General features: G+C 42.4%; 1 protein-coding gene across 2 annotated transcripts; it reads right to left on the reverse strand.

Moving 5' to 3' along the window:
• Positions 1 to 1,443: 1,443 nt before the first annotated feature.
• Positions 1,444 to 48,962, reverse strand: LOC107402668 (vomeronasal type-1 receptor 90-like). 2 transcript variants are annotated; one of them, XM_042258749.2, is made up of 2 exons: positions 48,560 to 48,962; positions 1,444 to 3,946 (listed from the first exon to the last, which is right to left on the reverse strand). In XM_042258749.2, the coding sequence occupies exon 2, from the start codon at positions 2,832 to 2,834 to the stop codon at positions 1,914 to 1,916; it is 921 nt and encodes a 306-aa protein (XP_042114683.1). In that variant the 5' UTR covers positions 2,835 to 3,946; positions 48,560 to 48,962; the 3' UTR covers positions 1,444 to 1,913. The 2 variants fall into 2 exon arrangements, 1 of the variants encoding a protein (XP_042114683.1); XR_006062172.2 differs by lacking the exon at positions 1,444 to 3,946 and adding an exon at positions 41,008 to 41,531 and having other exon boundaries at positions 48,560 to 48,877.
• Positions 48,963 to 72,089: the final 23,127 nt, after the last annotated feature.

Here is a 72,089-nt window from a genome sequence, read left to right on the forward strand (position 1 = left end):
ACCTTGTCCTCTGACCTCTACATGTGTGCCATGGCAAACACCCACCCCCATATACACATCATGCGCTCTCTCTCTCTCTCTCTCTCTCTCTCTCTCTCTCTCTCTCTCTCTCTCACACACACACACACACACACACACAAACACACTAATAAATGAAAAAATTTAAAGTTATCCTCACAAATTTATTCTATTCTTTTAGTTTTTGATTGACAACTTTGCATAAGTGGGTGGTACAATGTGAGTCAACACATGTGTACACAGAGTAAGCAGCAAGTCAGAATGATGGTCATGTTCTCAGAGGACAGGGAGATGTGGTAAATGTGTGCCAGGGTTTTTCTCCTAGGTTATATATTTAGGTCTTACCTTAAAATCATTAACCCATTTCCATAACTTTTAGATATAAGATAATAGTCCAGTTTCATTATTTAGATATAAGATAAGAGTTCATATTCTGCCATTGTTCTCTGGACCATTTGTTCAATTGTTCTCTCCCCATTGTGCATCCTTGTCAAAGGTCAGCTGAACATGTTCATATATATACATGTTCATATATATACATGCTCATATATATGCTTATACATATATACACACATATATACAGCTGAATATGTCTGTATTTTTTGTTAGTATATATATGTTCCTTGTTCTTTCAAGATCATAATGTCCCAGTTATTATAGCTTTGTGATATATTTGAAATCAGGAAGTTTAATGCTTATAGCCTTGTCGTATCTCAAGTTTGCTTTGCCTGTTGAAGGCCTGGCTTAGTCCATTTGGCCTGTTATCCGTGAAGATCACAGACTGGATAGTTAATAAGGAATAGAGATGTGTTTTCTCATTAGTTTTGGATTGTGGGAATTCCAAGACTAAGGCACTGATACCTGATGAGGGACTTCTTCATGTGTAAAACCTGAGTTTGTATCACAAAGGAAGAGCCTTCATTGACTAATAATTTCTCCTCCTCCGCCTCCTCCTCCTCTTCTTCGACAGGGTCTCGTGTAGCCTAGGTTGGCCTTATACTCACTGTGCGCCTAAATCTGGCTTTGAATATCTGCTCTTTCTGACTCCACCTCCAAAGTGCTAAGGTTCTAGACGTGCTTGTTTCCTCCTATCACTGTGAGGGTAGCAGCCCCTGCACTTAGCGGGACATCCTCAGACAAAAGTGGTGTCTTTTTATGGAGGATTTTAGATTTTCAAACATATTTCTGTTAAAAAAAAAGCCATCTAGATTCATATAGGATTTTCATTATGTTTGTAGATCATAGTGTATATCATGGTGATTCATGATAATAATAGTTTACATACCTAGTTAATGAAATATAGGCCACCATGACTAGTGATGTATAAAAAGTGTTGTAAATTCTCACCTATAATATGAGCTACTCTGTGTTGTAATGATTGAGTCTTCCTTCTGGCCACAACTATTATGATCAATCCACGTGAGTCTATTAAATGGGTCACAGAATTTATTAGGATATAAATTGAGGAAATACACTCACGAATACAGAACGGAGAAGACAGCTGAAGTTATCTTCTGATCTGACGGGGAGTGAATCTATGTCACAGGCAGGAGCAGGGTGAAGGGGCATGTGACCCTTCTCCAACTCCTCATAAGAGGTCACATACAATGGCCTCTTTTGGGCCTTATAGCCCAAGGTCATGGGCTGAGCAAATACCACTACAGGCAACTGAAATTATTAGTAACTTGTATTATTTCAGAGTCACATAAGCTTGAATGGTAGACTGTGTACTTTTTGATGCATGTACCAAAAATAGGTTGAACAGAGAAAATGTTTCTATGTCTGTCTTTTTATCTAACCCAGAGATCATGCATGGTATGCCACGATTGATTACCCCTAAGCCAATGTACTAGTTCATATTAAGGAAGCTTGTTCACCACAGAATAATCGAACACTTACTGTCCACCCTGCATGGCTTTCAAAAAGTTAACTATACGTTGTTCGGTGCTAATGAACACCAAAGGACTGAGTGTGGCGTAGCCGCTGGACACAAACATCTGGACGCAACGGTGAGCTGGGTCACTATTCCACATGCTTCTCGAGGAGGAGGCAATGCAGTCCAAACAGTACATGACTGCAAATAAGCTCAGTAGCAGCAGGATGGTACGGATGGCCCTCTGCTCTGGAGATGCTCTGGGGGAGGGGCTGGTGCTGTGAAGGTGCCAACAGCGCCTCTTGTGTCTGCACAAGACACTTACCATGTACACACTTGAAAGCACCATGAGCCCGACGAGAACGGCATCCCGGAAGGCAGCCAGTACACAAAGTACGTATCTGAAGAAGTCACTAAAGGGCCGGAGAGAACAGGACTTAGTGACCAGTATAAGAGTGTGTGAAGTCCCGTTGGGGGTGGCAACAATGGAGTTCATGAATCCACTAATGGACGTACAGAAGGTCCACAGGGAAAGAAAGCAGCATGTGTTGTGACGCAAGGATGTATGTTTGAACTTTGACAAACAGGCACTTCTGGGGCTGAGGACGATGGCCTGGAGGATGCTCAGGTGACATGTAGCACAGATGGAGAAGCTCCTCATCAGCCTGTACAAGGAGATAACTGATCTACACGTGAAGTCATCCCCAAAACTCTGGGACCCCAAAATGTCTGTAGCTATGACGGCCATGGTGAGCAGCATCACTACGTGGCTCAGAGCCAAGAGTCCAGTTATCAAGTCAGTGGGCTTGTGCCTGGGCTCCCGAGAGAACGTGACCACAAGGAAGAGCAGGAGGATGGTATTGGCTGAGATCCCAAAGGCAATCTCAGAAAAAAAGGCATTTCTTATGCCATTGTTATCGTACAGGAGGTCGTTTCTGTTCATCTTATTGGGGAAAGAAACACGTAGGGCACATCTCAAAGCAAAGCAAGAGAAGTCATTTATTACCTATTGCTGTCTTCATCAATCTCAGCCAACACTGTTGCCCTCTTGGAAACATATGGACCAATCACAGTGCACCCTGACCTGTCTTCTCATGTTCTCCAGAAGCCATCCCCGCTCGCTCTTCTCCCATCACTTTCTAGTCACGGCTGGATTCCGTTTCCCGCGCTTGCTCCCACAGTAATACACTTTCTTATACAATAAAAATTGCCATAGAGTAGCGCGAGTATTTCTTGATCAGCACCTTTTTTTTTTTTTTCAGGGCAAGAGCAATGTCTTATTTGGTTTTAATCTTCCTCTTCCTCCTCCTTTCCCTTCTTTCTGAGACAGGGTTTCATGTAGCACAGGCTGGCCTCGAAGACACTGTGTAGCTAAGGATGATCTTGAATTTCTAATCCTCCTGCCTCCAACACCCTCTGTGGTGGGATTATAGGTGTATACCATTAAACCTGGTTTGTGTGGTACCTGAGATTGAACCCAGGGCACTGTGAATGTGAGGTGAGCACATCTGAGATACAACCTTGACCCCTTGACCTGCATCTTTTTGATTGTCGGTATGTAGTAACAGTTACATCTTTTTGGTAGACTTAAATGAGGAAGTTGAGAAGAAATGGAACTGAGACTCTTCCAAGCACAGGATCAGTGGATCAGATAAGTCCTTAGGAACTTTACTTCAGCATTATCTTTATTTTAGCTGATTTGTCACCAGACTAAATCTTGATACATCAACAGAGGGAGCGTTGGGACACGTGGACTATGATTTCACCCTGATTGAGTGTTCACCCTATGAGCTGCTATACTATGAGTGTGATCTTAAGCAGTCTACAGCTCCAAGGTCCAGTCATCTTGTTTACAAAATATTCACAGTCATAGTTTAGAAAGTAGAGATCTCATATGAGAAAAAGATGAAGTATACATACCAAGTATGAGAGTGTTTCTGGTATATAATGATGTCTATAAAAAAGAAGCAATTGCTTTTTATTATTATAAAAAAGTTCATACATGTAACTTGGGCTATTTAGTACAGTTATTTCAATAGTTGATCAATTCAGCCTCTGTTAAAAGATAGAAGATACAAAGTTATTGAAATCTTAGAATAGTCTCTGGTAGAATTTTACACTTTTTCTCTTTACCTTCCCAAAGAGAAAGTATAGATCTCACATGCTTTTTAAATTGTCATGCTAGATGACTAGTTCATTTGAACAAAATCCATTTACTAACCAGTAGAAACATAGGCTGACATGTTTCTCTGCAGATATGTGGAATGCATATGGCTAGTAGAATTAGAATTAAATTAAGGTGTAAGGATAAATTATTTCTTGGCTTTTTAGACCACATAATTTTGTAATATAGGACACTAAAGGAATATAGAAATGTTAAAGATTACAAACAAAACCAAACCAAGCCTCTAGATTTTAAATTATGTGCATGTGTCTGTAGGTGTGTGCATGTGTATGCCTGTGAGCACAGATGCCTGCCGGGGCCAGAAGAAGGTCAGTATTCTGGACCTGGTTTGTCAGCTCATGATTTGGGTGTTGGGGACAAAATGTAGATCCTCTGCAAGACACTATGTACTGTTGAGCCATCTCCCCAAGGTTCTTATTTTTTGGCAATAAAGAGTTTTATTTTGGGGAGGAAAACATGTAAAAGAATCATAGTCTGCCGCTCCCCACCAGCCAGGTGTTTAGAGCGCAGAAAGGGAGGGGGCAGAGAAGGAGGTTGATGAGTTCCCTTTTGGGTCCAGGATTGGCTATTGCTAAGAGGGACCGAAGGATGTTGAGTGTTAGTGAGCAAAAGGATGTCAGATAAATGACAAACACCTCTTATGCCATCCACTATCAGGAAGGGGGAGCGGGGTCTGCAGCAGCCCCAAGATTTTTTCAGTTTAATTTTTTTATTGACAATATTTTTTATATAATATATTCTGAGCACAATTTCCTCTCCCACATTCTGCCCAGGTGGTCCCCATGTCTCTACCCATCCAACTCTACACCTTCTTTCTCTCTTTCTTCAGAAAACAAACAGGCAAATAATAGTAATAATAATAATAATAATAATAATAACAGAATAAAAGAAAAAACAAAGAAAAAGCACAAGAAGCACACACACACACACACACACACACACACACACACACACACACCCCTCATAAAAATACCAAACCAGTAAGATTAAAAAAAAGTGCCCAAACAAAGCAATATGAGATGAAAAAAATCTACAAATCCACTATTGAGTTTGTTGTGTGTTGACCATCTACTGCTGGGCATAGGACCTGCCCTTAGGTGTGGTTTGGAATGGAAGCTCATGTCCACTTGCCCGCCTCTCAGAGCCAGGACTCCATCTGACTTAGACCTGTACAGACCTGGTGCATGCTGCCACAGTCTCTGTGAGTGCTTATATGTGCCAACCCTGTGTGACTGGAAGATGACATCTTTCTATTAAGTACTGAGTAAGACAAGTGACACAATTTGGTGCATTTAGAAGCACCCACCGATATTTTCACCCTTGAAGCATGAGGCGAGACAAAAGAAAATATAACCCTAACTTTCCAAATTTTCTGTAGGACACACCACCATCATTATATACCTATGTTTAATATTTCTATGCATTGTGAAATAAGGTGCATCACTATTTTCTTTCAAGTACATTATTTTACTAGCAAATGGGTTCTGGAGGATGTGAACCCCTTATAAACACAAGCTAAAAAGTATCCTGTTAGTATCTTCTCTTCCACCCTGCCTGCTTCATTTCGCTTGGTTTAGAAGAATGGATGTTCTCTGGCATCTGCAGAGTAGTCTGGGAGACCCTCCTCGAGCCTGGCTCGCAGGAACTATGGCTGTAGAGAGAATACCTGGCTCACCGTACATACCAAGCATGAACATTGCATTTGGGGGGCTGAAGAGATAGCTCAGCAGTCAGACACACTGGCTGTTTTTCCAAAGCACCTGGGTTTGAGTCCTGGCACCCAGACAGCAGCTACCAACCACTGTAACTTTAGTTAGAGAAGAACCAGCGCCCCCTTCTGTCCACCGCAGGCAATGCTCACTTGTGGATCACAGACATAGACATGAATCACAAGGAAAATAACAAGGATTTTGGAAACTGGTCACATCAGATAAGACTACCTTGGAAATGAGGAAGGAAAGCCTCAGTGGACAATTAAGAAAAGAAAATGTAAAGAAATACTAAAGAGAAGTCTGAGCTGGTAGTGATATCTGCAAAACCTTCAGAGGAAGAATAATAGAGTCAAGACACCTTTATTGCATGGATCACAGGAGCAGATATTCTAGGCATCTGTGTTTTGCCATTATGGAATTGATGGGCAGTCTTATGACGTGAGGCATCATCAAATGGTCCCCAGAATAGTAGTGAATGGTCAAGTCATTGTACTCAGGCCAACAGTCAGGGGAGAAACAGGGAGTATAGGGAAGCAAAAACCCATTAGCAGGCAGCAGTAAGTGTGGACACTTACTATCTTGTGGGCAGTCATATTTAGAGGGGGCAGATCTGGAGGATCCATGTATTTTCTCATGTATAGCATAAGAATAATCATCCATGCATCTTAAAATTGGGTGAAGTATAAATAATATTCATGTCCAGGGCCAAGAAGCACGTGACCATCCTTACATACACGGAAGACCATGCTTTGGCTTGTCATTGTTCTACAGCCCCACTTCACCAACGTTGTCCTCATTACCATCTACAAAGTCAAAATGGACCAAAGATTCTGGGACATGAAACCGGTCCTGCTTCATGCAGATGAGTTTATGCTGAGGCTAAATTGGGCAGCATTTTTTTTTTTTTTAACTGTGGGGCACAGTTCTAGCTGGGAAACTACGAAGAGCATGGGGGAGAAAAGGCTGGCACCCCAGGGAGGAGGAGAACATCACCCCCAATGTCAGAGTTGTATGCAACTGGAATAAAGCAAAGTGCAGGGGTGAAAATTGTGGATTGCTTTTGTAATGTGGCAAGATTATAGAGCAGAGCTTGGGGCTCACACCTGCAGCTAGCCCATTTAATAGAACGCCACCACCACTTCTACATCTCTGTTGAGAAAAAGCCAGTAGAAAAGGAAGCGCTCCTTGAAGAAAAGAAACAGGAAACCTCAGAGGACCTCTGTCTCAGACACCACGCTGTCATTACCGGGACATTACTGGGAGCCAGGAGGATGGCTCCCTGATCAGCTCCACGAGGAGACGGGAGTTAAGCCAGCTTTCCTGCCAAACAGATTTAATTTCCCTTTCTCACCATATTCTTGCACCTTAATGATGACCAAAGAAATACCTGTTTATGATAAATTTCTCCCGTGGTATAAATGAGGGGTAAAACCTGAATGTAAAAGAACAAGGTAGAATTGGCTTCAACTTCCCCACAGTTTGCTCTAAACAAAGTGAGTTTTGGGAATACCCTTTAGCAGAGAAATGGGCCAGGAAAAGGGAACAAACACCTTTATTTGTTCTGAAATTATATCATGGAAGCTTGCATCCCTGTTCTCTCTTTGATACTTCCTAACCGGGAGGAGACATGTTTATGAACTAGCATCATTAATTTGTATTTTGTGAAGGTCCAATTTGAACTGTTTTCCCAAGGCCATACTTGTGGATATTTTTCACTAACGTGAGGTTATGGCAAAGGAGGCAATGTTTTTGTTACAAACTTCATCTCCATAAGCTTAAAGTATGTAATAGTATTATTTTAAATTTCTCAACTTAGAACTCACACGTGCCAATCATCCGATCATAATTTTATTTTATTTATACATATCAAAGAGGTAAAACAGAGAGTACTTAATCAGCAGCAGTTAAAACGTTCCTCTTCTCTGCTACTGTACAGGATAAGCAATGTTAAAGTCAATAGAATGTAATCAATGGTACTATAGTACTGATCCAGTTACATTATTTGAAAGCTAAACGGATAGTTAGAATTGTTTATTAAGGTACAAAGCTATTTTTCTAAGTCTCAACTAAAAGACTCTATATCCTAAAAAGAAAATTCTCTCACTGAGCATCTTGCCTGAGTAGGATGCTGGGAAATAGATGTGTAATCTGAGGCTACCAAAAACCTCACCTGGCAATCCAGTTTGGTTCCTTCCAATGCCTGCTTAGGACCAAGCTGGTCACCAGTGGATTCTATGGCTGTGGGATAAAGAAGCACCTATCCAGGTGGAGGTGTGGGGAGATTTAGCACATCCAAGAACTAGCATGTAAATGGTGTTTATAGCTGATTTCTCCGCAGGTCTGTAATTTTAATGTCTATCGTAAGATGACAAGATCTCACTGGGGAGCAAAGAACAGTGGTGTCCCCAGTGGAACATTTCATCTCGTAATTTTATCTGTTGTCTCCTGCGTAATAGTAACTGGGGAAAGATGTGCACAAAACTTTTTCCTTAAGTACCAGGGATACATCTGGGTGAAGAATGAGAAGTGTCGCAGTCTTGCATATGGCATCAATATCTCTCATTTTCATGTTTAGGTAAGCCACTCCAGTACTTTGTAATCCCTCTCCTCTGTGGTCAGAGATGCTTATTTCCCCCCATGAGTTCTCAGCAGACTTGTGGGTCCTCTGCCCATCAAGAGGGACCACCTTCTTCTCAAGCTCAATTCTGACATAGAAGACTTGGTTTCCAGATAGTATTGTTCTTATTTATTATGACACCCATTTTCATGTTTCAAAGTATAATGAATTTAAAAGTAAAATTGAGCTGGGTGGTGTTGGCACAGGCCCTTAATTCCAGCACTTGGGAGGCAGAGGCAGGCAGATCTCTGAGTTCAAAGCCAGCCTGGTCTATAGAGTGAGTTCTAGGACAGCCAGGGCTACACAAGGAAGCCCTGTCTTGAAAAACAAAACAAAACAAAATAAAAAAAAAAGAGTAAAATTAAAAAGAAAATGAAAACAATAGAAATATAGAGACAGAGCTGGAAGTTGGGGTTAAGGCAATCACAGGCAGACTGAGCCCAGTGAAAGCTGAAGCAGCCTGAGCAGGACACTACCCTGAATGGTCATCCCTCCTCTTTACTAATGGGTTTGGCAGGAAGCTTGAGCTTCTCCAGGAAAAATACAGAATTATGTTTCACCCTACAAGGTAGTTTGTACAAAATTGTGATAAAATGGGAACTTCTGGCCTGTAGTGATATGCCACATGTACAATTAGAAGATGTCCCATTAAAGCAATTATATGAATTTCATAGATGTTGTAACAGATAAAGTAGATGAAAGGCCAGGTATTTCCTCAGAGAAATAGAAACTTAAAAGGAACCAATAGAAATACATAGCAATAAGAATAATATCCACAGCCAGTTTTTTTTTATGTGGATGAACCTGGGAAGACTGGAAAAGGTGGAACAGAGCCATAGCTTGCTTTCTGAGAGTCTAAGGAAGTTTGCATTTAAGAAGAAAGGAGGGAATAAAACTTTCTCTTGTAAAAGATACAACATTTAAAATAGAAACAAGCGAGCCAGATGGTGGTGGCGCACACTTTAACCCCAGCACTCAGGAGGCAGAGTCAGGCAGATCTCTGTGAGTTCAAGGCCAGCCTGGTCTACAGAGCGAGATCCAGGACAGGCACCAAAGCTACACAGAGAAACCCTGTCTTGAAAAAACAAAACAATCGCCGGGCGTGGTGGCGCACGCCTTTAATCCCAGCACTCGGGAGGCAGAGCCAGGCGGATCTCTGTGAGTTCGAGGCCAGCCTGGGCTACCAAGTGAGCTCCAGGAAAGGCGCAAAGCTACACAGAGAAACCCTGTCTCGAAAAAAACCAAAAAAAAAAAAAAAAAAAAAAAAAGAAAAAACAAAACAAAACAAAAAATAGAAACAAGCCAGATGTGGTAGCACACACCTTTAAGCCCAGCACTTGGGAGGTGAAGGCAGGTAGATCTCTGTGAGTTCGAGGCCAGCCTGGTCTACAGAGAGTTCCAGGACAGCCAGGCTATGTAGAACTAGTTTCTAGCAGTAATACAGAAAGATTTCAGCTAGAGCCACTGGAATTTTTATAAAGTGCTCATGATAATTAATCTTATTGTCAGCTTCAGAAGATTTAGAATTACTATGGAAACAAACTTCTGGGCACAACTGTAGAAAGTTTCTAGATTAGGTTAATTGCAATGGGAAGACCCACCCTAAATGTGAGTCACACCATTTCATGGGTTATGGTGCTGGACAAACTAATTAACATACATACCCCCTGCCTCTCTCTCTGCTTCCTCCTCCTCCTTCTTTATTTTTCAAGACATAGTTTCTCTATGTAGTCCTGGCTATAGACCTGTCTGTCTGTAGACCAGGCTGGCCTCCAACAAACAGAGATCCACCTGCCTCTGCCTCCTGAGTGCTGGGATTAAAGGTGTGCACCCCGATGCCCAGCTATTTCACTGATTTCTATTTTTAGCTTTGTTTTCCAATCTATAAACATTTTTAGCCGGGCGGTGGTGGCTCACACCTGTAATGCCAGCACTCAGGAGGCAGAGGCAGGTGGATCTCTGTGAGTTCTAAGCCAGTCTATTCTACAGAGCTAGTCCAGGACAGGCTCCAAAGCTACAGAGAAATGCTGTCTCGAAAAAACGAAAAAAAAATTTTTTTTGCCTTTTCATATGGTTATTTTATAAATATTTTGCTTTTGTCTGGTTTTAATTTTAGGAAACTTCTGCTTGTAGAAGTCTACAAACAGAATGAATTAAAACCTTCCTCTGTTCTGTTTCTAGAAGAATGTGGAAAGTCTACGTCATTTGTCCTTATGTTTGGTTAGCATTTCCTTCTAGTCCTGGATATTTATGTTCACAGAGTGTCAACTTTTTTTTTTAATGAAATCTGTTTAATAGGTATAAACTCAGTCAAATTATTTATTCTTGTGTGACTTTTGCTGTGGTGATATATTGTGTACCCTAATAAAGCTTGCCTGAGGATCAGAGGACAGACCTAGCCACTAGGTTAGACATAGAGGTCAGGCGGTGGTGGCACACACCTTTAATCCTAACACTTGGGAGGCAGAGATCCATCTGGATTTCTGTGAGTTCAAGGCCACCCTGGACTACATGAGATTGACTCAGTCTAGGAGAGAAACAGAGCCAGACAGTGGTGGCATACACCTTCAATCCTAGCATTTGAGATCTCATGCCTTTGCCTGGGAAGCACACAGGCCTTTACTCCCAGGAAGTAATATGGCAGGGCAAAGAAAGGTATATAAGGCGTGTGGAGACAAGAACTAATGGCTCTTTTGGGCAAGGACTCAGAGGCTTTCAGGATCAGCTGAGGAGTTGGTGAGGTAAGAGGTGGTGGCTGTGGCTTGCTCTGCTTCTCTGATCTTTCAGCTTTTACCCCAATATCTGGCTCAGGGTTTTTTTTTTTGTTGTTGTTGTTTTGTTTTTTGTTGTTGTTTTTTTAAATTAAAAAAACCTATTAGAACTCATACAACATCTGGCGTCCAACTTGTGGGGCACAAATTCATGAAAAGGCCCCTTGCCTGTGACCTTGCAGTCCCCGGCTCACCTGCGCTGCTCATGGCCGGAGTCTCCACCCCACATGGGCCGGACTCCCTAACCCGCTGGCTAAGTTTTGTTGCAGCCTCTCTGCAGCAAACTCATAGGTTTGGGGGGGGGGGGGCAAAACCACAGGAGCTAGCCACTTTCTCACACTTCCCCGTGCAGATGGCTGGATCTTTTGTTTCTTTTCTCTCCTGGTGGGTTTTGGCTTTCTCTGGGTCCCCTCCTCAGGCTGCTGCCACACTATCATCTGAATCTCATTGTCAGCAAATCTGATGAGTTAATTGGGATTTCTTAAAGGGAGGAATTAGTTAAAGGAACGTTTCCCCCCAACACATTAAAAATGGGAAACATTTTTACAGTAGAAGGCATTTGGTTTCTGTTTGACTATACATTAAACAGTCTGAAAATGGAACAAATAAATGTTGATGGGATAGATATAATATCAATTACAAATATTATTTGTTTGATCATTTTTGCTTTATCATTAAAAAAGTTAGCTAATATGAGTGTCAAGATAAAAGCTTGAGAAAAACTTGTTAAACAAACCATAGAGAAATTCAGACCCAGAGGGAGGAACTTAAAGGAGAACCAATCTCAGCACTGCATCTCATGGTCACAGAGAAACAGCCTGAGGCTTTCAAACAGCCAACCTTAACCTATCCAGTAGCCTTACAGCAACTGCCGAATACTCAAGGCTGTGTACGAGCCGATTGGACTCCTGTGCAAATGCTCCCCACCATGATGACATCGACTGAACCTCTGAAACTGTAGCCAGCCCCAAGTGAATGTTTTCCTTTGTAAGAGTTGCCGTGGTCATGGTGTCTCCTCACAGCAACAGGAACCCAAGCTAAGACAGTCTGTCACACTACACTTGTCAGTTTCTCTTTTCACACTTGTCAGCTTTTTTCTTTTTTTTATTTGTGGGTTGTACATCAGGATCCTCACCAAATGTTCACTGTGATGATCGGAGAGAAGAAAAAGAAACTTTTGATTTAGACAGGGCAGTGGAAAGTTCATGATGAAGTATCCTCAAGGGAAAAGTAACAGTTTTGAAATATACCTAGAGAATTCTCTGTAACTAAAGTCTACTCTTCATTGTAAGCCATATTAACTGATGGAGCATAATTGTGTTGGGGGAAAGTGACAGTTAATTAAAACCAGCCTCTATAGTTTTCTTTCATCTTATTAAAGAAGAAAAAGTGTCTCCTAAACATGTGTGAGGGTGAATACCTATTGAGTCAAGTCCATTTAAACCAGGGATTTCATCACATGCCTTTCAGGGGTTTTCTCTCTCCTAACACCTCACAAACACCACACCAGAGCTCTAGTGTAATCCTGTGCACTTTAACCGAGGGATCTGGGAGCTGCAGTCTCCGCTGAAGAAATTCTTGAGGAAACTTTAAGGTAGCCAGGAAGGACATCGAAGCCCATGTCACAGCTACAGGAAACATTAATAAGCCCCAGTGAAGTTACCATCGACCCTTACCTAAGGCATGACCATCCCCTTATTACCTGACACATCATACCAGCTTTAAATTAAAGTTTACAGGGCAGACTTCAAAAGTGGGATGGCAAATGCAAGCTGCCTCTGTGTACGTGGTGAACAAGAGGAGTCAGGAGGATAACAAAGGATCGCCTCTATTCCAGAGAAAAATGCAATGAGTGCAAGAATCGTAAGTAGGTAGTAAGATAGCTGAAACCTGGAAGTAAACAGGACAGGCAGTATCAAGGAGGGGGGCAGCATGTGGGTCCCCATGAGAGGAAGAAAAACAGGAAGTCTCATCCTGAAGGTCAGATGCGTAACCCTGGGAAAAAGAGACCGGTAGTCTCATAGGACAAGCCCATCATTCTCACAAGGTTTAGACCCAATTAGAGGACTTTGTGAGTTAGTAACTCCTCTTGATGATGAGGCCACATGACAGGGGGCTATTTTTGTCACTTGCTGTGTCCCAGAGGACTGAGTCTTTTTTTTTTTTTTTCCCGAGACAGGGTTTCTCTGTGTAGCTTTGTGCCTTTCCTGGAACTCACTTTGGAGACCAGACTGACCTCGAACTCACAGAGATCCGCCTGCCTCTGCCTCCCGAGTGCTAGGATTAAAGGCGTGTGCCACCACCGCCCGGTAGGACTGAGTCTTGATGCAACCCTGCTTAAAAGTGAACTATCCCAAGAACTCCAAAAATGGGCAAAAAAAAAAAAAAAAAGAATAAATGAGAAACTGAGCCTGAAGAGATCTGCCATGGCCTAGGTAGGGACATGACCATGGAGCGTACTCACGGATGGGTGGAGTGTAGGTGACAGGAGACTAAGGTAGTCACTTATTTGTTCGTAGTTGATGGTTGCACAATGCTCAGTAGCCTCATCTCTGATGGCAAGGACAAATCCCAACATCTGGAGATAACTGCAGAGGCTCACATCTGAAGGTTAGAAAGTGGCCTCCATTCTAGAGCCACCTGTCTGATGGACAGCTCATAGCCAGATGAACTGGGAACCCAGGTCGACTAGAGCTCTTCATTTCTACAATATCCTCATTCCCACAGGGTGTTTAAGGCTGAGCAGGATTTGAAAGCATGGAGACAGATTCTCCAGTACCCATCTCAGTAATATGGTAATAAGCAAAAAAAAAAAATATGGAAGAAAAAAAATAAGTAATATAAAACCTCTGAGTGGTTATTTGGGAACTGGCAGGTGGAGAGAATCATCCACTTACACATGGCACACCATGTTGGGTGCCAGATGAAGTGTAAATCTAACTAATCTTATCAATAAAAACCAGGAGTCAGATATTGGGGTAAAAACCTGAAAGATCAGAGAAGCAAGAGAGCAGCCACAGTCATTTCCTTCCTTTACTGTTCCTCCAGTACAAAAGGGACAAGATCCTGTCTCAGCCCTGCCTTACCACTTTCTGGCCCTCTTTCTATAGTCCTCCAAACCTCTATGGTTAACTAGTGACTAGCTCTGCCCTCTGACTCCAAGCAAGCTTTGTCAGAACACAAACAAAATATCACACAACACAACCCATTTATATTAATCTACATTTTGCCATGTGGCTCATTACCTCTCCTCAATACCATAGGTCCAACATCCTCCATGTCTCCTTGGAGAATCCCTCATGCCAGATTCCTTCCCAGAGTTCCTATCTCTGCCTAGAAGTCCCACCTATCTTCTCCTGCCTAGCTATTGGCCATTTGGTTCTTTATTAAACCAATCAGAAGGTACCTTAGGTAGGTGAGGTTAAGCAGAGACACATCTCCACACAGTATACAAAAACTCAAGAAGAAAATAATGGGGTTGGTTGGTCATCAGGATTTTGAAGAGAGGCGGACAGATATTGAGTCTGAGCTCAATATCAGTGACCAGGTGACAGCTGTGTTAAGCTGGGCAGTGACACCACCAGTCCTCCTAAACATTCACTCACCTTCCAGGGCCCAGGACCCTTCAAGCTACACATCCTTGAGTTCCAGAGCCTCACCATTCAGTCAGTGAGAAGCAAGAATACATGAAAGGCTCAGTAGGCCCTAGACAATCCACAAAAGCCGGATGAGCTTGGCCTGGAAGGTGACTTCTGGTTCCACTGCATTTATGGTAATGCAGCTAAGCTGACAAACACCACCCAAAGATCAGCTTTGGACCACAAACTGCTCAGAACAACTTCAGAGTAGCCAGCTAAGATGGCCCAGCCTCACTGACTGCTCCAGCCAGGACTTCAGATAAGTCCTGCACTTTCCCATCACACAGACTGGATGACAGATGATACAGTTAGCTCTCCCAGGACTTGATCATTATCCCAATTTTTTCAGGGCCCCCTAAAGATGCCACTGCTCCCAGACAGCAGGAAGCAATTTTAAGAACACGACACCCACATTCCCAAGAGGTAGGGTGGGTTTTGGTTGTTTAGTGTGTTATGGATGTTTGTCATCATTTAGGGGAGTTGGTTACAAGTTGTTATTGGTCATGGTCAGGGAGGAAATGAAACAAAGGAAGTTAGATTGAGGAATTTCCCTCTTCTTTCTTCCTTCCTTCCCTCCTCCCCTGTCTCTTTCTCTGTATCCCTCCCTCCCTCCCTCCCTCCCTCCCTCCCCCCTCCTCTCTCTCTCTCTCTTTCTTTCTTCCTTCCTTCCTTTCTTTCTTTCTTTCTTTCTTTCTTTCTTTCTTTCTTTCTTTCTTTCTTTCTTTCTTTCTTTCTTTCTTTCTTTTCTTCTCCTTTCCTTCTTTCTTTTCCCTTCCTCTATCCTTTCTCTCCTATCTAGTGTTGCAGGGAAGGGAGGGATAAAGGGTGAAAAGAAAAAAGGGGCTTATAGGAATGATAGGATAAAAGGATAGATTATTCAATCTACTTTTAAGCTAAAAAGCAACTATTCATCTCAAATATTTTTCATTGGTATGCATCTTTGTGTATTGATACAAATTTAATGTTATTTTTGTTATAGCCCACTGTATATATGTTTCTACTCTTGTTTAAGGTATTGTACCTGTGCAACTCATTTAAAATTGTAAAGTTCTAGTGCTGGAAATATTACAAACTGTTTAGTATAATCAAGAAATGCAGGTAAGTAGTTAGTCACCTATAACAATCAAACTTGTGGTCATGCTAGGTATGTTTTCAAAGTTAAACAAAGATATATTTTAGGTAGATAGGTGATCTTCAAACAGAATCTACAGAATATGACATTTAAGATGTTTTAATAACATGGCTTTTCATGACAGTGAGACACATCTACTCCTGGCAGCACCAATCTACTTCAAAGAAGATGATGGGCATCAAAGAACCTCCATATAGAGTTTGTTTCAAAGGTGGCTAAGCTAGTCACTGGGCAAGAAACTGTTATTGCTTCTACTTCTGACAGTATGCTGTCCAAATTGAATAATCAGGACTCAAAGGAAATGGACTGCCAAACTTTGCCAAGAAAAGGTAGGCCAGTCATTCAAAATTTTTGCTTTACAGAAAAGTCTGTCAGATATTTTGGGCCTAAAGGCCAAACATGGATGCTCCAATGCTGCAGAGGAACCTTGGGTGACTGTCCAGGCAGACAACTGTTTCTGTCATTTCTATAGTTTTGGAAGTTGCTTGCTTTGCACTTCTTGTTTATTCAGGTAATATTTTATTCTTCTAAGGTCTCTGATGGGGTTGAAGACTAGGTAATTATAACTTTAGTTTTCCTTGTAATCAAATTAAGAAAAGAAACTCACAAAAGAGGTGTAAAGTGTATAAGGTTGAGAAATATAAAAGTTTGTTATTTGTTTAATAAAACGTTTTAAGGTCTAAAAAGGATTTTTTAGGTTTTTAAGTTAAGGTAGAAAGTGATTTAGGTACCAAACCTTGGACTCACCAAGATAGGAAAGATATAGAGTACTTTCTCCAAATTTGCCAAATACAAATGGATTAGACATTGTGAATGCAACTCTTACCTGATAATTGTTCTTATTGTATATTGTTTATTGATGTTTGAGAAAGAGCCTTTTATTGAACCAAAAGAGGGAGATGTTAGAATAATCTTTTTTGTTTTCTTTTGTTTTTCGAGACAGAATTTCTCTGTGTAGTTTTGGTGCCTGTCCTGGATCTCACTCTGTAGACCAGGCTGGTCTCGAATTCATAGAGATTCACCTGGCTCTGCCTCCAGAGTGCTGGGATTAAAGGCGTGCACCACTGCCCCCAGTGGGATAATCTTTTTGTACACTGTGTGAATGTGTGCCTCTGTTAAATCTCACCTACCTAAGGCATCTTCTGATTGGTTTAATAAAGAACCAAACAGCCAATAGCTAGGCAGGAGAGCATAGGCAGGACTTCCTGGAAGAGATGGGAACTCTGGGAAAGAATTGGAGGTGTGGGAGATTTGCCAGCCAGATGTAGCAAAATGTAGATTATTATGAACAGGTTAATTTAAGTTTTAAGAGCTAGTTTGGAACAAGCCTAAGCTAAGGCCAATCTTTCATAATTACTAAAAATTCTCTATGTCATTATTAGAGAGCTAGCAATATATAAAAAGACCCATTATATGAGAGGCTTTGGTAGTGTGTAGCTTGCAAAGAGTAGATCCATTTAGCGTGTGGAATTTATAGGAAGTGAGTTTGTAATGTTCTTCTATTGTCTTTTCATTTTCTTTAGGATTCATGGAGATACTTCCTTCTTTCTTTCTGATAGTAGCATTATTTTTTTCTTGATCAGTACAACATGAGGTTTATTGGTTATCCATAGAGGGATAAGGATATAGCACATTGTTAGAGTGCTTGTCTGATATACTGCAGGTCAGTTCCCAGTACTGGAATACTGCTACAAAGCTTTTGGGTTTTACTTCATTTTGATTTCTTTGGTATCATTGGCATTGTTTACATTGTGAAGTCCTTGCTTTTGTTGGATTTGCATTTACTTTGCTTTTATCAACACTTTGAAGGCAGAATAGATCATTGACTTAAAATGTTTCTTCTTTTGCTTTCCATCCTCTCCTTTGGTGCTAAGAATCAGATCTAACACCTTATATATGCTGGACAAGTGCTTTATCTATGTGGTAGTAGGAAAGAGAAATGTCCCCCATAGGCTCATATATTTGAACACGTGGCCCCCAGTAGGTGGTGGTGTTTGTGGAGGTTATTAGGAAATGTAGCCTAGGTGGAGGAAGTTTGTCATCACTGGGGGAGGGTTATTCACTCTCTTTGCTTCCTGTTTGATTTAAAGATGTGATCTCTCAGCTTTCTGCTCCTGCTGCTGGGCCTCACTGCCATAATGGACTCTCTCTGGAATCTTAGCCCCAAATAAACTCTTTCTTCCATAAGTAGCTTTTGGTCATGGTCTTTTGTCACAGCAACAGAAAAGTAACTATCAAAAGCTATGGGGGTCCAGCCTCTCAATAGCCTTCTCCCAGAGTTTCAGAAGAGACGCTACCAGTGGTGGATTAATCTGAGGGATTCTCTAATAAATCTGTGTACACAAAACTCTTTATTCCATTCACTTTACTCATTTGAGTCAGTTCTCTCTATACACACCTTCTATTTTGCTCTCCTGTTCAGCTTCTTTCTGGCCTGATTCTCCCTGCATCTTTCTGCTGCTGTTCCCTCTAAGAGCTATCTTAATTCCTTCATCTTGGTTCTGCCCCATCTTGGTATTCTTTATCTCATTCTTATCTATCTAGTTCTTCCCCATCTGGCTCTTCCTCATCTTCCACCTTATTCTTCTAGTTCCTCAGTAATGTTCCCTTCAAGTCTCTGAGGTTTACAGTTATACACCATGCAATAGAAATGCTCTGGGTCGATTCTGAACTGAAGGGGCATGCTAGGCAAGCATGTTACCAACTGAACTTCATGCCCAGCCCCTTGGTGGGTCTTGAACAATGAAATGACAGGATCTGACAGGTTGTGAAAGATCCCTCTGGCTGCTGAGTGGAGATCTACCCCAGAGGAGATCCAGCCATCAGCTCAGTGAGAGACAGCAAAGAGTGAGGAGAGAGGCATCCGAGAAGTGTGGATTCGAGACAGGCCCGGCGGCGAAGACAAGCAGACGCAGGTAGGCCTGTGGCGGCGGCCTGTGGAGGAAGACGGGCCCAGCGGCAGCCTGCTGAGGTAGACGTGCAGCGGCCGACAGGGACATTCAGGCCCGGTGGCGGCCCCCAGAGGCAGACAGACCCAGCGGCAGCTGACAGGGACATACAGGCCCGGCGGCGGACCGCAGAGGTAAACAGGCCCAGGGACGGAGACAAGCAGACACAGCTTGGAACAGGGATGCCCCTAACCCCAACATCTGGGGAAGAAGCTATCTCCGTGGGTCAGAACCAGAACGAATCTGAACACTCCGTCTGAGGACAACCCAGGGCCCAGCTGCTGATCCTGTGAAACCCAACAACTTGGAGGTGTTGGTGAGACTACCCTGCTCAGCTGAAACCCATCTGGGAGAGGATTCAGATGCCTACAGTTTAAAGTCTGAAGAAACAAGATCAGCTGAGGAGTTGACAAATGAACAAAAAGTGACCTGAGAACACAGAAGAAGGCGCTACCCAGACACCAAACCAGATCACCAGAATCATAAGTATATAATTCACCGATCGAAATCAGCTGCCCCTGAAGAAATAGCCCAAAAGCACCAATTTAACCAAGAACCCCTACTAAACCAAGACTAAAAATTAGAACAAGAGAGGCACTCTCAGACACAGACACCACCTGCACCTCACAGAGGAAGAGATGAGTAGGCGCCAGTGCAAAAATACAGGCAACAACATAAAGACCTATATGGCAACATCAGAACCTAGTGATTCTACACCTGCAAGACCTAAACATACCATGACAAAAGAAACAGAAGAAATCAACCCTAAAAATGACATTAAGAAGATGATAGAGGCCCTTAAAGAAGAAATAAAACATTCCCTCAATGAGGAAATAAAAACTTTCCTTAAAGAGGAATTGAAAAACTACCTTAAAGAGGAAATAAAAACTTTCCTTAAAGAGGAAATAAAAAACTCCCTTAAAGAGGAAATAAAAACTTCCCTTAAAGAGGAAATGAAAAACTCCATTAAAGAGGAAATAAAAAACTCCCTTAAAGAAATGGAAGAAAAAACGAACAAAAAATGGGAAGAAATCAAAGAAAGCCAAGAAAAAGCAATTAAACAGATGAAAGAAACATTCCAAGATCTGAAAAATGAATTTGAGACAATAAAGAAAACACATGCTGAGGGAATGCTGGAAATAGAAATCCTGACAAAACGAACAGGAACTACAGAAACAAGCATAACCAACCGATTGCAAGAGATGGAACAGAGAATCTCTGACACTGAAGACACGATAGAGAAAATAGATTCGTCAGTCAAAGAAAACAATAAAGACAAAAAAGTCCTAACACAAAACGTCCAGGAAATTTGGGACACCATGAAAAGACCAAACCTAAGAATAATAGGGATAGAAGAAGGAGAAGAATACCAACTCAAAGGCACAGAAAATATATTCAACAAAATCATAGAAGAAAACTTTCCTAACCTAAAGAAAGAAATACCTATGAAGATACAAGAAGCTTACAGAACACCGAATAGGCTGGATCCAAAAAAAAAGTCCCCTCGCCACATAATAATCAAAACACTAAACACAGAGAATAAAGAAAAAATATTAAGAGCTGCAAAGGAAAAGGACCAAGTAACATATAAAGGCAAACCCATCAGAATAACACCAGACTACTCAATAGAGACTATGAAAGATAGAAGATCATGGACAAACCTCATGCAGACACTAAGAGACCATGGATGCCAACCCAGACTATTATACCCAGCAAAACTCTTAATCACCATAGGCGGAGTAAACAAAATATTCCAGGATAAAACCAGATTTAATCAATACCTGTCCACAAACCCAGCCCTACAGAAAGCACTAGAAGGGAAAATTCAACCCAAAGAAGCTAAACACATCCATGAAAAATCAAGCAATAGATAATCCTACACCAACATACACCACAGAAGGACAACACAACACAACCAAAAAAATAACAGGAATTAACAATCACTGGTCATTAATATCCATCAATATCAATGGTCTCAACTCACCTATAAAAAGACACAGGCTAACAGAATGGATTAGAAAACAGGACCCATCCATATGCTGCATACAAGAAACACACCTTAACTCCAAAGACAGACACTACCTCCGAGTAAAGGGCTGGGAAAAGGTTTTCCAAGCAAATGGACCTAAGAAACAAGCTGGTGTAGCTATCCTAATATCTAATAAAATAGACTTCAAACTAAAATCAATCAAAAGAGACCAGGATGGACATTACATATTCATCACAGGAAAAATCCACCAAGATGAAGTCTCGATTCTAAACATTTATGCTCCAAATACAAAAGCACCCACATTCATAAAAGAAACACTACTAAAGTTTAAAACGCACATCAAACCCCACACATTAGTAGTGGGAGATTTTAACACACCACTCTCACCAAAAGATAGATCTACCAGACTGAAACTTAACAAAGAAATAAAGGACCTAACAGATGTTATGACTCAAATGGACCTAATAGATATCTACAGAATATTCCATCCTAACACAAAAGAATATACCTTCTTCTCAGCACCCCATGGAACCTTCTCAAAAATTGACCACATGCTTGGACACAAAACAAATCTCAACAGATACAAAAAAATTGGAATAACCTCCTGTATTTTATCAGACCACCAAGCCTTAAAGTTAGAACTCAATAACAACAAAAATTATAGAAAACCCACAAACTCATGGAAACTGAATAATACCCACTTGAAACATCAATGGGTCAAGGAAGAAATAAAGACAGAAATTAAAGAGTTTCTAGAATTCAATGAAAATGAAAGTACAACATACCCAAACTTATGGGACACTATGAAAGCAGTGCTAAGAGGAAAATTCATAGCTCTAAATGCACACATAAAGAAGATGGAGCAATCCCATACCAACGAATTAACAGCACAACTGAAAGCTCTAGAACAAAAAGAAACAAACTCACCCAGGAGAAATAGACGCCAGGAAATAATCAAATTGAGGGCTGAAATCAACGAAATAGAAAACAAGAGAACAATACAAAAAATCAATGAAACAAAGAGTTGGTTCTTTGAAAAAATCAACAAGATAGACAAACCACTAGCCAAATTAACCAAAAGGCAAAGAGAGAACACCCAAATTCACAAAATCAGAAATGAAAAGGGAGACATAACAACAGACAATGAGGAAATCCAGAGAATCATCAGATCATACTTCAAAAACCTGTACTCCACAAAAATGGAAAACCAGGAAGAAATGGACAATTTTCTGGATAAATACCAAATACCAAAATTAAATCAAGACCAGATAAACCATTTAAATAGACCAATAACCCCTAAAGAAATAGAAACAGTCATCAAAAGTCTCCCAACTAAAAAAAGCCCAGGACCAGATGGTTTCAGTGCAGAATTCTACCTGACTTTCAAAGAAGAACTAATACCAATCCTCTTCAAAGTGTTCCACACAATAGAAACAGAAGGAACACTACCAAACTCTTTTTATGAGGCTACAATTACCCTGATACCCAAACCACACAAAGATGCAACAAAGAAAGAGAACTACAGACCAATCTCCCTCATGAACATTGATGCAAAAATACTCAACAAAATATTGGCAAACCGAATCCAAGAATACATCAAAACAATCATCCATCACGACCAAGTAGGATTCATCCCAGGGATGCAAGGATGGTTCAACATACGGAAATCAGTCAATGTAATACACCATATAAACAAACTGAAAGAAAAAAACCACATGATCATCTCCCTAGATGCTGAAAAAGCCTTTGACAAAATCCAACACCCCTTCATGATAAAGGTCTTAGAAAGAATAGGAATACAAGGAACATTTCTAAACATAATAAAAGCAATTTATAGCAAGCCAACAGCAAACATCAAATTAAATGGAGAGAAACTCAAAGCGATACCACTAAATTCAGGAACAAGACAAGGCTGTCCACTCTCCCCATATTTATTCAATATAGTACTAGAAGTTCTAGCTAGAGCAATAAGACAACAAAAGGAGATCAAAGGGATACAAATTGGCAAGGAAGAAGTCAAACTTTCACTATTTGCAGATGATATGATAGTATACATAAGTGACCCCAAAAACTCTACCAGGGAACTTCTACAGCTGATAAACTCCTTCAGTAAAGTGGCAGGATACAAGATCAACTCAAAAAAATCAGTAGCCCTCCTATACACAAATGATAAAAGGGCTGAGAAAGAAGTCAGAGAAACATCACCCTTTACAATAGCCACAAATAATATAAAATACCTTGGGATAACACTAACTAAACAAGTGAAAGACCTTTTTGATAAGAACTTTAAATCTCTAAAGAAAGAAATTGAAGAAGATATCAGAAAATGGAAGGATCTCCCATGCTCATGGATAGGTAGGATTAACATAGTAAAAATGGCAATCTTACCAAAAGCAATCTACAGATTCAATGCAATCCCCATCAAAATCCCAACACAATTCTTCACAGACTTGGAAAGAAAAATACTCAACTTTATATGGAAAAACAAAAGACCCAGGATAGCTAAAAGAATCCTATACGATAAAGCAACCCTTGGAGGCATCACCATCCCGGACCTCAAACTCTACTATAGAGCTATAGTAATAAAAACAGCTTGGTACTGGTATAAAAACCGACATACGGACCAATGGAATCGAATTGAAGACCCTGACATTAATCCATGCACATATGAACACCTGGTTTTTGACAAAGGAGCCAAAACTATACAATGGAACAAAGAAAGTATCTTCAACAAATGGTGCTGGCATAACTGGATGTCAATATGTAAAAGATTACAAATAGATCCATATCTGTCACCATGCACAAAACTCAAGTCCAAGTGGATCAAAGACCTAAACATAAATCCAGTTACACTAAACTTAATAGAAAAGAAGATAGGAAGCACTCTTGAACGCATTGGCACTGGAGACCATTTCCTAAATAAAACACCGACAGCACAGACCCTGAGCACAACCATTAATAAATGGGACCTCTCAAAACTGAGAAGCTTTTGCAGGGCAAAAGACACAGTCAATAAGACAAAAAGACAGCCAACAGATTGGGAAAAGATCTTCACCAACCCCACATCTGACAGAGGATTGATCTCCACAATATATAAAGAACTCAAGAAACTAGACATCAAAGCTCTGAACAGTCCAATTAAAAAATGGGCTAAAGAGCTAAACAGAGAATTCACAAAACAAGAACTACAAATGGCTGAAAGACATTTAAAGAAATGCTCAACATCCTTAATCATCAGAGAAATGCAAATCAAAACGACTCTGAGATACCACCTTACACCTGTTAGAATGGCTAAGATCAAAAACACCAATGACAACCAATGTTGGAGAGGATGTGGAGCAAAGGGAACACTCCTCCACTGTTGGTGGGAATGTAAACTTGTACAACCACTATGGAAATCAGTATGGCGGTCTCTCAGAAAATTAGGAATCAAACTACCTCAAGACCCAGCCATCCCACTCTTGGGCATATACCCAAAGAATGCTGATACATACCATAAAGATACATGCTCAGCTATGTTCATAGCAGCACTATTTGTAATAGCCAGAACCTGGAAACAACCTAGATGCCCATCAACGGAAGAATGGATGAAAAAAATGTGGTACATATACACAATGGAGTACTACTCAGCAGAGAAAAACAATGAAAGCATGAAATTTGCAGGCAAATGGATGGAACTAGAAAAAATCATCCTGAGTGAGGTAACCCAAACCCAGAAAGACAGTTATGGTATGTACTCACTCATTGGTGGATTCTAGATATAAAATGAACAATCAGACCACAACCCATAGAACCATAGAGGCTATATATATAGCATGGAGGTCCCTAGGACGACTGTGGCATATAATAAATTTCAGTTTTACTCAATTATTGAAAAAAAAAATAGCCAAATGAATGGAAACACATGAACTATGAACCAAAGACTGAGGGGCTCCCAGCTGGATCAAGCCCTCTGAATAGGTGAGACAGTTGATTGGCTTGATCAGTTTGGGAGGCATCTAGGCAGTGGGACCAAGTCCTGTGCTCATTCCATGAGTTGGCTGTTTGAAACCAGGAACTTATGCAGGGACACTTGGCTCAGTCTGAGAGGAAGGGACTGGACCTCCCTGGACTGAGTTTACCAAGTCGATCACAGTCCTCGGGGGAGGACTTGTCCTGGAGGAGGTGGGAATGGAGGGTGGGCTGGGGGTAAGGGGAGGGCGTGGGAGGGGGGAGAATAGGGGAACCCATGGCTGATATGTAGAACTGAATGGTATTGTAAAATAAAAAATATATATCACACACACAAAAAAAAAAAAAAAAAAAAAAAGAAATGCTCTGGGTCCTTCAGGGTCCAAAGGAGGGGCAATAAGATCCACACAAAGGAGCAGTAATTGCCAGCCATCATCTGCAACCCAAAAGGGAAGTGACTAATGGGGAACAGAATCAACTGAGGGCTAAATTCAGTTAATATCTGAGCAGGGGGGGATTTATGTGCTCAACTATATTCTTAGAAATGGTTAAAGTGTTAGGGCTCTATCAGTGATGAGTAAAAATAAAACTGCCTTATTTTCCTTTGGCCCCTTATTTTCCAAGCTATCTGGGCTACTGCAAGTTTTCTGGCAGGTGGTTGGGCAGCCCTGAGACAGCTTGATGTACCTGTAAGTAGAAACCCTTTAATGCTGAGTTAATGGTTAAAGGTAGTTCTAAAACTAGAGATAAGACTTTGGAAAGGGAGAAAGTTAAGCTTAATTGGCACATCTGCTAGGCCTTCTCAAACAGATAGTCTGGATGCTGAAGTCTGTTCTTAGAGAGTACAGAGGTATCTCTGATAAGATACTTTTGTCCATCCAGGGATGATCCTGGCCGGATGCTGCTAATGATGATAATTACAGGGAGGCTTGAACTGGGGTTTTGGCTGTGTACAGCTGTCAGCACAGAAGGTTATCTAAATATCTCATTAGTAGAGGGGGAAATGGTGCCCAATAAATGATGGAAAAGCTACAATAGTACAGGAGAAGTTCATAGCAGGAAATGGCTGATAATCAAAAGCTAATATCACCAAGACTCCTTGAGCCTTGGCCTCATCCTCTGGAAGAGTTCTTAATTCCTCCAGGTACAGCTTTGTCATATGTTGCTGGAGAGCTTCTCTCCAGGTTCTACCAAGCCCCGCAGTCCCACAATCCACGAATAAAATAATCACTCAGACACTTATATTACTTATAAACTGTATGGCCATGGCAGGCTTCTTGCTAACTGTTCTTTTATCTTAAATTAATCCATTTCTGTAAATCTATACCTTGCCACATGGCTGGTGGCTTACTGGCGTCTTTACATGCTGCTTGTCCTGGCGGTGGCTGCAATGTCTCTCCCTCCTTCTTCCTGTTTCCCCAACTCTCCTCTCTCTTTGTCCTGCCTATACTTCCTGCCTGGTCACTGGCCATCAGTGTTTTATTTATATAGAGTGATATCCACAGCAGTCATAATCAGCTGAATTCCTGCTTCATATATTTTTTGTGGCTTGCAGCAAGTAACTACTGCAGTCTCTGAGCTACACACCCCAGTCCTCTTCTTTCTAATACAATTGATACTGTAAAGATCCCTCTAAGCATATATTTAGCTGCCTCTTAACTAGTTATGACTCTGGAATTTTAATTTCCTTATTATATATCCTAATTTTCTGTCTTATTTACTCTTTTTTAAGTGGAAATTTTCTAAATTTCTAGATTTTTTTTATTAATAAATATGCTTTTTATTTCCAAATATCTGGGGGGTTTTTAAAAGTACCCTCCCTTTTAATTGAAAAAAGATTTTTTTCCAGACAATGTATTCTGATTACAGTTTTTCCTCCCCTAACTCCTCCCAGATCCTCCCCAACTTCCCACCCACCCAAATGCACACCCTTTGAAAAATACTCTTATAATATTGGTTTCTAGTTCAATTATGTTGATTTGCATGAAATCTTTTAATAGCTATTAAATTTTCTATAGCTGTTAATGTACTGCATTTTAGTGAATATTTCATGTATATAGAAGCAGTATATATGCTGTTTTGTTGGTTTACAATGTTCTATAAATGTCAGTCTGCCACTACGGTTGACAGTATTTCTAGGTGTTCTATATGTTGTAATGCTTTACAGATTTATTCCTTCAATTACTCAAAAGTTGTTGTTGTTCAATTCCCCCAACATTGTAATTTTTCACATTTTAAAGATAAACTATACTTTAAAAGCAGTTTTAGGTTCATGGTATATTCATTGTTGTAGTATAACACAATAGTCTCCATGGCCTAAAACGCCTCTGAAATCTACCCGTTCATGCTATTTTCCTTCTAGCTTCATATGATGATAAGATCGGCAACTGAGGCTAAACCATCTAAGGGTGGAGCGTCCATTTGAGGAATATTTATATAGACGTCTTTACCCATGTACTATGGGATGGTGCGTCTCTAAGATGTGGAGGCAAGTTGCATGACCCTTGTTATCAGTGATAAGGCATACAACTGAAGTTGAGCTGGCAGACCAGATGGAAAATCATGTGGAACATCCACGAGGGAAATCGCGGTGTGGCTGTCTTCCTCTATATGGTGTGGATTGACTTACCTCCTTGCTGAATGTGGTCTGCCATGTGAGAATATAGGGACTCCCTGGAAACAGACAGTGAACTACAAAATATAGTGTAGTTCCTGAAAGTAACACACAGGATAAGCGTTGTTGGCAGTTGTGTGGTTCCTGCTATGGGTGATAATTTGTCTGCTTGTGTAACAGAAGAATTACAATGGGAAGTAGGCATGCAGGAGCTATTCTTCATTTTAGCTTCTGATTTGGCTGAAAAACAGATATGGAGATGGTTTGGAAGTATTATCTTGCTATGTCCTTTAGCTGGGATGCAGCATGTAATAGAAGAGAGTACACATTTGATCTGTACCAAAGAGCCGCTCCTGGGATCCCAAGCATTGCAACCCATGAAAAGAATCAGATGGTGAGTGTGATGGTGATTCTTGGATGTCAGCTTGATTATAACTGTATTGCAGCCTAAAGACCAGCTTCTCAGGCTGCTGCAAGGCTGTAAAGAGAATGCAGTAGAGCAGTGGGGCTTTAGGTACTTTTTCTATCTGAAGGTTTCAGGAAAGAAACTCACACATTCTGATGGTGTCTCTCTATTTTCTCATGCTGCTGAATCTCCTCTCTATTTTCTCTTCTTGGCTCCAGCTTTTCTTTGTTCTTAACAGTATATATATTTGGATAATACAATTGATACTGTAAAGATCCCTCTAAGCATATATTTAGCTGCCTCTTAACATATATATATATATATATATATATATATATATATATATCCAATAGAATATTTCATGCTGAATCCAGAAGTTACATTTAAGGTCACATTTCAGTAAATTATAAGGAAAAGAGCCATCCTGACCATACATATGTAATAAATCTCAAATTCTTAATTGGCTGTAAAATGCAGCTGCAGCTGCAAATAATCAGTCATTATGTTATCTAACTAAAGAAATAATCTTATAAAGGGTTAAAAAGTTATAAAGTTAGACTATTGAGGGGTCTAAGAAAAATAAGGAATTTGTATATATATATCCTATATTTCTGAATGTAATAAGCATTTTAAACTAACATTTTGTGATTAACAGAAATGCTGGGCTTTCTCGAAGTATTTACAGAAAGAGAATTGTGTCATAAATGCTTTGGTTGAAACTCAGATTAACCCTAAATTTTTTAATATGAGCTCATTATGACATTCTCTAAGGCATAATGACAATAAAAGGTTTTTAAAGCTTGAAATATATTTTTCTATCCTGTGTGTGTAATGTCTGATTGTCTAAGAACACCTGCAGCCCTCATTAGGGGCTACAGAGTCAAGTTATTTTCTGTAGCCTTGACTAGTCAAAATACATTTTCACAAATTGAGGTCAGGAATGGGTGCAAGGACTAAATCAATTGCTAGCTAGCAATAATTGACCTTTTTTTTTAAAATTTAGGAACATAGCTCAGTATGTCCTTGTGAACCAAGATAGGGAATGTTTATCTTAAAACCCATTAGCAAGGCACTTGTTCTTAATCTGAAGTTACTTTGAAGTACTAAATCAGCTGAAGGTATACAGTTGTCTTAGAGTTGGGGGATGCAACCATTTTCTTATGTCAACCTGAGTTGTGATATAAAATAGCTTTCAGATATGACTCATAGACCTTGTGTGTAACAATAGGCCTACCTATGAAACATTTTTTTAATTCACCAAATTATATATCTTATGGAGGAGTCATCTTCCTGACAATCCACAGATATAAATGTCCATAAGGTTGAGATGTAATCATGAGATAGACATATTACAGTACAGGTAGTGGGGAAATTCTAATAGCTGTTTTTGCTTACAGACAGAAGCAAACACTATTCAGTGTCTGTGTTCTTATAGGTCTTGCTTGAATGAGTTTCCTCCATCAGATAATTATTCATCTGGTGGGTTGACACCTGAATATAAATTGCCATTTGCTGTATTATGCCATGGCCCATGACATCTCACCCTTTTTCATTTAATAAAAAAAGCATGTAAATCCCCCTATAGGCATCATATAATATGGATAATTATAAGTCTGAAGATGACTGAAAGAAATGACTAAAAGTATAATAGTTAATTCTCTAATGGTATCCAAATTAATAAGAAAATTTCATAAAGAGTTAATTTGAACAAAACTTTTGTAATAAATGGGCGAAGTAATTAGCCATTTTTATATTGGCAGATAAATGTAGCAAAGAATAACTAAGTTGAGACTGAAAAGCATCTACATTAAGAACTAGTCTAAACATCTTATAGGTGTAGCTATACATGATCCTAGAATGTCTCTGATCCATAGTAAGGCAGAGGAAAATATAAAAACCTAAGACTTGCTTGAAAGATGTTCCTCCATCAGAGAATTATTTGTGGTGAAATTTGTAACCCAAGAAATAAAGCTTGCCTGAAGATCAGAGGACAGAGCCAGCCACAGAGTTAAACATAGAGGTCAGGCAGTGGTGGCACACATCTTTAATCCTAATACTCGAGAGGCAGAGAGATCCATATGGATCTCTGTGAGTTCAAGGCCAAACTGGGCTACATGAGATTCATACAGTCTAGGAGAGAAACAGAGGTAGGCAGTGGTGGCACATACTTTTAACTCCAATATTTGAGAAGCACACACACCATTAATCCCAGCACTAGAAAGGTTGTGATAAGAAATGAAATGGCTGGGTGGAGAGAGGCATGTAAGGTGTGAGGAGACAGGAACTGAAGAGCCTTTTGGCTGAGGACTCAGAGGCATTCAGTCTGAGGATTTCTGGAGGAGTTGGCGAGGTTGGATGTAGCTATGGTTTGTCTCTCTGATCTTTCAGCATTTACCCCAACATCTGGCTCTGGGTTTTTAGTATAAGACCATTTAGGATTCGTGCAACAATTACTCATCTGGTCGGTTGACCTCTCGAATATTAGTTGCCATCTGCTGTATTATGTCCATGACATATCTGGAATTAACTAAGACCCAAACACAGAGGGGCACACCTGTGAGGGATTTTTGCTTAATTTGAAATGGGAAGATCCACCTCTAATCAGGATATTTAAGATAGGAAGACCTACTTCTAATCTGGGCCACATCTTCTTCTGAAAACCTATATAAGGACATGGAAGAAGAAAGCTTGCTCTCTTTTTGCCTGTTGGCTCTTCTCACTAGCAAGTCCATTCCTTAATTGGCATTGGAGCCTAATTCTTCCAGATTCTGGCACATACTGAAGACCCTTGTGGACTGAACAACTATTGGATTCTTGGACCTTTTTTTTATAGGCAGCCATTGTTGTATTATTAGCTGGATTACAGCCTATGAGTCATTCTAATAAATCCTCTTTCTAGATATAGAAAGAGATTAATTATATATGTTCAGTTCCCCTAGAGAACCCTGGCTACTACAGTGAGGATTGGGAAAATGGGATAAAAATGGTAGTATGGGAATGTGGTGTGACAGAGGTGGTGTCATTCCCTGTCTCCCTGAGGGAAACTCCTCCCCAGAGCAATTAAAGGACTTAATGCCTATGGTAAAATACCATACTTTGCTGGATGACACAATAGCTTTAAAAGATAAAAGTTTCAGGAGAAAGCATAAAATGAATAATTTGGCCGGGCGGTGGTGGCGCACGCCTTTAATCCCAGCACTCGGGAGGCAGAGGCAGGCGGATCTCTGTGAGTTCGAGGCCAGCCTGGGCTACCAAGTGAGATCCAGGAAAGGCGCAAAGCTACACAAGAGAAACCCTGTCTCGGAAAAACAAAAAAAAACAAAAAAAAAAAAAATGAATAATTTGGCAGACTTCTATAAATGATCAAAGACCAAAGCTAAGGGTATGAATAAATGACATTGTAATTGAAGGTCTTTTAGACATGGGAGCAGATGTAACTATAATTGCACCAGAATTATGGCATTCAAATTGGCCTCTTCAGGACGTAAATGTTCTGCTTTTGGGGATTGGAACCATATCTCAAGTAAAACAAAGCATGAAATGGGTTGAATGTATAGGGCCAAAAGGACAGAAAGGAAAATCAAAGCCATTTGTGGCATATATAGCAATGAATTTATGAAGTTGTAATTTGTTACAGCAATGGAATACCCAGAGTAGCATCTTTCCAACCTTAGAAACAAACCATAAATCAACATATGTTTCTGGAAAAATTATTAAAAGGTTTATAAAAAACAGTCACCAACCATTCAGGTTGTACAAAAACAAGGCACAGCCGGGCGGTGGTGGCGCACGCCTTTAATCCCAGCACTCGGGAGGCAGAGCCAGGCGGATCTCTGCGAGTTCGAGGCCAGCCTGGGCTACCAAGTGAGTTCCAGGAAAGGCGCAAAGCTACGCAGAGAAACCCTGTCTCGAAAAAAAAAACCAAAAAAAAAAAAAACCAAAAAAAAACAAAAAAAAAAAAAAACAAGGCACAACAGCTCTTGATCTTTCAGAGATACCAACAGCCCTACCTTTAAAATGGTTAACTGACAAACATGTCTGGGTGGAACAATGGCCTTTGACATCAGAAAAATTACAGGATGTAGAACAGTTGGTACAGAAGCAGCTGAATGCTCAACATATTGAAGAATTGAGCAGTCCTTGGAATTCTCTTGTATTTGTTATTAAAAAGGAATCTAGAAAATGTAGAATGATGACAGATTTGAGAGCCATTAAAAAAAAGTAATTCAGCCAATGGGCTCTCTACAGCCTCAAATTCCCCTGCCTTCACTGTTGCCTAAAGGATGGTCTATTATAGTTATTGATTTGAAAGTCTATTTCTTTACTATACCTCTACAAGAAAAGTACAGGGAAAATTTGGCCTTCACAGTGCCTACTTATAATTCTCAGCCTGTTTTGAGATATTAATGGAAGATTCTCCCACAAGGGATGTTTAACAGCCCCACCCTGGACAACATTTTGTATGACAGACATTAGAAATAATTCATGTACAGTTAACTCAATCTATAATTTACCATTATATGGATGACATCTTATTAGCTGATTCAAATGTAGATACTTTAGAAAAATGTTTGCAGAAGTAAAGAAAATTTTTTTGCCTTACTGGGGATTACAAAATTCTCCTAAAAAAATACAAAGAGGAGATTCTATTAATTACTTAGGATATAAAATAGGTTTACAAAAAATTCAACCTCAAAGGTACAATCAGGAGAGATCAATTGTGGACTCTTAATAACTTTCAAAAATTGCTGGGAGACATTACCTATCTATAGCCCACTATTGGAGTAACAACTCAAGAACTAAGTAATTTGTTTCAAACCCTGAAAGGTGACAAGGACTTAAATAGCCCAAAAGAGTTATCAGATGAAGCTGAAAGAGAATTGACTTTGGTGGAAAGACATGCACATGTGGATTGTTTGGATCTGGAGCTTGATTGTATTCTGGTTATTTTATTCTCTACGCATTCCCCTACAGGAATTTTATTGCAGAGAGACTATGATATCTTAGAATGGGTGTTGTTGTTGTTTTTTTACCACACAAACAGAATAAAACATTAAAGACATATGAAAAAGTTTTCTAAAAGGAAAATTAAGACTTCATCAGTTGACAGGAATGGACCCATCAGAAATTGTAGTACCTTTTGCAAATGATGAAATTTCCTCTTTATTCACAGAAAATAAACATTGGCAAAGAGCTTGTAGTAATTTCTTGGAAGAGATTAACAACAAATATCCCAAAAGCAAGAGAATTCAGTTTATTTTATTTTATTTTTTTATTTTACAATACTATTCAGTTCTACATAATAGCCACAGGTTCCCTTGTTCTCTCCCTTCCCTTCCCCCCAGCCCACCCCCCATTTCCACCTCCTCCAGATCAAGGTCTCCCCCGTGGCTCAGCCATTAAAGGCTAGGCTCACAACCAAATATATAAGAGAATTCTGTTTATAAGGAGAACTAATTGGATTCTTCCTCACATTGTATGGGGAACACCAGTTTCTGGAGCCCCTACTTCTATATGGATGCCAACAAATCAGGAAAGGCAAGGTATAAATCAAGAAATTTAAATAAAGTGGCTCAAAGTTCTTATGATTCTGTTCAAAAGTCAGAATTATGTGCTATTTTCATGGTATTAGATTTTTCAGAACCTCTTAACACAGTTGCTGACTATATGCAGAAAGTTATTTTACATGTTGAAACTGCTAAACTTATTCCAAATGATACAGAATTGACCTTGTTATTTATTCAATTATAAGAAATAATCAGAAATAGAAATCATCCCTTATATATAACACATATTAGATCCCATATATGTCTACCAGGCCCTCTAGCTCAAGGTAATGATGAAATTGACCAACTCTTGGTATGAAATGTGCTAGAAGCCTCAGGATTTCTTTAAAAACACCATGTCAATAGCAACGGTTTCAAAAATATGTCACTTGGCAACAAGCCAAGGAAATTATGAGAAAATGTCCTACTTATTCCTTGTAAAACCTAACTCCACTACCTGTAGGAAGAAATCCAAAGGGTACCCAAAGAAATGAAATTTGGCAAATGGACATGTTTCATTTTGCAGAGTTTGGAAAATTAAAATATGTATACCACAACATAGATACATATTCAGACTTCAATGGGAAACTGCTTTGAGTTCTGAAAAGGCTGATTCTGTAATCACACATTTGTTAGAAGTCATGGCCATCATAGGAATCCCTGTACAAATTAAGACTGACAATGCTCCAGCATATGTCTCCAGTAAAATTAAACAGTGTTTTGCATATTACAACATAAAGCATATTACAGATATACCACACAATCCTACAGGTCAAGCAGTTGTGGACAGATCTAATCATACTTTAAAAGAAATGGTAAACAAACAAAGGGGTAATAAAAACCCCCAGAGACAGATTATATAATCGCTTATTAACTTTAAATGGTTCACTTATGACTTCCTAAAGCACACGTAGAAGCCCCTATTGCAGGATCAATAATCCTAGCATTTTCTAAATGCTAATGAGAAAGAAATGACAGCTGTGGAGAGACATTGGACAGTAGAGAAAAATTACTGAATTGAATCAGCCTGTATACTTTAAAGATGTGTGAACCTCAGAATGAAAACCAGGATATGTGTTATGTTGAGGAAGGGGTTTTACTTTTGTTTTCAAAGGAGAAGAAAATCTATGGGTACCATCAAAATTAATAAAGATTCAATTCAATCAGGAGAGACCTCTTCATTATGAGAAGTGATAGTTCATCAACCAATATGGTGAGTCAACATGTCAGAAGAAAAAAACCCACCAAATTAGGGTCAGGGCAGGGTTTTGTTTTTGTTTTTGTTTTTTTTTCTTTATATGAAAATAAAAATATCCATCCTGAAGACATCAAGGACCTTTGGATAGATAGAAATCTAAAGAAGAAAGGAGAAATGTTCAGAAAAAAATACCAAGAAAAGGAATAACCTGGCCTAATGGTTCAATTAAAGCTGGATTTGGAGTTGGGAGTGTGGCTGTCTCTTTCTCTAAACACAAGCATGTTGTTAAAAAAAATTTTAGAATCTCTGTCTCATATCAGAAGAACCACCTGGTATGGGACAGAAGAAAACCAAAATTTAGGGACTATTGTCACAAATCTCTTACCCCTTAATTTTGTTTTGTCTCTTTTCTCTAAGTCTAGTACTATCTTAAAATTTAAACTTTCCATTTTGGTATCAATGTTGTTTAAGTTTTACACAGTAACAATAAACTTTCCTAACAGTGATCTCTGAAGTCTCCAAAAGATGATAGGGCCACACAACAATGATTCCACCTGGATCATAATAATGCCATTAAGCCCAATAAACACCACCCAAAGATTGGCTTTGGACTACAAATTGCTCGGGACAATTCCAAGGTGACTGGCTGAGATGGTCCACCCTCTTGTACCTCTCCGGCCAGAACTTCAGATAAGCTTTACCCATTCCTCAGAGCCTGGCTACAAATGTTGCAGCTAGTTCTCCCAAGACTTAACCATTGTTTCAGTTTCTACAAAGTCCCATAGAGATACCGTCACCCCCCAGACAGCAGGAAGTAATTCTAAGAATGTGATGCCCACTTTCCCAATAGGTGGGATGGATGGTTTCTGGTCTTTCTCAGGGGTATGGATAATTGTTGTCAGGTAGAGGGGTTGGTTATAAGTTGCTATAGGGCAGAACAAAAGAGATTAGACTCGGGGATCTCATTTGAAATAGAAAATGGGGGATAGATATAATAGGATAAAAAGGTAGATTATTAAATCTACTTTTAACTAAAAAAGAAACTATCAGTTTTTAATAATTTATATTGGTATGTACTTTTGTATATTGATACAAATTCAAAGTTATTTTTGTTATACTGTATATATTTCTATTTCTGCTTAAGATATTTTTATATTGATACAAATTCAAAATTATTATTATTATTGTTATTATTATTATTGTTTTTTCGAGACAGGGTTTCTCTGTGTAGCTTTGCGCCTTTTCTGGAACTCACTTGGTAGCTCAGGCTGGCCTTGAACTTACAGAGATCTGCCTGGCTCTGCCTCCCAAGTGCTGGGATTAAAGGCGTGCACCACCACCACCCGGCTCAAAATTATTTTTATTGTATTCATGTTCCTATTTCTATTTAAGACATTTTTGTATATTGACACAAATGTAAAGTTATTTTTGTTATACCATATATATATTTCTACTTCTGTTTAAGATATTTTTTTACTGGGCAGTGGTGGTGCACACCTTGAATCCCAGCACTTGGGAGGCAGAGGCAGATGAATCTCTATGAGTTCAAGCCTAGCCTGGTCTACAAAGAAAGTTCCAGGACAGCCAGGACTGTTACATAGAGAAACACTGTCTCAAAAAAAGGTATTTTTGTATACTGATATAAGTTAAGGTTACTTTTGTCATATTGTATATACATTTTTACTTTTGGGCAAGATATTTTTGTCTATTGTCACAATGTTGAGGTTATTGACCTTATACTGGACATCCATTTCTGTTTTGCTTAAGGCATTACCTATACAGCTTGTTTATTTTTATAATATGAAGTTTTAGTCCTTAAAGCTAGATAGAATAATAAAAAATTACAGGCTAATAGTCACCCATATTTGTCAAACTTATAGTCATAGTTAGGTTTTCTAGGTGTGACGAGATATGTTCCACATACATAGGTAATCTTCAAACACTTCAAAAACATACAGAATATGGCATTTAAAATGTTTTTAATAGCTTAAAATTTACTTGACATGAGATGTATCTGTTCCTGGTGGCATCCTCTAAAGAGGATGATGGGCACTGAAGACACTCCATGTGGAGTTCGCTTTCTTTGTGGCACAAACTGGCCTATAGGGTAAGAAACTGCCCTTGCCTTGACTGCTGACAGTAGACATCCTGTCCAATCTGGACAAGCAGGACGCAAAGAAAAGCTACTGCCAAACTTTGCCAGAGATTCTAGGCCTGTAGGCCAAAGATGGATGCCCTGATGTTGCAGAGGAACTTTGGGTGACTATCCAGGCAGCCAGCTGTTTCTGTTATTTCTTACATTTTGTGGAAGTTGCTTGCTTACACTTCCTCCTTACTGTGGTAATATTATTTCCTTCTCAGGTCTTTGATGGGATTGAATACTAGATAGTTATAGTCCTCCCAAATCTTAGCTAGAGACATATTAGGCACAAAACATAGATTCTTCAGGAAAGGACAACTATTAGAGAGTAATCTATATATTTGCCTACTACCTATGGTCTGGACATCTAGCATATGTTTCTTACTTGATAATTGTTCCTGTTATATATAGTTTCATTTTTGCTTAGGTTACCTTTTCCTTCCTCTGGACAATACTTGATCATAGTTCTTATTGTATATAATTTTATTATGTCAGTATTGGAACCTTCCTTCTTAATTAAACAAAAAGGAGGAAATCTTGTGGGAATTCTGCTATTCAGTCCAATAGCAAATAGTAGGGAGCAGCTTGGCCCAAGGGCAAAGTTTGTATTAGAGAGTGTGTTATCTGAATCCCAATATAAAATGGCTGGGTGGGGAGAAGCACTCTCTCTCTCTCAGACTGTGGAGGAGCTTGTAGCAAACCATGGAAGAAGCATAGCCTGGTGAGATTCCATGGCCCCCTTGGAAATGAGGAGGCAGCGGCGACAGTAGCAGATAGCTGCACCCTCAGTGGGAACAGTGGAGCAGCTGGTAACACGGCCTGGATTCTTCTTTCTGTCTCGTAATTATTGTGCACAGATTTTGTCTACTAATAAAAGGAACACATCCCCAGACTTTCTTCTAGTCTAGGTCACACAAAGCAAATGTAGAAAGATTTATGTCAATCTAAACTCCCTACAAAAAAAAAAAAAAAAGATTGGCATCGGGCTAAAAACTCTACCTGGGAAGCCACTGGCCATACTGGCCTGGGAATCAGACAAGCAATCTTCACTTTCCTTTCTGTTCTCCACTGCAAATTCCCCAGTTTCATCCCCAACCCACAAACGGACCACTTTCAGGGGTCTGTCCTCTGTCTCTGACTCCACTCCCCAAGGACCTTGGGGTAGAACCAGCTTTCCTCCTCCTGTGGACTCCTTCAGCTCACCCCCTCCTACCCCATTCCCATTCCTTCTTGTCAACCCTAGTACCCAGAAACACGTTCTACTTGGGAAACCCAGTGGCCACACCTGGCAGAGACTCCCTATCAGGCAACCACAGCCAACACACTTTCCTAAGATCCAGAGAGGGCAACAGAAACCAAGCAATGGAACACTCACCCAACAAAGACAAGTTATCAATACCTATAAAAAAAGCCACTGCTCATTGATAACTCTCAACATCAACTGTCTTAATTCCCCCAATAAAAAGACACAGATTAACAACTTGGATTACAAAAACAGGCTATATCTTTCTGCTATATCCAAGAAACACTGTGGTGGTTTGAATGAGAGTGGCCCCCATAGGCCCATAGGGAGTGGCACTATTAGGAGGTGTGGCCTTGTTGGAGTAGACATGGCTTTGTTAGAGGAAGTGTGTCACTGGGGGCGGGCTTTGAGGTTTCAGATGCTCAAGCCAGGCCCAGTGTCTCTCTCTCTTCCTGCTGCCTGCGGATCCCGATATAGAACTCTCAGTTATCTCTCCAGCACCATGTCTGCCCGCACGCTGCCATGCTCTCCACCATGGCAATAATGGACTAAAACTCTGAACTGTAAGCCAGGCCCAGTTAAATGTTTTCCTTTATAGAGTTGTCATGGTCATAGTGTCTCTTGACAGCAATAAAAACCCTATGACACACACCTCACCAGCAAGGACAGACATCACCCTCACATAAGCAGATGCAGCCATGTTAATATCTGACAAGATAGGTTTCACACCCAAACTTATCCAAAGAGATAGGGAAGGACCCTACATACTCTCTAGAGGAAAAAATCAACCAAGAGAATGCTGTAGCTCTAAATATGTATGCACCAAACACAAAGGTACCCAAGTTCATAAAAGAAATACTACTATAGCTTACATCACATGTTGATCCTCACACAGTGATAGTGGGTGATTTCAATACCCTACTCTTGACAATAGAGAGGCCATTCAGACAAAAGCTAAAGAAAGATATGCTGGAGTTAAATAACACCATGAATCAATGGACCCAGCAGATATTTACAGAACATCTCCCACCCACACAAAAGAATACACCTTCTCAGTAGCTAATGAAACTTTCTCCAAAGTTGACCATATTCTTTGACACAAAGCAAGTCTCAACAGATACAAGAAAATTGAAACTACACTGCATCTTATCTACCCATCATGGTTTAAAGATGAATATCAACAACAGAAACAACAGAAGGTATACAAACTTGTGGGAACTGAATAACTCACTATGGAATGAAAGCTGGTTCAAGACAGAAATTAAGAAGGAACTTAACCCTTTTGGAGGAGTGGATCAGGGTGGGTCATGGGGAAGCAGGGGGAGTGGGAGGAGAGATAGGAGGGGGAACTGTGGTTGGTATGTAAAATGGAAAAAAATTATAAATAAATAAAAAAATTTTAAAAAAAGGAACTTAAAAACTTTTTGAATTGAGTGAAAATGAAAACACAATATACCCAAACCTATATGACACAATGAAGGTGATTCTAAGAGGCCAATAGAACTAAGTGACTACATAAAAAAAAATTGGGCTGGTGTTAGTGCACGCCTTTAATTCCAGCACTCAGGTAGCAGAGGCAGGTGGATCTCTGTGAGTTCAAGGCCAACCTTGTCTACAGAGTTAGTTCCAGGACAGCCAGGGCTACAAACAGAAACCTTGTTTCAAAAAACAAAAAGCAAAACAAACAAACAAACAAAAAACAAAAAGAAAAAAGAAAAAGAATCAAATTAAACAAAGAGTTGGTTCTTGGAGAAAATCAATAAAATAGATAAATCCTCAGCCAAATTAAATAAAAGACACAGAGAGAAGATACAAATTAATAAAATTTGACAGAAATATAGGGACATAACTACAGACACTGAGGAATTCCAGAGAATTATAAAGATATTCTTTAAAACTCTGTACTCCATTAAATTGGAAAGACTGAAAGGAGTAGCTAAATTTCTTGATAAATATCACCTACCAAAGTTAAATCAAGATCAGATAAGCAATTTAAACAGACCTATAACTGCTAGAGAAACAGAAGCAGTAATTAAAAGTCTCTCAACCAAAAAATGCCTATGGCCAGATAGATTCAGCATAGAATTCTACCAGACTTTCAAAGAAGAATTAACACTAATACTCCTCAAATTATTCTACAAAAGAGAAAAAGAAGGAACATTGACCAATTCTTTTTGTGAGGCCACAATTCCTCTGATGCTTAAACCACACAAAGACCCATCAAAGAGAGAAAATTACATATCAAATTCCTTTATGAACACAGATGCAAAAATTATCAATAAAGTATTGGCAAAATAATCCAAACGCATCAAAAAGATCATCCACCATGATCAAGTAGGATTCATCTCAGAGATGCCTGAATGGCTCAACATACATATATCAATAAATGTAATCCACCATATAAACACACTGAAAGATAAAAACTACATGATCATCTCATTAGATGCAGAAAAAAAATTGACAAAAACAATACCCCTTCATGATAAAAGTCCTGGAGAGACTAGGGATACAAGGAACATACCTCAACATAACAAAGGTAATTTACAACAAGCTCACAGCCAACATCAACCAAAATGCCGAGAAACTCAAAGCAATTCCACTAAAATCAGGACCAAGACAAGGTTGCCCACTCTCCATATACCAATTCAATATAGTACTTGAAGTCTTAGCTAGAGCAATAAGACAACTAAAGGAGATCAAGGGATACAAGTTGGAAAGAAAGAAGTCAAGTATCTTTATTTGTATATGATAAGGTTGTACACATAAAATGATCCTAAAAACTCCACAAGGAAACTTCTACAGTGAATAAACACTTTCAGCAAAGTAGCAGAGTATTAACACACCAAAATTAATAGTCTTCCTATATACAAATGACAAATAGACTAAGAAGGAAATCAAGGAAACAGCTCCTTATGAAATTGAAGAGCTTGTGGCCTGGTGGTGGCACATGTCTTTAATCCCAGCCCTCAGGAGGAAGAGGCAAGTGAATCTGAGCTCAAGGCTAGCCTTGGTCTACAGTGTGCTGGGGGAGCTGCTGCTGGAGTCAGGGTTTGAGAGCAGAGACAGAGTACAGCTGCACGTGAAAGGCTGAGCAATGGGCCAAGACCAGGAATCAGTGGCTTTCAGGCTCCAGTCCAGTCAAATGGGCCATGTCAACAGCAGGGGACCGAGAGAGTCAAAGCCCTGGTGACAGTTGGAGAGGCCTCTGCTGGTTGGCTCCCGGTGTACACATCGGTGTCAGATGCTAGATTGGTGTGGGCCATGCCATCACAGTCTGGGTGGCCATCCCTTTATGGGATCCAGGTGAGAAAGCTTCTCCATGGCCGACGCATCTGATAGGCTCTTGGCCCTGGTTTTCCTGATAGGATTAACATATGGCCTGGGAGTCTTAACTGATGCCTGTAAATTTTTCAGTGGTTCCAGTTTTGGTCTCAAGAAGAAGTAATTTGTCACTCTGTGGGTGGCACAAGACGCATGGTGTGGTTCGTGGGTTGCATTCTTCCCTCCCTCTCAAAATGAAGTAAATGGCTGCTTATAAAATGGAATCTCCTAAGGCAAGACACAGAGTAAAAAAAAAAAAAAAAAAAAAAAAAAGATTATATGATATTGAGTAATTTAGAGTTGGGCACAGCCTGTTCTCAATACACTGCACCCAAAATGCCCCACATGATATGGGCGAGAATCAGGCTTTACTTGACCATTCCAGTTTCCTTGCCAAGCAAGTTGCAGGAGAATTTCTTCGTGTGACATGACCCTTTTATGCTTGCCAGTGTGATACCAGGAACTAACAGGAGCTTGGGGCACAGTCCATTTCCTCCTGTGCCAGATGAGAGGCATGTGATACTTTAGCCAGATAGATTTGTGCCTGAAGAATGATAAACCCACTCTTCCAGTTGACTGGTACTCATACCCTGGAGCAACCTTGTACTTCCTTCATACGAAATTTCAGCTCTGTTGACTAAATTATTTTGGCCTTAGCTTGTGGAGTGAAAGCTCAAAGTATCTACCTCAAAGATAAAATCACAAGGAAAATAAAATAATAGAATAGAGTTACCTAAAACAAGTGACATTTTAGTGAATCAAATGGGGGCGGGGCCTCTGATATTTATTATAAACTAAACAATTTCCTGATTTTATGTATACTGTGAGGAGACTAAGGCACACAAGACATGGTCCTTCCCTGTGAGGAGATGGTTTCTATCTTTTGATTTTGTTTGGTGCTGTTGCTGGGGATGGAACCCAGGGCCCTGTGCATGCCAAGTGAATGTTCTTACTTAACCTGTGAACTACATCTCCACCCTGTTTGTGTCTTGTTAGGAGCTTGATTCTAGATAAGTGGGGAAATGAATATTAGAAAATAAGGAACAGGAGCACTAGTTGACTCGTGAGGAAAGAAATGAAAGTGCATGAGTCTGAGCCTGGGATTTCAACTATAGAAAGAAAAAACTCAAGAAGGAAAGGTATCGAAGTGTGAACAGGCTGTCTTTCTGCTCCCGGCCAGGAGCATCCTCTCCCCTTCCCTCCCTGTGCAGACTTTCTCTGCCTGTGACATGTAAGGACCCATCCCTTTCCCACGGTATTTCAATACTTTTAAAAGGCTGGTGTTGTCTCTGCCTCTCCTGAGTTCAGGTGAATGACTTGCAGAAATGTAGCACACAGGAACCGGGTGTCTGAGAGACTAAGTGTGGAGGCCCATACCTGTAACCCCAGCCTTCTGGAAGTAGCGACAGGAGGATCAGGAGTTCAAGGTCAGCCTCAGCTACATAGTAAGTCTGAGACCAGATTATATTAAATGAAAACTTGCTTAATAATAATAATAATAATAATAATAATAATAATGATAATAATAATATTAATATAACAAAGTTTGAAAAGAAACATGCAAGTGCTTGCCTCAAGAGGTCAATGTCCCAGGTGCAGAAGACTTTCTATCTCTCTCTGTCTGCATGTATGCTTGCACACCAGAAGAGAACATCAGATCCCATTATACATGATTCTGAGCCACCATGTGATTGGTGGGAACTGAACTCAAGACCTCAGGAAGAAAAGCCAGTGCTCTTAACCACTGAGCCATCTCTCTAGCTCTCAAATATGTAGCCCAGGCTGGCCTTGAACTCCTGCCTCCACCTCCTTCAGCAAATCCTATTGGAATGTATCATCACAACCAGCTAGGTATCTTTCAAAGAGAAAGAAGAAACTCTCTGGAAAGTACCTCCCAGCATGGGAATTTCCCATCCACTGTCTCACTGTAACCCCTAGGGATCCCCAAAAAGCCTTCAGTACCCCTGAGCACACCCCCCACCACCACAATAGAATTTGAGATACATAACTGTCCTCCCATTGATTTCTTTCCTTCCACAGTTCCCATCCCCTCAGTTTTTGGTAGAGCTCTTAGCAGAGACCTGGCTTTGAGTTGGATGCTCACTTGCATTCAGGGAAACAATACAATCTACATAGAGATGGAAAGTGAACTTAGTCACAGTGTTGGCCAATGCTGGGGAGAGGCTCCATCTGTCTCCAACGTGTCTCTGCTGTGTCCTAACTTACAGAAAAGACGAAACAAGTATGGGTGTGGAGACAGTTTCTCTCTGGCCTCAGGGCTCCATGGGTATCACCCTTACTACTTACATGGAGATTCCTAGAGGAGCCTCATCACTAGGGCCCCAGCACACACCCTCAGATTCTGGTAATACCAGGAATACACCTGTTAAACGAGTTGTGTCTAAGCATGCTGCACTGAGGAGATGTTATCTCAAGAGAACCAAGGGGGCATCAGGAAGAACCGAAATGACCTCAGTGTGTGTTACATTTGGGGTAAGTTCAGGAGGAGGCCTTGCTTTGAATTTCCATCTGAAGCCAAGGACGTGATTCTGCGGCTCCACATCCTACTAATCCTGTGACGAGGACCTAGCAGTTTTAGCATGTCAGGTTTTAAATTAAATTTAACTAATTTTAAATGAAAACCAGACCTAGGCTAAAGCTGTGCCCGGCAAAAAGGCAGCAGGTACTTCTATTAGCCGAGGTAGGGTGGTTGGTCATTGTTGCTACATGACCGCACATGCTCTGTCCAGTAGCCAAGCAAGAGGTTTAGGCATCCCGGGGGCCTTATGTCCTATGTAATCCATGCACTTCATGGTCACATAATTTGCTCACAGCATGATCATGTAATCTATGTGCATGCGTGGTGTAGCTAGGTAAGCCCATATGCGAATGTGCAGGGGAATTCATAAAAGCGGGTCACAGACTCCGCCTCTTCCTTCTTCTCCCTCCTCTCTCTCCCTGCACCAAATTCCACAGGCCTAAGCACATTCCCCTCTGTTCCTTCTCTTAATAAACTCTTATAGTGGGTTTTGCTGTGCCTTGTGGCTTTTCTTGCACGGAAAACTGTGACGCTTAATGAATAGCATAGAGCCACATATAATAATAACTAACAGCCATATCTGTGTCTTGGGAAATGCTCATGCTTAGACATTAGGGATGGTCTCATCTTCATCCATCCGTGACAGTCATGTCAGTGGTGGTGGCCGTGGGAGGTAGAGATACCAGCGGTATGTGTGTGCAGGCCAGAGAACAGTTTTGAGGAATTAGTTCTCTCCTTCCATCACATTTCTAGAGATCAGACTTAGGTGTTGGGCTGTGTGGCAAACTCCCCAAGGAAAGGATGATAATCGGTGCTGGTGGCGGTGGTGGTTACTGGCAGAAACGTCACAAGCCATGGCCTCAGAGTTACAGAGAGTTTTATTGGGAGGAAGGAGGGGATAGGAGGGAGGAGAGCCAGGCCTGGAGAGAGAGAGAGAGAGATGGAGGGAGCAGAGCAGAGCAGGGAACAGAGAGAGAGGGTAGGGGCCGAGTCTGGCTTTTTTAAGGCACAGATTGCGTGACCACGTGGCCAGAGCCTCCTGATGACGTAAGACACAAGACCCCGAGCTGCGCAGGGCAGGATCCTAACACCCAGTCCTCACTTTCAGTGTTCACATGTATGTACATATTTAGGTGTGAGTGTGGTATAGCCTTCGAAACTAGAAAGAGCCATAGTGACAACACATGCCTGGTCTAGCACAAAAAACTGATGTCATGACCAACAGGACAGAGTAGGGAACCATAAATGAACCCATAATAGATATGGCCTCTTAATATTTGACAAACTTGGGGAGAAAAGACAGACTATTCAAGAAACAGCATTGGCAAAAATGGGTATGTACCTACAGAAGAATGAAATTGGATCCATAACTCTGAACTTGCACAAAAATCAGCTGTTAAATAAACCAAAGGCCTTAATTTAAAACCTGAACCGTGAAAACTGCCGGAGGAAATGCAGGAAGTCCATTTCAAACATAGTCAGGGAGAAGCCAGGTGTGGTGGTGCAAGCCTTAAATCTCAGTATGCCAGAGGCAGAAACAGGCGGAGCTCTGTGAGTTCAAGGCCAGCCTTACACACCAAGCTCCAGGACCACCAGGGCTCAATAAAGAGAGACCCTGGCTCACAGTTGGAAAAAAAAAAAAAGACACTAGGGAGTAGCTGGAGTTTTCCTAGTTCTGCCTGGCCCATGGTCAGGACAAATCTCTCTCACCTGCCAGTCCCGCAGCCACTTAGACCCAACCAAGTAAACACACAAAGACTTATATTGTTTACAAACTGTATGGCCACAGCAGGCTTCTTGTTATCTAGTTCTTATATCTTAAATCAACCCATTTCTATTCATCTATAAGTTGTCACATGTCTTGTAGCTTACCGGTATCTTAACATCTCATGGCGGCAGCTGGCAGTGTATCTCTGCCTCAGCCTTCCTGTTCCCAGAATTCTCTTCTCTGCTTGTCCTGCCTATACTTCCTGCCTGGCTACTGGCCAATCAGCATTTTATTTATACAGAGTGATATCCACAGCACTGGAGAGATACTCAGAGGTTAAGAGGACTGGCTGCTTTTGCTGAGGACCTGGGTTTCCTTCCCAGAACCCACATGGCAGCTTCCAAATATTCATAACTTTAGGAATCAAGTCCTTTCTTCTGGTTTCCATGGGCAGCAGGCATGCTCACAGTGCATTTACATACATGCAAGGGGAAAAAACACTCATACAAATAAAGAAAAAAAAAAAAGTAACAGAAAGAACTTCCTACACATTTAGCAGCATCGGAAGTAGTCCCAAGAATCAGCAAATGGGCTACATGAAGGGAAAATTGTCTGCCCAGCAAACCATCAGCAGGGTGAACAGACAGCCTGCAGAATGGGAGAAGGTCTACCATCTCTATGCCAGACAGGTGACTAATAACCAGAATATATAAACAACTGCAAAAATTACACACCAAAAAAGCAAAACAAATGGGCTAATGAAATTAATAGATAGTTCAAAGAAGAAACACAAAAGGCCAATGAGTGTTCTTTCTTTCTTTTTTTTTAAATGCTCAATCTTCTTAGCCTTTAGTGAAATGCACATCACAAGATGACTTTGAAATTCCATTTCACTCCAGTCAGAATTGCTATTCTCAAGAAAATTGTTGGGCCCTGACCCCCGTTCCTTGGGTAGCTGTTGCCTTGCTTGCTGACCTTAATCAGATGTCCTTCCTATGCTAATTCCCTGCCGGTTTCCTTCCTCCTAAACAACTTACGGGAGGTTCCTTGTTTGCCCATCCTGCATATTGGTGTAATGCTAGAATGTAAAACATCTGTAGTGAACTTCTGCCCTCCCAGGTTCTTCCACTGTGCTGTAAGCCTGTATTTAAGGCCTCTTCCCTCCTTCAATAAAGGGCAGTCTACTGAGACGAATGACCTGCTGTCTTGTCTTTGTTTTAATCCTCAGCTCCTGGCTCGGACATGGTGAACGGGAGTAGCGTGGGCGCTGCAGAAAATGGCCACCACCAAATGCTGCCGGGGACACTGGGAAGGAGCGGCTCTGGTTCACTGTTGGGGGAGTGTGAACTAGCACAGCCGTGGAAATCAGTATGGAGGTTTCTCAAAAAAACTAAAAATCAAACTGCCGCAGGACCCAGCTATCCCACCCATGCACGTATACTTGAAGAACTGATTCCACCACAGAGAGACCTGCACATCCATGTTTATTGCTGCATTCTTCACAGCGGTAAGGGAAGGAATCAGTGTGAATGAGTGGGTAATAGAGACACTAATTACCATCTAGCATCCTCCCACTCGCGGCCTCTGGGTTGACCCACACAAGTGCAAGCCAGCATACACCCGACCTATCACTTCCGGGAGACTGTGTTCCCCCTTTTTCCACAGTGTCTCGGCTCACTTTTCTGTGTGTAGTAACTGTAAGGATTCGGTCCTTAATTACGTCATCAGCCTTCGACGGCGCCCCAGCCTAAAAAGCGGGTGGGCCTTCTGTGCGTCCCTCTCTTTCCTTCCTGCTCTTTCCTTCCATCTATCCTCTCCCCACTCCCTCTCTTTCCTTTCTGCTCCTTCCTTCCATCTGCCCCCCCTCTCTCTCTTCCCCACTCTTCCTCTCTCTCCCCCACCTCTCTCCCAATAAAGCTCAGAAAGGTAACCATGGCTCGTGACTCTCCTCCAGCACTCTCCTCTGTCGCCATGGCTGCCACGGTTGGCGGCCAGTCACAAGCACCGCAGCATGACCAACAGTAACATTATCTGAAACTTTTGCTAGAGCCTTTATTAATTAAAATAAGTTGTGGAGGAAAAGTGAATTAGTGCCAGAAGATCTAAACATTGTGTTTTTGAACATTATTTCAATAAACAACTCCCCTAAAATACTTACAATATTGTATATGAGCTCATGCATGCCAGACCAGCTCTCTTCCAGCAGCCTCCCTAGCTTTACAGACTTTTAACATGCCATTATAATTGGGTGTGGTGACACACACTGGGTAGATTAAAAAGTTTAGTCATTCTGGCAGGAACAAAGCCATTCTAAGGAGACATGTGTATCCCTCCATTCAGCTAGGAGATTACTGGCAGAATTCCCCCAAGGAATTAGAATTTCTCCAGGAAGCTTATGCTGGGAGAAAAATAAGGTTGGTACCAGTTAGATTGGTACCAGAAAAGTGAGCCAAAGGACGTTATGGAAGAAGGAGTGCCACGGGATGTCTTTCTGTACCATGTAAATATGTGTTGCTCTGATTGGTTGATAAATAAAGCTGCACTGGCCTATGGCAGGGCAGGATAAGGTTAGGTGGTCCGTTCAGACTGAAGACGAGGTGAAGAAGGGTGGAGTCAAGGAGACGCCAGCCCATCTCTGAAGGAACAACAGTAACACCATGGCCAAGTGGCAACGTATAAATTAATAGAAATGGGCTGAGTTAAGTTATAAGAGCTAGCTAGTAAGAAGCCTGACCCATAGGCCATATAATTCGCAATTGATATTAAGCCTCTGTGTGGTTATTTTATAAGCAGCTGTGGGACCTCGGGGCCAGATGGGACCAGAGAAACTCATGGCTAGAAAGGAGGAAGACAGTCTCCTGGAAAGTGACGGGTCAGGTGTGTGCTTGCATTTGTGTGGGGCAACCCAGAGGCGGAGTTGGCCTGCCAGGGGTTTGTCAGCTTATCAGGTCATTTCACAGGTGGACTGGAGCCCAGAAACTAATGGATCAACGATGGGAGAGACCATACCTTGACCAGGGCTGCTTAGTGAAGCAGACTCTTTGTCTTCTATGTAGACCTACACCTCCTGTCAGGACACAAAAGACGGGCTGGGGCGAGGTGAGGGCTTGTCATTAGACCTCTTATTTTTCTTCCCGTGTGGACACGTGTGGCTGAACCCCTTTTCTGCGGCTAACGGTAACTTGCTTCGTTAATGGCCCGGGAGGTCAGACGGCGGAGTTTCCTAGATAGGGCTTCTGTTGCTATGGCGACACACCACGACCAAAGCAACTTGGGGTGGAAAGGGCTTATTTGGCTTCCGTATCACAGTTCATTGAGGGAAGTCAGGGCAGGAACTCAAGCAGGGCAGGAACCTGGAGGCAGGAGCTGATGCAGAGGCCATGGAAGAGTGCTGCTTACTGGCTTCCTCCTCATGGCTTGCTCAGCCTGCTTTCTTATAGAACCCAGGACCACCATCCCAGGGGTGACACCACCCACAATGGACTGGGCCCTCCCCCATCATTCACTAATTAAGAAAATGCCCTGCAGGCTTGTGTTGCGAGATATTATTTTAACAGGGCAAAGATGTGTTACATTTATTTATGCTGAGGACTATTACTTTAACTGTGTAAAGATATGTTACATTTGTTTATGCTGCATTTGTTTAATGGTATAAGGATGTATGTTTAATTATATAAAGATGTGTTGCATTTGTTTCACCTTGCCTGCCTAAGGCACCTGCTTGGTCTAATAAAGAGCTGAATAGGTAGGCCAAAGAGGGATAGGCAAGGCTGCCAGGCAGAGAGAATAAATAGGAGGAAAAATCTAGGCTGAGAAAGAAAGAATGAGAAGAATGAGGAGAGAATGAGGGGGAAAGAGAGGGATGCCCGGGGCCAGCCAAGCAGCCACCAACCAGCAGACGCAGAGTAGGACATACAGAAATAAAGGTAAAAAGCACTGAGGCACAAGGCAGATAAAGAGAAACAGGTTAATTTAAGTTAAAAGAACTAGCCAGAAACGAGCCTAAGCTAGGCTGAGCATTCACAAATAATATTGTCTCTGTGTCATGATTTGGAAGCTGGTTGGTGGCCCAAAAGGAAAAGCCCCGCACAGGCTTGTCTGCAGCCAGTTCTTATGGAGACATTTTCTCAACCGAGGCTCCCTCCTCTCCGATGACTCTAGCTGTGTCAAGTGGACGTAAAACTAGCCAGCATGCCGAGCCTGTCATGTGGCAGCTACCAGAGTCTAACAAGACCATTCTGGACTACAGAGTGAGACCCTGTCCTCCTTTGATTTCTGTTGCTGTGATAAGAAAAAAACATCCTGAGCAATGAGGAGGGAGGGCTGAGGGAGGAAAGGGTTATTTGGTTATTTGGCTTCTCTGTCCTGGTCACAGTCTATTGAGGGAAGGCATGGCAGGAACTCACACAGGTCAGGGGCCAGGAACCCAGGGTTGGGGGGAGGGAGCTGATGCAGAAGCCATAGAACAGTGCTTTCCTATATGGTACCCAGGACCACCAGCCTAAGGGTATCACTGTCTCAATAGAGCTGGACCCTCCCACATCAGTCATCAATTAAAAAAAAAAAAGTACCAGAGTCTTGCTCATAGGCCAGTCTAGTGGGAGCATTTTCTCAATTGATGTTTCCTTTCCCGAAATGACTCCAGCTGGTATCAAGCTGACATAAGATTAGCCAGTCCAGGGAAGGTTTATTTCAGTTTACAAGCCCAGGTTACAGCCCATGATTTCAGAGATACCAAGGCAGGTACTGAAGTAGCTAGTCACATGACATTCACAGTCAGTCAAGAGCAAAGAGAAACAAAAGCACCCCGCTGCCTGCTTGCTATATTTGTGTGGCTCTTCTTCTCCCTCAGGATTGTTGGCTGCACTGGTTCATGAAGGTGGAGGGAGCAGAGGTAGAGAACAGATTTCAGACAGCTGTGGGTACGATGGAGACAGCCCTCCAGGAGAACACTTCAGTGAATCAGCTCAAATGTATTCCAGAGTGCATCGAATATATAGGACTGGGGAGCCTGGGGACAAACCTTAATTTGCATTAAGTAGCACGCTCCTACCATACAGCTGTATTAGTGGAAGCACATTCTTATCAAAACAGCTAGAGCACTTGCTTTATTACCAGGTGGGTCTTTAGGGGAAGAGCATCTGCAGGGAACTGTGTCAAGGGTCGCCCTTGAGATAAGTCAGTCATCCTGGACCTAGAGACATCCTCCAGATAAGGGTAGGTGGAGAACAGGAAGCTTTTGCTGGGGGGAGGCGGGACGGAAATCCTTTGTGTTGCTGAGCTTAGAGAAAGCTGCCAGGCTATGGTAGACTGCAACCTCTGACCAGGCAGTTAGGCCTTTCTACTTATTTGTTTAAATTTCTCAAGTCCTATATAGTTCAAGATCCCCTCCTACCCAGGGCACAATGCTGCTCACAGTGAGCTGTGTCTTCCTACATCAATTGACCATCAGAGCAATCTCCCACAGACGTGAGCACAGGCCAACTTAGTCATTCAGGCTCTCTTCCCAAGTGATTCTGGGTTGTGGCGAGTCAACATTTAAAACGAACAATCACAGACGCTGTTCCCATTTCCCCATTCAACTGTAATGGTTCGAACTGAGAATAAATAGAAATCACTTTTTGTTTTCATATTTAGTTGAGCACTTAGGTTGTAATGATAGGAAGATTCATCCGCTGTTTTTTTCTTTTTTCTTTCTTTCTTTTGAGACAGGGTTTCTCTGTGTAGCTCTGGCTGTCCTGGAACTCACTCCATAGACCAGAGTGGCCTCAAACTCAGAGATTCTCCTGCCTCTGCCTCCCATCATGCCTGGCTTTATCAGCTGTCTTTTCTATTTGCAAGTGACGCTGCTGAAGCTTGGAGCGTCCTCTTACACAGCATGCACCTCATGTCTCCCATAAAGGGAAGTATGCCACTTTTCATTACTTTATTTTTTTTAATTACTTTTTTCCCTGAAGGACAATTGTCCTAAGAATTAGAAAACTTCTGTAAGAGTTTAAATTCTCAAAGTGTCAAACTGCCTTTTTTTCTGAAAAAAAGGTCACATTGCATTGCGTTTATTCACTGTGCTTCTTCACTTATTGAACTTCCTTTCCCAAAAGTTTTTCTTGAACCAAAGGTACTCTAGATATGAGGCAGGTGAGAACAGGGAATAGTTTAGTCACCTGTGACTCCATTTTGCTTTGGGCTATACATATCCCTCTCTAGTAATGATAATGCACTTAGCAACCTTGGACCCCCACTTGCATGTAGTATTTACACACACACCCCTCTTTGAACAATATGCTTAGCAACCTAGGATCTGACGTGCATCAAGCTGTATGTACACCCATCCCAAACAATGGGATAAGCTTCCCCTCCCCAAAATGACCACCAAATGTAGATGGTTTCTATTCATGCTTACTCCAGTGATATCTGGGTACCAGGGTAGAGGAACCAACTATGTTTAAACTAGTTTTAGATGCTTGTCCAATAAGGCAAGTAGTATACTCTGAAATAATTTTTATGGAGAACCCCCATAACTCTTATGACTATGAACAATTTGGTATGTATATGATTAAAATCAGATGTATTATGGGAAGGGACATTTATAATGTGTGGAAACTTACATAAGTCTATCAAAACAGAGAACTGCCCCCATTTGACCCTGGGCAATCAAACTCCTCTGTAGATGTAACCAACCGTCTTATTAAATAAGAAACACAGAAACAATGTAAAAGAGAAAGCCGAGAAGTCAGAGCTCAGAGCTAAAATCTCACCCTTCCTCCTGCTGTCCCAGCTTCGCGAAAAGAGACCTACTTCCTGTCGGTTCGTATTTTTAAAGTATGTTGTTCTGCCTTCTCATTGGTTGTAAACCCAAACACATGACTGCCTCGTCACTGTCTGAATGTACAGCCCCCTAGGTCTTAAAGGCATATGTCTCCAATGCTGGCTGTATCCCTGAACACACAGAGATCTTATGGGATTAAAGGCGTGTGCCGCCACCGCCACACTCTTGCTATGGCTCTAATAGCTCTGACCCTGAACACACAGATATCTATGGGATTAAAGGTGTGTGCCACCACCGCCACACTCTTGCTATGGCTCTAATAGCTCTGACTCCCAGACAACTTTATTTATTAACATACAATCAAAATAATAATTCAGTACAATTAGATTATCACCACACTCCTCCTTCTCTTGAACCCCATAAAATAAAGCCCCAAACAATAATCAGGGCTTCTGAAAGCTCTTAGTCTTGTGTTACACTGTTATTGTTGACGACATATTTCTTTCTGCTTCGCTTTTTAACAAACTTTCCATGCTACTTTGAAATGTCTTTGCATCCCTGTAGAAGTAATTGTCTTATTAAATAAGAAACAGAGCCAATGTAAAGATAAAAGCCCAAGAGGTCAGCGCTAAGAGCCTTACCCTTCCTGCTTCAGTGATCCTCTTCAGCCAAGAGAGACCTACTTCCTGTGTGTCTTTATATAGACTTTCTGTTCTGCCTTCTCATTGGTTGTAAACCCAACCACATGACTGCCTCGTCACTGCCTGTCTGTACAGACCTCCAGGTCTTCTATGGTTGGTATTGAGATTAAAGGTGTGTCTCCAATGCTGGCTGTATCCTTGACCACACAGAAATCTACCTAGCTCTGCCTCCCAAGTGCTGCAATTAAAGGCATGCACCACCACCGCCCAGCTTCTACTATGGCTTACTATTAGCTCTGACCCCCCAGGCAACTTTATTTATTAACATACAAATAAAATCACATTTCAATACAAATAAAATATCACCATATTTCCCCTTTTCTATTTTAATAAAAAGATAAAAGGAAAAATATAACTAACATAAGAAAAACTATATACAAAAGTACAATAACTATATACAATATATACAAGTAATAAATACCTAAACAATGTTTAGTCTATTTGTGTTTGAAAAATTCAGAGAAAATAATTCCATTATCTATCCTATTTTGGTAAGTCCAAAATGTACCTAATTCACTTTCTATCCTAACTAGTCATCAACTATAACTAACTAATCTTCAACTATAAATAACTAATCTTCAACTCCCTCAGAGACCCAAGAAGGAAATAATATTAGCTAACAAAAATAAAAACAGGAAGTACATGCTAGCAACTTCCAAAAAATTTGTGAGTTGACAGAAACAGCCAGTTGCCTGGACAGTCACCTGAGTTTTCTCCACAGTGTTGGGGCATCATCTTCAGCCTATAGGCTTAGCGTATCTGACAGATTCATTTGTGAAGTAGGATGTACACAAGGTCAACAGTTCAACCTCACATTGGGTGAAAGCAGTCCATGTACCAGAAACACCTGAATTCCACTAGTGTCATGTCATGATTCAGGATTTTAAATTCTGGAAATTGTTGTTTTTTGAATTCAGCTGTCCATTCTTCTTGGCTGTGTATATACGGCTTCATCTCAGCATCCCATTCTTCTTGACATCCCTCTATTAAATGCCATTCTACTATTGAGAGGTGTGAGCTTAGTTACTCTTCAAGAATAACTGTTTCAGCTGCTGTTCCATTGCACATCAGAAGCCATCGGCCCACTGCCTGTTCAGCTGCCTTTGGATTGCGAAGGCCACTTCAGGAATGGTGCCATATTGTCCTGGCCTCAGAAGATGCCTTTTGATAAAGCCATAACCACACTGGTTTTGGCAAGAATCGGTTGTCCTTTGTTTCATGTCCTGTCTGTCCTGTTTGTCAGCAGTTGATTCGAGGATACTTTGTTGTCCAGTGGCTAACTTTTGCCACAATGAAAGTTAACTCCATATGCAGTTTCTTCAATGCCCATATTCTCTCTGAAGTAGATTGGTACTGCCAGGAGCCGACATGTCTCATAGTCATGATAAAAAAGAAAAATTTTCTAAGTTATTAAAACATTTTAAATGCCATATTCTGTAGATCTCTGAAGGGTTTGAAGATGACTTTTTTTTTTTTTTTTTTTTTTTCGAGACAGGGTTTCTCTGCGTAGCTTTGCGCCTTTCCTGGAGCTCACTTGGTAGTCCAGGCTGGCCTCGAACTCACAGAGATCCGCCTGCCTCTGCCTCCCAAGTGCTGGGATTAAAGGCGTGCGCCACCACGCCCGGATGAAGATGACCTTTCTATTTAAAATATATCTGCTCAATCTTGAAAACATACCTAATATGACTACAAGTTCTATTGTAATGTCTAACTACTAACTTTCATTCTTTTTATCCTAATAGTTGGCAATAATAACATTCAAGGATCAGAAAATTGCATTATTTGTTAAATGAATGGTATAAGTACAATTAGAAATATACATATAGCATTTTCTAACAATATCAATTTCAATATATATAATTTGTATATAATATATAACAATCCAATTCAATGTAAAGTATTTAAAACTAGTAATTGTCTTTTTCTTTTTTTCTTTTTCTTTTTTTAAAACAAGAACCTTAAATCTAACCTCCTTTGCTTAGCCCTTTTCCTAACCCTTGATAACAACTTGTAACTAACCCCCCTAAACAATGAAAATTATCCCAGACCCAAAATCCATTAAAAGACCAAAAAACCACCCACCCCACACCACCTCTTTGGGAATGTGGGCGTCGTATTCTTAAAATTGCTTCCTGCTGGGTATGGGTGAAGTTATCTTTATCCTGAAAGAAAAATTTTTAGGTTAATTGTCAAATTCTAGGAAAGGTAACTATATCCTTTGTTATCTATTCTGTGTATAATGCCAAAGTTCAGGGTTTATCTCAAGTCCTTATTCAAGTAGTCTTTGAGACTGGATCATCTCAGCTAGTTATCTCAAAATTGCTCTGAATACTTTGTAGTTCAAAGCTGATCTGTAGATGATGTTTGTCAGCTTAATGATATTATTATTGTCCACGTGGAATTGTTGTTGTTGTGGGGCCCCATCTTCTTTCTGGAGACTTCAGTTGATGTTAGGCCTGGCCGTGAATTCCTGCAGAAAACTGATAAGAGACTCGAACACAAAGACATATATATGCAGCTAACTGAAGCCTTTTTTCTAGAATTAGTTAGTACTCTATATGACCATTCATATCTTAACAAATTTTAAAATGTATATATATCTACATATATATAAATCTTGTAAATTTTGATATAAAATTCATACTTTAAGAAAAGTTTAAAGAATCAGAATAGAATCAAAGAGTTGACATTAGTAATAGAATAGTCCCTTAATTAATTTGGTTTTTCTCCTGTCCCATAGCAGAAGATGGCTCTTTTATTCTGGCATGATACAGGGAGTTTGCATTTTCCTTTTAACAACATGCTTGAGTTTAAAGAAGGAGAGAGCCATTCTCCAACTCCAAAGTCAGCTTTAAATTTTAATTGAACTGGGACTATTAGAAGACCAATAGTGTTAAGTTTCTTTAAAGAAGAGCAGAAACAAACATTTAGGATGACTTATAAAATTTTTTTTAGAGGATATACCCTTATGCCATTTCACTCTGTTTCCTGGGACAGAAAATTTGTCCCTTTTCTTCAGTTGTCTCATTTGTCCAGCGTTCTTCAGATTCCTTAGCCTTCATTCTCCTAAAAGACAAAAACAAAAACCTTTCCCCAATACTAATTTTGGGGATGTTCTTTTTGGCAAGTTATTATCTGATTAAATGAAAAGGCATGTGTTACTGGTATAAGTTAGTTTAAATTGGATGTTTGTGCTGGTTGATGAACCATCACCTCCTCGTCACTGCCTGTCTATACAGACCTCCAGGTCTTCTATGGTTGGTATTGAGATTAAAGGTGTGTGTCTCCAATGCTGGCTGTATCCTTGACCACACAGAGATCTACCTAGCTCTTCTACCAAGTGCTGGGATTAAAGGCGTGCACCACAAACGCCCAGCTCTGTTATGGCTTACTATTAGCTCTGACCCCCAGGCAACTTTATTTGTTAACATACAAATAAAATCACATTTCAGTACAATAAAATATCACCATATTTTATACCATATGTTTTAATTCCTTGAACCTGGAACACCCAGTGCAGACCCTAACCACCAGGAACAAGTATAGAAAGCTGGTATAGATAGCTGCTCTAATATGCCAATGTGAGGACATCTCTTCTCTGAGTCCTCAGGAAGAGCACACAGTGACGTGCCAGACAGTGCCTTCAGCAACATTCCCGCAACCCTACAGGAGCAAGGCCCTCAGGATGAGCCAGCCTGTTCTGTATAGTGAGTACTAGACCAGGCAGAGTTTGTTACATAGTAAAACACTGTCTCAACTCTCCTCCTCACCCACCACCACCCCAGCAAAAACAAATGAATCAGCGTTAGGAAAGGTCAGAGAAGTGATCTCTCAGCAGATACAGGGGTTATGAATGCCCATCTTGACCAAGAATGGAATTTAGGTATTGGGAAACACAAATGTAATTCCTGGCACATTCATTCCTTATGACTTAGCTTTTGGCTCAGACAGTTAGAGCCTTTGAGGTAAAGTTCTAACAACATGTGGGATATACATGGGAGGGGTTATGTATTGGGTGACAGTCAAAGTTAGGTTGAGAAGTCCCCAACCCAATCTCCTCCACCTATGGGCAGAGTTGCTCACTATGGTGTTGTTAGCAAGGATGATCCCCCAACCTCTGTAACACTTGGAATGGTCTAGCCCTCCATTATAAATCCCTGTGGTGTGCTTACCAACACTATGTAAGTAAGTTCCTTTCTCTCCTCCCAGATATACCATGGAATCACATGCTTCTCGGGATGGGATTTTATTACCAAAACACTGAAAAGTTAGTAGAGGTTAACGAATTCTCTCCAAAGGTCCATTCAGTTGCACATCTGAACCTTTAATGCTTCGGTCTGCTGAATCCTAGACTGATACCGTCTTTTAATTGAGGCATAATCCATGCACAGAAAAACAGGCACCCACAAAACGTTCAGCTTTATGAGTTTCAGAGAGTGCCCGACATCAAGAAAGGGGACGGGACCTGTCAAACCTAAGGAAGCTGACAGCTAGAGTGGTGGTGACCCGGCCACAGTGGCCGCAGGAAAAACGGGGAGATACTTAAAGGGTGCAAAGTTTCATGTGGGAAGGAAAGAAGAAAGAAAGAAAGAAACGGAGAGCAGTGATGCCTTTCCAGTAGCAAAAAGTACTGGATGCCCCTGAATGGGACACTGAAAATGTTAGGATGGTAAGTTTTATGTGTGTTTTTACCACAGTTCTTTAAAAACAGAACCTTACCAGGTTCACAGAAGCTGCTCCTCTGCTTCATTCTGCCCGCTCTGCCTCCCCCTCCCACCTGGGTGACTGCTACTTTCACTGCTGGGTGTAATGGTTCATGCCTGTAATCTCAGTACTTCAGAGGCTGAGGCAGGTGGATTGCTGTGAGTTCAAGGTGAGCCTAGGCTACATAGTGAGGCTCTGTTCCCCACACACACACACACCCCAAAAACCTTCAAAGAAATAAAGAGGGGAGCCGGGCGGTGGTAGCACACGCCTTTAATCCCAGCACTCGGGAGGCAGAGACAGGAGGATCTCTGTGAGTTCGAGGCCAGCCTGGGCTACAGAGTGAGTTCCAGGATAGGCTCCAAAGCTACACAGGGAAACCCTGTCTTGACAAACAAATACAAAATAAAAAAAAAAAAAGAAGAGCTTTTCTCTTGGGGCTGGAGAGATGGCTCAGAGGTTAAGAGCACTGGCTGTTCTTGCAGAGGTCCTGAGTTCAATTCCCAGCAACCACACAGTGGCTCACAACCATCTGTAATGAGATCTGGCGCCCTCTTCTGGCCTGCAGACAGAACACTCACTCTATACAGAATTAATAAATAAATCTTAAAAAAGAAAGAAAGAGGGGGGAAAAGAAAGAAGAGGAAGAAAATAAATAAATAATAAAAAGATTTTGCCAAAACATATCAATACCTCACTCATGTCACAAGGTAACTGAGAGCAGGATGAGTACCTGGCGTCTCTGCCTTCATTTTGCATCTGTCTCCATTACTTTGGGTCATGAGCTTGGCTTTGTTTGTTTGTTTGCAGTTTTTGGAGACAGGGTTTCTTTATGTAGCCCTGGCTATCCTAGAATTAGCTTTGTAGACCAGGCTGGCCTCAACTCAGAGATCTGCCTGCCTCTGCCTCCCAAGTGCTGAGATAAAAGGTGTGCACCACCACCACCTGGCCTACAAGGTGACATCTTTAACTCACATGCCTAGCAGTCTGCAGAATCCCATGCTGGCAGCTCCTTTGGGACTGACATTTTACACTAAGATAAACTTAATGATGTGTCTATTCATGTTGTGTCAGGGCAAGGCAGTGCAGCGCTTCCTCCATCTCGTATTCTTGTTGAGGCCATCTTAGGTCTAACCATTTTGATCTCCTTGATGGAGAATCCCATGGATAATTACCCAACTCTGTTCTAGAAACCTAAGGTCAAGATGTCCAAGCTAGCTTATCTTGGCTTCTGTTAAACTGCTTGCTTGAGCAAGACCTCTCCCTGAAGCTGCCAAGCAATACACCAAGATGTGTTTTTTGCCTTTAAAAACCCTTTACCCTAAACACTGGCTGCTACACATGGGTTCCAAAAATACCTGAGTGTAGTTCCAGCTGGCTGGAATAAAGGCTTTCAATTAGCTATAAACTGTCTTAAGTGATCATGTCTGGTGGGCTCCCCATAACAATGTGTATGCATGATTCTTCTTCAAGTAATTAATTCATAATGTCATACATGCTATAAAATGTAGTATATATGTAAATCATGAGTTAGGACAATAAGCAAACACTCTTGATACTACCATCTAAGTGGCGTACATTTTGTTCCTGTCATGCAAACTCCTGAGAATGTGCTTTGTGCGTGTCATGTGCATTCAGTGTTGAAACTCTGGGGCTTTTCTGCTCTTTGTTATTTTTAGCAACTGATATGATGAGCTGAGAGGCATTGGCTCCAAAGCCAAGGTTAGGTTTTAGATGAAGGATTACAAGATAACATTCTGGGTCCAGGACACTTGGGCCTTTCAGAGCAAAGCAGGTTCCTCTGCTTCTCAGCTGGCTGGGCTCAGTCTTAATTCCCTTTCTTGAACAACTTTGCATCCAAGCTGAGTGTTGCTTACGATGTCTGTGTCCCTGCTGAGAGTTGGGATGTATTTTTTCAGCTCTGGTGGTTTTGTTCTCGGTGATGGGGAGTGATTTTTTTTTTCTTAGACAGTACACCAATTCGTTCAAACTCATGAGCATCAGTGGCTTGCCTTTACCTTTCTCATGCCTGATGTCTGCTTTTCATGTTCATGTCCCTGCACAGAAATCTGTGGCACTCTACAACATTGGTGTAGGAGTCTGTTCTACTCCGATTCAGCAGAATCTTAATGATTCTTCATTAAGAATCTATGAGCCGGGCGGTGGTGGTAGTGCACACCTTTAATCCCAGTGAGAAGGCCAAGCAAATGCCACAACAGGCTCCTGTTAACGCAGTTAAGAACTAGGTCTCAATTCCTGGCTCTTTAAACTGGACAGACAGTTTCTGAGGAAGCCACAAAGGGAAATCAATTACCCATGCCTCTGACAGTAAGAATGAGAATTACATGTACTAGGCCTGGGCCAACTCCCTCCCTTAACCTCTCAGGTACTTCAAGGCAATAACCAAACAAGGACAAAGCTTGTGACTTGTCCAGACTTGCTCAAGAACAAGCTTTAGCCTTAGCCAACCCCTGCTAGCCCTAACCAATTAGAAACATACTAACATGATTGCCACTTGCATAAGCCAATCACAGATAAAATGACCTATCCAAGCCTGAAACTCCCCTCAGCTGTGATTAAAAGGAGCTTAAAAGAATGTGGTGATACATTGTGTACCTTAATAAACTTGCCTGAGGATCAGAGGACAGAGCCAGCCACTAGGTTAGACACAGAGGTCAGGCAGTGTGGCACACACCTGGATCTCTGTGAATTCAAGGCCACACTGGACTACATGAGATTGATCCAGTATAGAAGATAAACAGAGCCAGGCAGTGGTGGCACACACCTTTAATCCCAGCACTTGAGATCTCATGCCTTGGGAAGCACACATGACTTTAATCCCAGGAAGTAATATGGCAGGGCAGAGAAAGGTATATAAGGTGTGAGGAAACAGGAACTCACTCTCTTTAGGCTGAACATTTGATAAAGGTAAGAATTGGCTGGCTGCTCTGCTTCTCTGATCCACAGGCAAGTTTATTAGGGTACACAATATATCACCACACATGACCCTCTTGGGGTTGTTGCCATTTTGTATGTACAGGTGAACAACTCCATAAGCATGCTGGTATAATAAATGCTCTTGTTGATTGCATCATGACTAGTGGTCTCTTACGGGACTTACATGGACCCTAACATCAGCACTTAGGAGACAGAGGCAGGAGTGAGATCACAGCCAGCTGCTTTATCTACATACTGAGTTTCAGGACAGACAGACAGGGTTACATAGGGAGAGTGGTGGAAAGAAAGAAAGAAAAGAAAAAGAAAAAGAATCTGTGATGTGGAGGTAGGGAGATGGTGTAGAGGGTAAAACACTTGCTTTGTAAGCATGAGGACCTGGGTTTGAAATGTCAGCATCCACATCCAAGCCTGGCATAGCGGTGTGAGGCTGTAACCTCACCTCTGGAGAGTAGGTGGTTCTCAGGGCTTGTCAGCCAGTCAGTCTAGCCAAAACAGTGCCCTCCAGGCTCAGAGAAAGACCCTGTCTCAAAATAAGGTGGAGGGCTGGTGAGATGACTCAGAGATTAAATGGTCTTACTGTGCAGGCCTGAAAACATGTTCAGTTCCCTGAACCCACTTAAGAAAGCCAGATGTCATGGCATACATTTGTATTCTCAGGACTTCTTTGGTGACTTGGGAGACAGAGACAAAATTGCCCAGAAGTTCAAGTGCCAGCCAGCTTAGAGTACCCAGCAGGGCAGAAACAAAGACATTGCCTTTGCAAGGTGGGAGGAGAGACCCTACCCCTGAAAGTTGCCCTCTGACGTCCACATATGTGTAGTGGCACATATACATCCCATCACGTGTATGCCCACATTTACACACACACACACACACACACACACACACACACACACACATGCACATACACACACACACACACACATGCACATACACACACACACACACATGCACATACACACACACACACATGCACATACACACACACACACACACACACACACACACACACACACACACACACCTACCTGAGGCCTATGTGCTAAGTGTGGTGGCTCACAGCTGTAATCCTGGCACTTGGGAAGCTGAAGTGAGTTAGAGGCTACCCTGGGCTACATAGTGAGCCCTGGGCCAACCTGAGCTACAGAATAGAAACCTATCTTAAAAAGAAAAGAAACAAGGAAAGAATAAAAAACACCCTATGGGATGGACTTGCGTGGGTGTTTAAGGACTCAGCAAAGCTGGGTCTGGTGTCACAGGCCTGGAATCCTTGCTATTTGGGAGGCTGAGGTAGGAGAACTAAAGGTTTGAAGGCTCCTGGGTGAGTTCAAGGCCAGCTTAGGCAACTTACTGAGACCCTATCTCAAAATTAAAAAAAAAAATGTAAAAGGGCTGGAGAGGAGATAGAGCCTAGGGATGGAGGAGTGCTTGCCTAGGAAGTGTGAGAGGATCTCCATTGACTTTCCAATCCGGGGAGGGAGCCCCAAAGATTGACAGCTGAGCTCCACCGGTTTCACAAGTAAATTTATGAACAATGGTCAAAGGCAATCCCTCACTGGCGACCTTTGTGACTGTTACACATGGCACTGTAAGTCTTAAATACCTCACCTGCCCCCATACACACAGTTTGTTAGAAGCGGGGGCACACACCCACTTCCCAGGTTGTTGGAAAGTTAGATGAGGTGTCCTAGAGAGCACCAACTGTAGTGTCTGGCTTGGCCTAGTTGGTCCTTCACAGAATTCCTGGGAATGGCACACACTGTCACAAGATGCCCACATTGCTGGCCCTCACTGACTTCTTCAGAGTAACTGGAGACACGTGTCGCAACCTGCTGCCAAACTCTCCTGGTGCAGTTAAAAGCATGTGTGTCACGTCTTCCAAGCCCTGGAGTGAGTGCCCCGCCCTCACGCACACAGCACTGCTACCACATTCTCTGCTCACAGCTGCCTTTAGTTCCCTCGTCTGAAGCTGCTGTAGTTCTGTAGTTGAAAGATTTCCTGTATCCCACCCAGTCCATGGTCAGGACAAATCTTTCCCACTCGTGTCTTGCAGCTGCTTGGTCCCAAGGAAACACACAGATACTTATATTATTTACAAACTGAATGCCCAACGGCTAAGACTTCTTGCTAGCTAGCTCTTTCATCTTAAATGAACCCATTTCTAGTCTAGTGCTAAAGATCGAAAGTGATTAAAAAGAAAAAAAAGAGAAAAAGGGAAAAAAGTAAACCGTGGTCTTCCTTCCAATAGCAGGTTGGGTCTAATTACAAACTCTCTGGCAGTTTAGTTTACGCACATTGCGTAAGGGGCGCTCAGGCCGCTCTCTAACCGCTCTGATGTGGTGCAAGTTGAACAGCTACGGAACAGAAATGGACCAGCTGACTCAGAAGGGATGCTGCCAGCACTCCTGCAAATAGGAAGGAACGTGGACGTTTTAAAGTATTCTCTGTGTACTACCAGACACCCATCTGTTCTGTTATGGAGTGTTCCCAACCCACAGAAGGACTGATGGCATTACCTATATCTTATCAAAAAGAGCCAAGATTGAGATTGTTTCAAGTGACCTCCTCCTACAGTCTGAATTACAATCTGTGGCTGTCTACATCTTTGCTGGTGAAAAAGATCCAATCCTGTGTTCAGAAATATCTGGGATTATATCCACTGTGCTAGCATGGGCAAAGTCTCCATTTTTTTCTGATGTACGTTTTGTGCCAACCATTGCTGAGGTGAGGGTGACTGAACACTGTGCCTTCTGCCCATTTCGGTGTGTGGGAGGCAGACATTGCTGACTGAACCACTGCACCCATCTCCTTTCCATCTAAGAAAGGCCCTTGCGGTCCGGTTGGTGTGAGAGGCACAAGACAGATGGGAGCAGTTTCTGCATGGAAAGACCTAGCATGGACGCTGTTCTCTACCACTGGCCTGGAGCTGGGGTGCTGCATCTGCTACATTCACGTCGCGAGCCCCTCAGAGATCACCAGGAGTCCAAGTTCATATGCAAAAGCAAAGAGCCTTTATTGTAAGCTCAGGGTGGATCAGGGAGAGCCCTGGGCTCAGTTATGGCAGAGTTTTAAGGAGTACAGGATCGGGGGTAGGGGAATTCTGGATTCAGACGAGGGTTAAACTCCTGACTGGGCAGGAGTGAGGTAACAGAAGTCTTGTCAAACAGGGATTGGTACTGGCATTGGTGTAAGGAAATTGGCGACCTATATACAGATTACATAAGCTATCCTGTGGTAATATGTTATGTACCCTCATAAACTTATCTGAGGATCAGAGAAGCAGAGCCAGCCGCAGCCACCACCTCTTACCTCACCAACTCCACGAATCATCTGACTGAAATCCTCTGAGTCTTCACCCGAAAGGGTCTCAGCTGAACTGCCTTAGTTTTTATTATTTTAGACAAAAAAGGGGGAAATGAGGTGATATGTTGTGTACCCTGATCCGAGGATCAGAAGACAGAGCCAGCCACTAGATTAGACATAGAGGCCAGAGACTGGTAGCACACACCCTTAATCCTATCACTGGGGAGGCAGAGATCCGTCTGGATCTCTGTGAGTTCAAGGCCACACTGGATACAGAGGCAGACAGTGGTGGCACACGCCTTTAATCCCAGTACTGGGAAGTACACATGCCTTTAATCCCAGGAAGTGATGGCAGAGCGGAGAAAGGTATATAAGGTGTGAGGAAACCGGAACGAAGACACCACACTATCCTTTATGTCTTAGAGCATTTAGTACTTGGTTGTCTCAATTCTGAATGGTCCCCCGCAGGGTACAGTTTGTGGCTTCTCCTGGTTGTTGTAATGGTGAGGCCTAGTCCCAGTATTGTTCGTCTGCAGCCTGTCATGGCCGCACTGATGTTAAGTGAGGCCTCTTCACATTCAAACATTGTAGAGGAGGACTCCAATTTTTTTTAATGAACAACTTATAAAATTCTTCATCTGATTTTGAAAATCACTTCAAAGATTGAAAACGAAAATGACTGGGGATGTAGCTCAGTGGTAGTGCTTGTCTAGTACGCACAAGGCTCTGGGCTCAATCTCTAGCGTTAGGGGTGTGGGAGAGATTTAAAAACCACAGCCAGTTGTTTCAACATTAGGGTTGAAAATTTAGGCTCCCTGGAAGTCAAGAGTGCTGCTTAAGCTTGCCAGCCTGTCCCGCATGCTGCCCTGGTGAGAAGAAGACTTGGGCAAACATGAAGTGGTGTCTGGACCACACAATCAGCGAGTGCTATGCCACAAAGCATGGTTAACTCTGCTGCTGCAGCTTGGCCGGCTTTGGAGGTGGGTCTTCCTCGGATGTTCTGGCCAGCTGTGACCTGCCTTCCCTCAGGCTAAGGAGCCCCTGTGCCCTAGGAAGCTTACGGTGGTGCTGTGTTGGAAAGCAACTGTTTCTATTGGTCTGTCCCGCACGAGCGAGCATTCCCTAAAACAGACCGCCTGGAAGCTGAGAGTGTAGCTCTTTATGACAGCTGTAATTCTAATTACCTTCTCTTGCAAAGACAGTGAAACCTGCTCTACCACTCTCGCCCAGGGGAGCCTGGTGGTGCACGGTTGGATCTTCTCTCCAGGCTCCATGAGTTTGCTAGCGGAATTCTCAAAAGCAATCCTGCAGAAAACAAAGTTTCACAGCAACTAAGGGCTTTGGAGGTGGAGATGCTGCATGATGGACAGAGTTCAGGGAGCTATCAGGAAAGCAGCCCCTCAAACTAAAAAGATTGCTTTGGAAAAGCGATCCAATGCAAACTAATCTGACACTTTTCGAGTAGATACCTCGGACCTGATTGGCTTCCACGCTCTCCTTTATTCTCAGCGAAGATTCTTACATCCTTTAATTCTCTCCGCCTCAGTCTACGGTCCAGCTTAGATTCGTGTGTTTAGATGAAGTTAGTTGTGTCCACTTGGACCCGGAGAGTCTGTGGTTTCAGACTGACAAAAGTCTTGTTGTCTGGTGGCATGGGGTAGGAAAAACGGAGAGAGATGGATTTGTGCATGCTAGCTTATTAATACACCAAAACCAAGTATTTGGTTTAGCTATTTACTGTGGAAAATTAAACAAAACAAAAAACACCATTCCACGGAAGTTTACAGTGTTTGGAGTCAGAAAAGTCATAGAGTGAGGTTGTTATCTGCCACTAGATCCAGGGTCCTGTGTCCCCACACGCCACTCCCCCATACCCCACCCATCTCCAACAACGACCAGCTCACACCGAGTTTTGTTTCATCTGTTCCCTCCCTCACTGCTCCAAATATGGAAGCTGTATCACTCAGTCCATGTCACTTTCTTCTTAATTTTTTTTTCCCTAGGGGAGGTGGGGTTTGAGACAGGGTTTCTCTGTGCAGCCCTGGCTGTCACTCTGTAGCCCAGGCTGGCCTCGAACTCACAGAGATCCGCCTGCCTCTGCCTCCCGAGTGCTGGGATTAAAGGCATGCACCACCACCGCCCAGCTTCTTTTTAATTTTTAAAAGATTATTATTTTTGTATGTGTGTGGGTGTTTTGCCTGCATGTATTTCTACATGCCACATGCCGGAAGGGGTCCCAGCACTGAGAGGGAGAAGTAGGCGTAGGTTCCCACCCCTAACCAATTCCCACTGGCAAAGGAAAGATCTGTTTTCTCTAATGGAGTCTCACTGGGATCGTTAACCAGACTTCCAAGCAGGCCCAGTACCAGAGGTGGTTGTCCAACACAGCCAACTCGATGATATTTTGTAGACATTTTGTCTCATCTGGTTTCACCTGGGCATTTTTTTTATCTTATTGATCTTTTGCTTGTTTGTTTTGATTCCCATTTTGTGTATGCTTTATGTTTTTGTCTATTTTTTTTCTAAGAGAGACAAAGAACATAAAGTTGGCTGGATAGCAAGGTGAGGAGGGTCTGAGAGGAACTGGGTGAGGGGAGAAACATGATTTAAAAAAAAAGCAACTGTGTTAACTAACAACGTGGCGGTGCGCAGTGTGGCCTGTGGTTCGGTTGTCTTCTTACGGGAGCTGTCAATCAAACTTCTGCAGAAGTCCTTAAGTCATGTGGGTGTCGGCATTGCTTTGCTGTATGACCCAGGAATCTGCGGAGGGTTCACTGGTCCTCACGGCTGACCGATGCGTCAGCGTCTCCAGGTGGGGCCGAGGCCAAGCCTTATCACCTGCGAGTTGATCCCCAGGACCCACACAGTGTTAAGAGAGCCGATTCTTGCAAGTTGTTCTCTGAACACACACACACACACACACACACACACACACACACACACACACACACACGAATAAACAAATGTCAAACATGAAAAGCCTCCCCAGGTGACTGATACCCCTGCACAATAGAAAACTCCCGAGACCCCACTCCTCCAGTTGAAAGACGAGACCTATACCCCAGGACCCAGATAGTGGCCTCCCCAGGAGCACACACTAGTGATGCCCACACATGGGGAACTTGAGCCCAGTTTCCTGTTGCTTCCTGCTGTCTCCCTGCTATGAAGGTTTTTTTTGTTTGTTTGTTTTTTGTTTGTTTGTTTTTTCCCCCAGTCTGCAGCTTGCAGTGTGAAAGGAAGGTAGGACCGGACCCACAGGGTGTGGCTCCCCGACGTCTCTCAGCGTCTGCAGGGACACTCAGAATGCAGCACCAGGACAGTGAGGGAGCAGGAGAGGACTGACAGGCACAGGCAGGGATATAGAACTTTTGGTACTTGGACTCCCAGCATTCTCAGCACTCAAAATTAAGTCCCAGTATCCTATATGGCTCTGATGTTGCTTTCAGGGGCTGCAGGGGCCCCAGGTAGCGGATCTGATTCTTGGCTAGGACACTCGTGACCAGCACCACACAGGTACCTTTTATCTGAACCTGCACTGCCAGACACACGCATGGGCTTTTTCCATTACAGTACCCACTGTCTGGCCAGTGCCGACATACATTACTCCAGACTCAATTCTTGACTCTTGTGTTCTGAGACTCTGTCCACTTTGATGGTTTCCTCTGAGTCCTGAGAGAGACCCGTCTGGAGCATCAGGATTCCAGCTGATGCCTCCAGACATCAGAGTCGGCCTCCACCCCTCCACCTCATCTCAAGAAACCATGTTCCATTTAAATGAGGAAGTGAACTGAGGGAAAAGGCAGAGAGTGTCCCAGAGGGAATGGGAACCCAAGGGATGCAGCCGTACTCCCATTAAAAAAAAAAAAAAAAAGTCAGCACAGAAGGCCCCAAGTCCCAGCACAGGCTTGCTCAGTTATGACTACCAAGCAACTGGCTGTCTTGATATGTGGGTCAAAACAGTCAGGTGTGTCTGGCATACAACACACCCTGCTTCGTGGGGCACCTGGGGATACCAATGTTCCTTCCAGCAATTGTTTCAGCGTCTCAGTGGTGACTAAGAAAACCCAAGGCTGTTTCTGTCCTTTGACCAGATCTTCCCTGGAGAAGCAGCACCTGGTTCACAGCACATCCTACGGTCTGAGCCCCCGGGAGAGGCTCGGATGCCACAGGACTTGAAACCTGGCAGGCATTCTGCTGCGGCCCTGGACTCAATGCCGTCACCCTTTCTGTGCTTCATGCTCAGTTTTACAAAGTGAAACACTACTGTCTGGAGAGTCACACAAAGGTCCATAATTCAAAAGAAATTCTAGGGAGTGGTTAGCAGCCAGGTCAGGGTAAGGGTGGCCTCTGCGGGGATGGAGGATGTGATGAGTCTGGGGTCTTCAGGTATGTGGTCTGTTTCCCGTTCCCCATGCTCGGTAAGCCCCGGGCTTTACCTTAATATCGCTCTCTCTGAGTTTATAGTTCCCAACAAAAGCATGTTAGGGTCGACTTTGACTTCTGGAAAATAATCCTAAAACTTCCTGTTGAAATAACTGCTGAACACAAAATGCAGCGTGTCCCAAATTATCTGGATAATTTTGTGACACTGGCTGAAGTCTCAGCCAACGGAAGGTAAACACCGGACTTGTGAATCTTGGCTGCCTGCCAACCTTGACTTACTAAACAAACAAATTAACCTTCCAGAGCAAGTGGAGTGCAAATGCCCGTTGGTGCCTGCCTCAGACACACTTGGTGGATTGTTTAAGGTGGAATGTGAATGCCCATTGGTGACTGCCTCAGACACACTTGGTGGATTGTTTAAGGTGGAATGTGAATGCCCATCGGTGCCTGCCTCAGACACACTTGGTGGATTGTTTAAAGCACAATCAAAACACAAGACGTGTGGGGTTTGTGCCCGAATTTCCCACCTTTTCTTTCCTTCTTGGCGTTTGCTTTCCCTGCAGCCCAGTCTGTGAGCTGGTCCCCGCAGCTGGCCGTGGGTCTACACGGCACAGTAAAATGCTCCCCCGTGGTCCCCGCAGCTGGCTGTGGGTCTACACGGCACAGTAAAATGCTCCCCCGTGGTCCCCGCAGCTGGCTGTGGGTCTACACGGCACAGTGAAATGCTCCCCCGTGGTCACCACAGCTGGCTGTGGGTCTACGCGGCACAGTGAAATGCTCCCCCGTGGTCCCCGCAACTGGCCGTGGGTCTACGCGGCACAGTGAAATGCTCCCCCGTGGTCCCCGCAACTGGCCGTGGGTCTACACGTCACAGTGAAATGCTCCCCCTGTGGTCACCACAGCTGGCCGTGGGTCTACACGGCACAGTGAAATGCTCCCCTGTGGTCACCACAGCTGGCTGTGGGTCTACGCGGCACAGTGAAATGCTCCCCCTGTGGTCACCACAGCTGGCTGTGGGTCTACACGGCACAGTGAAATGCTCCCCCGTGGTCACCACAGCTGGCCGTGGGTCTACACGGCACAGTGAAATGCTCCCCCTGTGGTCCCCGCAGCTGGCTGTGGGTCTACATGGCACAGTGAAATGCTCCCCCGTGGTCCCCGCAACTGGCCGTGGGTCTACGCGGCACAGTGAAATGCTCCCCCTGTGGCCCCTGCAGCTGCCCGTGGGTCTACACGTCACAATGAAATGCTCCCCCTGTGGTCACCACAGCTGGCCGTGGGTCTACACGTCACAGTGAAATGCTCCCCTGTGGTCATCACAGCTGGCCGTGGGTCTACACGGCACAGTGAAATGCTCCCCTGTGGTCACCACAGCTGGCCGTGGGTCTACACGGCACAGTGAAATGCTCCCCCTGTGGTCACCACAGCTGGTTCTGCTGTTGTTTCTTGCAGAAGGGAAAGAGAGAGATCTTTAAACGTGGGGAGTAAGCCAGGTGTGGTGGCCCATTCCTTTAATCCCAGCGCTTGGAAGGCAGAGGCAGGAGGATCTCTGTGAGTTCGAGGCCAGCTTGGTGTGCATAGCAAGTTCTGGGACAGCCAAGGCTACATAGTACATAGAGACCCTGTCACCAAAAAAAAAAAAAAAAAAAAGGGATCCAGAGTAGTGCTGTCCTGGAGGGCATGCGCCCTGAGAGTCGAGAGTACAAGGGTCTAATCCCAAGAACCCTCTGTGTGTCTGCTCAGCACAGGACACAACTGGAAAAACCTCCAAGTGACTTTTGCTCCCTGGAAGAACTGTATCCCCTCCCCCAACACACGCACTGGAATCCAGAACATTCAGGTAGCAGATTAAAACAAAGCCACCTCCACTTGAGGTGATTCTAATCTTTTCTTTTCTTTTTTTTTTTTTAATTACCGCCAGGGTATAATATTGTAATTTTGAGTCCATAGTCCACCTATAAATTGAAAGTAGAAGCTGGACAGACAGCATTGTAAGTGGGAGGAGAGATTTCATTAGTTTGTTCAACAAATATTTATTGACTGGCGGCTGAGGTAGTTGGTGGCAATAGGGCTCCGCAGTGAAGCAAAGTTCCTCTCTAATGGGCAGTCCTTCCTAGCGGGAGGGGAGGGGAAGGTGGGAGTGAATGTGTGTCTAGGTATGCACAGACACGTGTGTAAGACGTAAGAAGGGTAACAAGTGGCGTGTGCCCCGAGGAAGGCCTGGAGAAGCTCGTGTGCTGGACCTGAGGGTGGTGACCACACAGCGAGTCAGGACAGATCAGGAGGTGTCCGCAGGAAGTGAGTGCGGCCACTTTCAGTGGGGAAGCGTGTTCAGGATTAGCCCAGGCTATATCGTGACATCTTTTCTTGACCGAAGAAAACGGGGCGGGGGATGCACACACGTGTTGGTGGTCTGCATATTTGCCCGCAAGCCTCACTGCTCTCCCCTGTGAGGTGCACAGAGAAAATGTTGGTGTCATGGGGTTCCGAGGGTGTAGGTTTTGGTCTTGTGATGTTAGAAGGTGACCTTCCAGGCACCTGGGCAGCCCAAGTCCAGGGTAGGTGATTTCTACCTGTTTGAACTACTGCCAAGTTCCTGAAAAACAGCTTTCGTAACTATGACCTGAGGCCCATGTCAGAAGTGTTTGCCACGGCTTAGCAATGTAGCTTCTCAAGCTAGCAGTGAAAAATAAATTAAAACCAGTGAAATCAGGCTGCGTGATAGCGTTTTTTCCCCCCTCAGTTTGAGTAATGCAAATCTGACTAACAAATGGGGTAACTGCTTCCCATTGTTTTTTCTTATGACCATAGGCACCAAGAACATGGATGCTGTCGTCAAAGGCAATGCACAGCCTGGAGTCACCTCCTGGGGAGTGAGAGACAGAGCTGTGCGCTACTGCTCTCTGTGGGCTCCTGGGGCAACTCTAGGAAAGGGGAGGGCAGTGGTCGAGTTGGGAGGGAATCCCAGCCTGCCCGAGGTTTCCACCTGAGGCCCCTTTCACATCCTGAGGGGTGAAGTGGGTGACTGAAAAGGACAGGGCAAGGGGCCCAGGAGGACTTGTATCATGCTCGTGACAAAAATCACCCATCCGACTAGAGAAATCCTTAGGGCCAAACCTCACAAGAGAGATCTGGAGTGGTCACCTTTGAGGTAGATTGTGAGTAACTTTTTGCCACCTTTCTGTGAGTTTTCCACAGATTAGCCACAGAGAATTGAGGAACCCTCCACGAGTATTCTGAACGGCTCTCTGGAGCACGCACTGGCCGTCCACCCCGTCCCCAGCTCTCCACACTAAGCCAAGCCCAGGAGCTAGCGTCAGCAAGAGCACGCAAGGTCCCTGTCCTTCCATAGGCCTCCCTCTTTGTCACTCTGCCAGGGTGGGGTGATATTTACACCTTAAACCTTTACATTTGTCATGACTTTGGGTTTTTCCTTTAAGGTGGACCTTTGGGTGGGCATGGGCTGTGCTCCGTCTGCCATAAGCAAAGTCCCTCTGCTGTCTGCGGGTCACTTTTAAAAATTCTGCAGTCTGAGGATGTGAGGACCACCTTCATCCCAGGGCCTCTGAGACGTGGTTAGAGACTGACATGGAGAGATGATGGGACACCCTGGGCCAGCACAGCAGTTCTGGTGAGACCCACTCAGGACAGTGACTCTTGGCAGAGAGTTCTTCCTGGATTTCTTTTGGCTTCAGGGCTGTCTCTGCTCTTGTCCCCACGG

This window comes from Peromyscus maniculatus, chromosome 11 (assembly GCF_049852395.1).
Source record: "Peromyscus maniculatus bairdii isolate BWxNUB_F1_BW_parent chromosome 11, HU_Pman_BW_mat_3.1, whole genome shotgun sequence".
Lineage (NCBI taxonomy): Eukaryota > Metazoa > Chordata > Mammalia > Rodentia > Cricetidae > Peromyscus > Peromyscus maniculatus.

Bases quoted from the DNA above. Each gene is read 5' to 3' on its own strand.
- LOC107402668 (XM_042258749.2), bottom strand. From the start codon at position 2,834: ATGAACAGAAACGACCTCCTGTACGATAACAATGGCATAAGAAATGCC.